Below are 53260 nucleotides of genomic sequence, written 5' to 3' on the forward strand. Positions count from 1 at the left end.
TAAATAGATATGTCTTATTATTATTTGTAATTAAACACAAGGATTTGGTCTGCATTGCATTGCATTGCATGCTTCAGCAGTGGTTCTTCTAAGATCGAAAAGGATAGCAGCATCGCATGCTTTAGCGGTGGTGGTTGGTGGTTCTAAAATAAAAAAGTGTTAGAGAATAATATAAATCATATCTTGGGATCTCATCTAACAAAGAATAATATAAATTATATCCTAAGATCTTATCTAGCATATTAAGTTATTGGGTTGAGATAGTTCTTTAACATGGTATCAGAACCTTAATAACCAAGCGATCACGAGTTCGAATTTCATCATCTTTATTTATTTGATAAAAATTAAGCACAAGGTAATATAAATCTATGCAAGTTTCAAGTTCAAAGGACTTTCACTTAAGAGGATGTGTTAGAGAATAATATAAATCATATCCTGAAACTCCATCTAACAACTTAAGCTATTAGGTTGAGATGATTTTTTAATAAAAAAGATAGCAGCTGCCCTCTCTTGCACCGCATGCTTCAGCGGCGGTGGCTGGTGGTTCTAAAATCAAAAAGGATAGCAGCTAAAAACACCTGAACGTTCGAAGAAGGGAATAATATTGAAGCATAGAAATCTTTCATCACCAAGAGAGAGCAGCATAAAAGCCATGAGGCAACTCGTGATGGACTCATTTCATCACAAAGTAGAAATGTTCTATAAACTGGCTCCAATTCGACCATACTAAAGTGCACCCAACGTTCGTCTCTATATCGCCAAGAGAAAAAAAAAAAAAAAAAAAAAAAGCCTGTACTGCTACGTAGCTGTGTAGAGATTCAGGATGTGTTTACTGCTTTCCTTGAAGATAATTAAGAAGGATCATACCACTACCATAGTTAATAACATGTAAAAGCTCCAACCAAGTTAAGCACTAAGAGAGCTAGCCTGACTGCTAAATTATTAACTACTAGCTAGATTGTACACTTGCTATATTTGCCCTTTTCATGAAGTTTACAATAATTAAATACAAAACAAAATAATTGAAATTTTTTTTCTAAAAAAAGCTTGCAAAACTCGCGATCCAAATCATAAGACTAGGATGAATTGATAATTTTTTTTTTGAAGATATGACAAAATTAATTTTTAAAAAAAAATAATGTAGAATGATACAATCATAAAAGAAAATGAGAAAAAAAGGGATCTCTAACTGCATTTAACCCTTGAAACTCGTGACCTGTACGTGTTATTAGATCGGAAGCACAACAAATAGAAATACCATGAAGCCTAATCCCGAAAAAAAATTAAACACCAAAGGATGAGACCAAGAAAAAAATTAAACACAAAAAACTGTAATTAAAAAAATAAGGGTAAAAATATATCTAACTTGAGGGAAAATAAGTATTTTTTTTATTTTAAAGTTTGTGAAGACGAAAAAAAAACCTTGGTCAAGAGTTCTAAATTTTGTTAACCTCAGGTGTAAAAGCATAATTTTACAAAGCAAAAAATTTGAAAATTAAGACTCAAATATCCCCAAACAATTTTTTAATGATCAATGTGTTAAATGATCTTCTTAACTCAAAAGTTTAAGCTGTTAGATAAGGTCTCAAAATATAATTTATATTATTTTCTAACACACCTCCTCAAGTAAAAGCCTTTTGGGCTGGCTTGAAACTTGCATATACCTATATTACTTTATATTTAATTTTTATCAAATAAATAGGGATGATGAGATTTAAACTCGTAACCGCTTGATCATCAAAGCTCTGATACCATGTTGAAGAACTATCTTAACTCAATAACTCAAGATATAGTTTATATTATTCTCTAACACAATAAAATAAAATAAAAATCAAATTACCCCCACGACCAAAACTACTATTTTTTTTCTTTTAAAAGAAAATAATATTTTCAATGGAGCAATCTAAAGTGAAATATTTCTATTGTTATATTTAAAAACACACGCGGCATGTATTTTGTTCAATATATATAAATAATATCAACTTACTTCTACCGTGTAAAGGCATTGGATGTGTTTACTGCCTTTATTCCTTGTTGATAAGAAGGGTCATACAATAATAATAAAAGAGCACAAAGAGAGATTATTGTAACATAATAAACAATATACATGAGTAGTTTTAAGTTATTTTTATTAAAAAACAATATACATGATATTTCTCCCTAAAAAAAAACAATGTGATCCTATTCACTTCATATATATATATTATTAAATTTATCAACTCACGGACAATGTTTCCCAACTACCTTATTTTATATATATATATATAATTCTAGTTACAAATAAATATTTACGTTTTCTTATCAGTAATAATAATTATATATAATTAAGTTGTTTATTTCATTCATTGCAAATTATAACCTAAAGTAAGAGATTCTGTAACATTTTTTATTGGCTATTTTATGTTTCAAAAAATACATCAGTTGCATAATGAGCTAGTTTAGATTAATCCTAATTTTCAGATGATATTGAATTCTTACTATATTCATACTTTATTTTATTAAAATTAATAAAATACTAGACCTTAATTGCTAAAAAATTAAAATCTCAAATTGCAATTACTATAAATTTCCTACATATTAATTTTTATGCAATTAATTATTGATACAAAACCATTGCTTTTCATGCTTTCGAATACAATCTACATGGGTTTGCCTGTTCTTTGCACATGACCCTTGTGAGGATATTTTACATAATTTTAGTACTTCTTCTAATATAAAATACTAGATAATTTTTTTATATAATCACTAATTTTTTTTTATGAAGAACATCTTTGCACAATATATACTAAGCCCAATTACAGAGATATCCTTTGGTTCTAAAAACTAGTGGAATAGTTTCTTAATTGGGCATGTGGTTAAGTTTCCACTTCTATTGGTGTTTTTGCAATGAGTAAATTATTTATTTAGTCATTGAATTTCTTATAATTTTACAAATTAGTCTTATTAGTTTTAAAATCATAAGAACTCCCTTGATTGGAATTTACTCTTAACTTCCTAAGCAAACATTAGCATAAACATATTCAAGTTTTAAATATTCAAGTTTCCAAACTCAAAAAGCTTTTACTTAAAAAAATATATATTTATTTATTTTCTTGAAATCTTATTTAATAATTTAAATTTTTAAATGAGATATATAATTTATATAATTATCATATAAAATAAATATTTAAAAACTAGAAACATGTTTGTGTTCAAGCTATATTAATTTCTAAATATATTTTTTAATGTGTTATTTTTTCAGAATTTTTACCAAGCTATGTTAGATCGGTAAAAAAAAAAAAAAAAAAACTTGTTAAAGATGCACTCTATGACAGAGATACAAAAAGCATATTGACTTTGATTACATAAAGCTTAATATAATATAGATAAATAGATGCCAATAAGATAGTCCACTCTTGAATTTTATTGTTCTTACCAAGCCAAGAGTTGGGCGCCGACATTTGAAGTCGTTACACTTTTGTTCTCTAGCTGCTGCTCATTCTTGTCGATACGAGATTTTTGTAACATTACCATTTTTATTTTGGGACTATGACGATTATATATTTCAATCTTTCGATGATGCTAAAGTGTTGGATTTAAAACATTATTATCAAGATTATATTTGTTTATTTTTGTATTTCATAAGCATATTTAAAAATAGTTAAATTTTTTTTATTTTTTTGTTGCTTCAAATTATTTGATATATTTTCGAATGAAAAACACCTTGAAAAATAATAACAGTTAAACTTCCAAACAAGCTCATCTAGATTCGCTCGGCAAGTTGACTCGAACCATGTACAACTTTATCTAGAATTGTCTAAGTTAAAAAAATAAAAAATCAACTAATCCACTAAAAAACACAAACCAATCAACCAAGTTTTTTTTTTTTTTTTTAATTTAGATCAGTCTAGAATTAATCATGTATTAAATCAACTTAATAAGCCGGTCCATTTATTAAACCAATAATTAGAGATACTTTGTATCAACTAGTTTACGTAGACACCAATAAGATAATAATTTTATTGTTCGTACGAAGCGAACACTTGGACACCGACATTTGAAGTTGTTAGATTTTTATTTTCTAGTTGATGCTTTGTATTAATTAAAAATAAAATTAGATTTATTTTTTAATGGTTATGAGTTCGAGTTCTCTCAAGATCATTAAAGATTTATATAATTATTAATTTTAAAATATATAAAATTAGTTAAAGTAAATATAAGTTAATCCATACATTTATATTAATAATAATATAAAAAAGCAGCTGAATAAGATATAATTTTATTTTTATTCTTACTACATGAACACTTGGGCGCCGACACTAGAAGTTGTTAGATTTTTGTTTTCTGTCTGCGCAGTCTGATTGATACGAACATTTTGAAGTGGGTCCCATTTTTAGGTGGGCACTATCATGATCATATATTCCCAAGCTTACGATGCCATAATGTTCGATTTAAAATTATTGTTACAAAATCTAGACCGTCGATATAAAAATTTGAAAGCTGGATAATTCTAGTCGATAAAAAATAAAAGAAAAAAAATTAATTAACCAAATCAAAATCTAATTCTTAAATCATTAATTTTTTTTATTAAAATAATATTATTTTAATTATTTAAAAAAATATTATTGAATCCACATCCTAGTTATAATTATGTTTAAAACTGGTTAGCAAATATAAAATTCAAAGATATATTGATGTAATGGTTATAAGTTAATCTAATTGTCAATTTAACATATTAATTTATTGAAAATTAATGTTTTTAGTTTTTTAGAATCCATAAAAAAAAAAAAAAAAAAAACATCCTTTTTTTTTCTTTCTCATAATGTCATTCAATGCATGCATGCTTGCGTGTTAAATTATTATTGGAATAATGGTTGAATAATAATACGTTGAACATTAATGCTTGCGTGCCTATGCTCTCAAGAGATTCCGAATTCAAACTTTTTTTAAAATATATATATATATATAAGAATAATATATCTTTTATGTTGAAGGCATGACAAATCTGGAGCATTTTACTTGATGACTAAAATTTATATACTTAAATGAATAATTCTTGTTAAAATATCATTACAACCCAATAATTTAAGTTTTTAGATGAGGTTTCAAGATATGATTTATATTATTTTCTAATGCACCCCCTCAAGTGAAAGCCTTTTAAACTTAAAACTCATAAACTTACATTATCTTGTGCTTAATTTTTATCAAATAAATGAGGATTGTGATATTCAAACTCTTGACCGTTTGGTTATCAAGGCTTTGATACCATGTCAAATAATCATCTCAACCCATTACCTTAAGTTTTTAAGTGAGGTCGTAACATATAATTTATATTATTCTCTAACAATTTTTTTTTCTTTTATTTGTGTAAAGTAGAATGAATAAATATAATATGGGTTTTATAACCTTGATAAATTAATAACTTTGATTAAATAATATTTGTGTTTGGTATGACTTATATTTAAAATTTAAATAATATCTCTATTAATTAATAAATTTTCATAGTCCCGGTGAAATTAATTTATAGAGGTTTAACTGTAATTTATGATGGTTAAAAAAAATTAAACTAAAATAATGAATTAAAAAAATGTTCATAAATTATATGATTAATTTATGTAGAAGCTATTTATATATATGTATGTTTTGTGTTTTTTTTTTTAACAAAGGATCTAATTATATCTTCATTGTCCATGTCTAGTTTGATTTTATTTTTATTTTTTATTTGATTTCATTAATTTTTTTTATTTTATAGATTAAGTTCATGGAAAGTTAAATTAGTACTTAAAATGAATAGATGAATAGCCAAGTTTCCTTTTTCAATATGTAAAACAAGATAAAATATTAGGAGATCATATTTTCCCCAAATTCTTGCTAGTTAGCAACTGAAATTGAAAAGGGTTTTTTTTTTTTTTCCCTTCTAGTGTATTCATATTTTCTCCTATGTACTTTTTTATTATTTTAATTATGGACTGAAATTCTTTTTTTTTTGCCAATAAAAGAAAAAAATAATTTTAAAAACATAAAAAATGAAAAAAGTTATTTTAAAAAACTTAACAAGATTTGCAAAACCTAGATTGTGGAAAAAAAAATGAAAAACCTAAAAGAGTAAGAATGTGAAACATCCCAAAAACAATTAATATAACCCATAAAAAACATTGAAAAATAATGAGAATCTTGAAAAACTATTATCTTGCAAATTTTATTTCAATGCATAGACATAGTTCATTCTACAAGGCTTTATGGACATGTTCTTTTACTTTTTTTATCCATTTTCTTCCAAGTTAATTTTATTTTTTCTAGGTTTTTAATTCTTTAATGTTTTTTTTGGTTTTCAAGTTTTTTTTTTTTAAAAAAAAAATAAAATTTTCAAATCCTTAGGAGATTTCTTCAAAATGTCAAAAAATACAAAGAATATTAAATTAAAAAAAATAATAAAATAACATATTCAAGAACAAATATAATATCTATAAGAGCAGTGTTGGTTATTGTCTTATAATTAATAAAAAAAATGAAGATCAATGTGAGAGCGTAAACATGTTTTTGTTTAAAAAACAAAGATAAAAATATAAAAATAAATTTTGTCTGAAAATTTCAGAGTGAGTTTTTATACTTTTTAAATTAAAAAAAAAATTATCTATGATCTCTATATCTTTTATATATTTTGAAACAATAACCCAACATTATTTAAAAAAAAAATAAAAATGAACGGGCATCACTAAAAAATGTAATGAAGCAACGAAGCAAATTCCTTTCCCTGCCTTTTAAAGATTCCAAGGAAATCGAAGCGTATGGAAACAGGCAAAAGATTCTGTCTGTTAACTCAATAAATACACAAGTAGGTCCTTCTATCTATGAACAATGTTTATACATTATTCTTAGAAGAAAAAAAAATCTACAAGTCTACGTTGAGTTCCAGCAATAATAATAATAATAATAATAAAAAAAGAAGATGAGCGATATTGACTGTAATTTCGGGAACTGTGATTGTGATTGTGATCCTGATTGTTGCTGCTGCTGTCTTGATTCTGATCTGTGCTCTGATTGCTGCTGCTGCTGCTGTCCTGATTTTCATCAGTGCTTTGATTGCTGCTGCTCTTCGGTGAGAGTACTCCCAGTTTCTATCCTTTTTTCATTAAATTTTATTAATTGAAATTATAGGTTTTTTTATTTAAATGTTCATGGTTGATTATCGATGCCACCCACATAAATTTATTGACTTAATTTGACTTTATAGTCAGTATATTAATTAGTTCATATTTTTCGTACTTAATTTGTAATTTATTAACGTAGACGATTGTGATTAACGGACGATTGCAGGCTAATGTTGTGTTTAATTTGCATGGATATATAGGACAGTGACCATAATTTCTGTTGCTGTCTCGTATGCATCGGAAGCAGTGATCGTCACAAAAACCATAGAGATACCGGCGGCGTGCCATGGCTGTGTTGTTGGGATTACGGTTCTCGAAGGACACCGAAGCAGAACGGGACGAAGAAAGAAGAGAAAGAGAAGAACAAAACCAAACATCAGTGCTCAAGATGTTCATCCATTCCACCATCACCATTGGACCCTCCTACGATGCAACAATTCGGTAGATTAGGTCATGAGAAGCGTGTTGTAGGGCATGGGATGTATTATTAGGGTATAATGGTGACAATGTTGCAACCCTCTTATATATTTTCAGGTGTTTTTTAATGGTTTTGATATACACATTCATGTCAAAATCATGGAAAATTATTAAAAATATATATGTAAATTAATACATTTTCAGTTGAAGATCTTGCGGAAGCCCTTTTCAGGTATATTAGGAAACATGTTCTTGATTTTCCTTTAGCCTCTATGATTGAATGTTTGAGTCGTAGATATGAAGGGTGTAAGAAGTTTTCCGGAGTGGATTTAATATGCATTATGACAAGTTCTGAGATTTTTCTCAAGACAAGACCTAGTGTCTGCAGATCACAGAGAAAAAAAGGATCGTTCTTATACTGCAAAACATAAGATGCATGCTTACGATTGATTTTGGTTTTGATAGAAGTGATAAGAGCATAGTTGTGCTCTAGTTTTCCCGATAAAAGCTATACAATAACGTAATGTTTGGTTATTGTTCTAAAATATAAGAAGAGATGGAGACTCGAAAGACACTAAAGTTGTGGATGCCTCTTCCTTTAAGCACAGGATTTTGAGTCATCTAAAATCCCTTTTCTTTGCCTAGTGAGTGAAGAAACGAATGTTGAGCAAGTGAAGTGCCCCATAAGCTATATAATGGCAGGCTAGTCAATGATTGCCTTAACCATTCAGCAATGGATGCAAAAAGAAATCATTAATTTGACTCTCTCCTCTCGTGTCAGTTCTTTGATCCGTACCATGTTGTTCTTCGAGCGTGGTGTAAAGATCATTACAGCAATGATGTAAATGCTTGCCTCTATGAACTCGTGTTGCAGAAACAAGACCTTGTCAGGTGTCTTTAAGGTTGCCTCCAATACCATAGTAATTCTTTGAATCTGAATTTTCCTCTCCGAATCAATAATTGATCGGTTAATAAAGGGCAATTGCTTAATAGATGACTACCTAGCTCCCTTGCTTGACTGGATTGAGATAACACAAGGAGCTTCGAACCACGCAGTGCTGGTGCGTTGCCTTGGAAGGTTTTGCTTATCATATTGGGAAATGCTCAAGAACAGAGCTAGCTGTGAGGGGTATTTACATGTTGGGAATGCTCAAGATCAGAAGCAGCTATGGGGTATTTATGTTGGCTTACGACTTGCTTAGGAGAAAGGTTACAAAACTTTTAAGGTGAGGGGAGTTAAGAGTCTGATTTCCTTAGCTATTGTGACCCTTATCAAGGGAACCAAAAATGATGACAGCAACATCCATGCTCGTTTGTCAAGGCCATTCAACAAATTCTTCATCGGCCATCAGTCATGTTCATAGCAAGGCAAATCGATGTGAATATTGGCTTGCGAGCCATGCTTTCTCCCCAGAACTGGAAGTTCGCCGTCTCCGTTCCCTTTTGTTTTTCCGTTGTGGTTGAAGACACGCACATGGGATTGGCAACACTTGTAACTGTAGATTAAACTCCCTTTTTGCCCTTTCTATCGAAACTTGGGAAGATGGAACATAATTGATCACAAACACTGAGCACAATAGATTAATAAACAAGAACCCTAGAGGTTCTGGCAATAATATGCCACCAAAAAACACGCAGATAACTTTGAGAGGGCCAAGTAAAGCGCATAATCAAACTTACACTATAGTTCAAATCATAAAATGTCTAGACTTCAGTATGTGTCTGGGACAAGCGACAAAATCACTACCAAAAAAAGGTTGCAGCCAGAAATATGACCTTAATAGATAGAGTTTGCTTCACTTAAAGCACTTGGCATCCAAAAGGGCCTCCCCCTCAAATGGCTCACAATCTTCGATCATCTGACTGGCACGCTCCTTTTGAGCTTCATCTGAGATGTCAACCTTTGTCCATTCATACAGCTCCATGTCATAGCACTCATCCATGACAAATTGGGGGATTTCTTGCCCACGGAAAAGCCACAGCCCCTTGACCTTGAATGGAGGCTCTGAGCCGATCACTAGCATCTTCCCAAAGGCATACTTGCGAGCCAAATCCATCCTTTGAAGAAATCCGCCGACTTTGTTCAGGGTGACGAACGACACAGTATTCTCCTCGTTGTACTTATAGTTGCAGAACCACAGCGAGTAACCCTCAGGATCATACATTTCCCAGAATCCTACAATAGAAGTTGAAGATGAGAGGCCATAACTCCATTAATAACAATAAAACAAATCCAAAATTACTACAAAAAAAAAAATAGAAACCAATTTCTTTTTTGCACGACCAAAAAAACTTGGCACCACCCAAGAGTTCAAAGTAAACTCCTGTCAATCCAAAATAATTCAGTCTAAAAAATAAAGCATCCTGATTTCTTCCCTAATTCTTCTTCCAAAAATAATCACACCAAATATATCTATAAGTTGGAGGCTATTTGAAAATAGCAGATTCACTGCTCAATGAGAATGGGCATGGGAGAAAATCAAAAGAAAAAAGGGTAAGATATACCTTTGATAGCAACCTCATGGAAGTTGGTCTTGGTGTTAGAGTAGAGCCTCTTCCAATCATCCAAAATCATCTTGCTTGGTGGCAATAAATCAAGAGGATTTTTCGGTTTTGGCTTTGGTGCCTCTTCCTCTTCCATGGCAGGTTCAGCTTTGGGCTTTGCCGGCTGTTTTTCCTTGGCTTCTTTTTTGGGTTCCTCCTTGGCCTTTGATTTAGCAGATTCTTTGGGCGGGCCAGGTTTCTTAGCAATTGGCACAACTACTTCAGCCTGCTTGACTTCACCAATTACCTTTTTGACATTTGGTTGATTAATCATGGTCCAGAAGTATCTCTCAACATGAGGGAATTCTGAGGTAAAGCTCTTAGTCATGACATGAGCAAATCCTAAAAACAGATTGCATGTCAAGATGATGTCAGCGAGGGTCACAGAATGCCCAACCAAGTAAGTGTTTGAGGCAAGATGCAGGTTCAGGGCACCCAGTGCTCTCTTCAATGCAGAAATCGCAGCCTCCTCAGCCTTCACATAGAAACATCCATACATATCGATATTAAAGGGCCATCAACAATATGATAAAAAAACAGAACTAGCATACAAGGAAATCTTGAAATTACAGGAAAAAAAAATAAAGAATTAACTAATTAAAATGGCATAATCATGTCAAGAATACAATCTCCTTGTATGTGCATTCAATGTTGTCACATAATAGAAATCCGTTCAAATGCTCATCACAAATGGAAACCACATTTGTTAGTGACAAGCTGTATTTACTATGCCATGGAAAAATATTTATGATTGTATCATTCCATTCACTCTCTTTAATGTAGTCCCACATGAATATCTAATAGCAGGGTTTCCCTTTATAAAATGTGGTCCTACATGACAGAAACATGTATAACTGGCAATTGGAAATGACTTGGCTAAATAAATAAACCAGTGTTAAATTTAACATGCTGTTAAAAAGAACTCATTCCAGAGACATAAAGGAGAGAAAAACTGGAGTTCTCAGAGAATGCAGAGCACAAAAAAAAAAAAAGACAACTTACTGGAGGGAGATATGGTTGATATCCCATTCTAGGATAAAGCCATCTTGAAATACCAGCATCAATCTCTGTTGCTGCAAAATCCATCCACTGCTCAATATTGGCCTAAAAGGATTAACACAAATAACAAAAATATTAGCATAACAAATTATGTAAACACGAGCAACTAGCAAATACAATGACCATGGTTTCACACTAAAGATCTTACATAATCAATCAATGATGAGCCATATAGAGGATTGTCAGCCTTCAATCGAGTAACTGCAAGAACAAGTAGTAAAAATACTCAAAAAAAGTGTCCATACAATTATCATAAATCCATAACACATAACATCTTAAAAGAAAGCATCCACTGGCACGCAGGCAAACAGAGTCAAGTGTAAAGCCTTACCATAACGTGCAATTGCATTGCTCTCAAAGATAGGACCATCAGGAGTCTCCAAGACAGGAACCTGAAAAAATTATTACCAGATCCCCTTTATTTATAAATCTAATCCAACACTAATTTCCAAAAAAAAAACAAAAAAAAAAAAGTATACCTTTCCAAGTGGGTTCATTTTGAGAAACTCAGGAGTCTTGTTGGTGACACCCATCTCAAAATTCTCAGCAACTTTGACATCCACACCAGAGTATTCTGCAGCGATCAGTGCCTTGTATCCATTTTTGTTCGTCTTACCGGCATACAATACCTAAACCGAACCAAACCAAATTAATTTTAATCCCTTTAAGCTAATTTTCATAACACATGACACAAGTGTAGAAAAAGACAAGTATAATTCAAGATTAGGTTAAATTGGATTAGAATGAAGAAGAAGAACTTACGAGAGCCATGGCTGAGAAAGGAAACGAGTCGCTCCAATTTCAGATCTGAAAACAAACAACAAATACAAAAGTTAAGAATGCTAGTAGTAAAAAATCTAAGCTAATTCAAGGGAAAAAAAAGGGCGATCTGTGCTTACAGGCGTTGAGCACGAGAGCTGAAAGAGGCAACGAGAGAACTGTGAGAGAAAGGAGACTTCTATTAGGGTTTTATTTGTAGGCCGTGGAATTTTGCCTAATAAAGTATTCCGTTTTTATTTATTTATTTCTTTTTATTTTGGTGTCTCTCGATCCCCGTTCACATTTTATCCGACCATGGCTATGATATACTACACCATGAAGGTGGTGTTTGGTTTTCCACTTTAATTATGTTTTTAAAAAAATTTTAATTTTTTATATTTTAAAATATAATTTTTTAGGTAATTTTAATGTGTTGATATTAAAAATAAATTGTAAGAAAATAATATTATTTTTAAAATAAAAAATACTTTAAAAAATAATATCTATTACAATCTCAAATACTACCGTAGTGTATATTTATTATAGTAATATAAAAATATTTTTCAAAAATATTTTTTACTTGAAGATATATTAAAATAATCTTTTATATATATTTTTTATTTTTTATCAACATATCAAAATCATTAAAAAGTACTAAAAAAATTAGTTTGATGTTTTTTCAAACCAACACACTTTTAAAACACAATTCCAAACCAAAAAACAAGCGATGCCTTAGAACAAGGCATAAATCATGCAACAACCTTTTTTTTAAGAAAAAAAAATATTGTTTTGATAAAATAAAAAAAAGCTATTCCAAAAAATATATCAACAAGTTAAAGATTAGATTTTGACTGGGTTAGCCCTAGTCGAATAAATCAACGGGTAAACTCAATTTTTTTACTAGATCAACTAAGTTTTTTTTTTTTCTATATTTTCTTCAACTCAAATTGGTTTAAGCCTTACATCAGTTAGGTCCCAAGCTTACCTGATAGACCAATCTGGGTTTTACAAATATGGATCCAGCACTTCTTTTATTTATCAAATTTAAAGTACATGGTCGATGTAGTCCCTAAAATATTACCTTGTTATCAATTAAATCATAAACCTCTTTGTTTTTATTAATTTTATCCCAAAATCATTGCCAACCCTTTATCCATCTAATGGTAGTTATAATGAAAATAAAAATATACTAAAAGGAAAGGGAGTTTTAACAATGTTTTTACCAAAACTCTAAAGACATTTTATTGTGGACTATAAGAGTGAAATTACTAATTTGCCTTTCATTCAAATAACAAATGGCCTTACTTAAAAGGGTATTATGGTCTTATAGTCCATTTGACCTTGTGATTACTCTAAAGACAAATGACCTTGTGATTACACAATCACGCAACTCACAATTAAAATTGAAATCTGATCTTGAAAAGTTAAATAAGGTCTGATAAGAGTTTGACACAATGATAACATATCCCAAAGCATCGATATTATTGGAATTAAATCGAATAACACCACGAAGTTAGTTAATCATTGATAAGTCATTTTAGTTCTTTCAAATACCAAAGAATGCAAGAATAACTCTCACACACAAGCTAAAAATTCATAATGATATTATTCAATGACCGCTAAATTTTAGGCTTACAAAGAGTTTGAATATTTTTAGAAAATAACTCTAATAGATCTACCCTTGTAGACTAAATTGGCCCACTTATAAAATTGACCAAAAACTTATATTGATAAACCCAAAACACTAATTTAGACAAGCCTTGAATCTTAGCTAAAAAACATGTATTAATTAAACCAAAACCAGCCTTGGTCTATAACTGAAATAATAAAGAAAATACTCATAAGTTAATTCCCTATATTGCCATCCGAAGAGAAGAATAAAAATAAAACAATATAAGTTTGATATAAGGTTTATTTATATAGCTTATAATGTCATCAAATGATCCTAAAATTAGAAAGTTTCCAAAACAAGTTGTGACATCTTTGTAGGAAAAGGATCTTTGCTGAGTATGAAATCCACAAGTTAAAATAAAGTAAATAACAAAATTTGCATAGCTTGTTCTGACCTACATCACAAGACTTTCCTGAACTTTGATTGATCTAAAAGTTTATCCCAACATTAAAAAAAAACAAAAAAAACCTTTGAATTCTTCTAGTAAAGTTTCAATTTGATTCAGTGGTTTGATTTGAAGTTATGTTCAATAGGGTAAAATTGGACAATAGAAGATTTTACGACAAAATCTGAATCTGACTTTGTTTGGACAATATCATTGGTCTAGTTTTACATCATTAAGTGTAACCCTTCTAGATTTTAAAAGGTTGTTAGTGCATGCATTGGACGCACCAGTGTGTGTGAGGCGTCTACGCCCTATAAGTGGTGCGTGTGTTGCCTCCCCGTAGTTAAACATAACCATTCGTCGTGTAAGTTGATGCGCCACCATGTCCCTTTTCAGCTTGTGTGGCGCATGTCATCAACAAGTGAGTGGTTTGTTGCTAATAAGCATTTTTTTTTTTCTTCTTCTTGTTTTCTCTCTCCTCTCCCAAAAATTGCTAATTAGTCTTTTTTGTTTTTCAGTATTTGTGATTTGGCCCTTTTTTCTTTTGATTTCTTGTTTTTGTCATTGAGTTTTGTTTCCTTTCAATTTGGTTTTTCAATTCCAATTTGTAATATATTATGCTTTTGATTTCTTTTTTTTTATTTGACCCTTTTATATAAGTTTTTCTTTTTAATTTCACCATTTAATCCAAGTCTATTCTATGTTATTGTTTCAACTTGGTCCTTTTTTTTTTACTAGTGTTATTTTTCTCTTCAATTTAATCCTCCAAACAAAGATTTGTGTCCTTTTTTCTTTGAATTTCTTTTTTTCATCATTTGCCCTTTGTATAGGTGTTATTTCTTTTCGATATGGTACTTCAATTTTAATTTTTCATATATTTATTTTTTTATTTGATCCTTATTCTTTGGATTTATTTTTTCCTTAACTCTTTTTATAAAAAAAAATATTGGTTTTTAATCTCACATTTCAAACCCAATTTTATGTTGTGTTATTTTTTCTCAATTTTTTCCTCATTCTTTTATTTTTTTTCTCTTTTGTTTAGTTATTTTTCTTTTCAATTTAACCCTCCAATAAAAAAAAATAGATGTCCTCTAATTTATTTTTTATTTCAATTATCATTCATGTTATTTCAATTACCATTTTTTTATTTTAAATTCTTTTATGTAGTTAAATTTTCCCCATTATGTTTGACTCAACCTAGTTTAAAAATAGAAGGACCAAAAGGAAAAATTACTAAAACTAAAAGGTCTAAATTTGAAATAGCAATAACAATAAAGATCATGTTGTATTTACTAAGGTAAGAGAGAGAAATGAAAGAAGAAGAAAAAAGGGCTACTGGTGATACACTAGCCATACTTGGAGAACATATGCCGCCTATAATGGAAAAATAGACAACGAGGAATAAGTTGAGATGGAGTTTATTTTTTTACCGCTAGAAATTGCCACCCAAAGCGAGTGATGACTCTAATGCATTGGCGTGTGCTCTACATGCAACAATAAATTTTTAAATATAAAATTATTATTTTAATGGTAAACTACATTACCACCCTCAACCAAATTTATAATTAACAAAAAAAACCAAGGTTAAAAGATCCAAATATTCTTGACTGCAATGAACTCAATGCTTTGCATTTAAGAGTATATGTGTAATTTCTATTGTGTATATATAAAAAAATACCTAAATACTCCTGGCTACTTTTTTTTTTTTTTTACTCTTAGGATGTTTTAGTTATTTTACTGTTTATTAAAACATTGAATGAGTATAAATATCCTTAAACAAATCAGCAATGACTAATATACTTTGTGAAATTACCAAAATAACACCGATCCAAAGATATATATTTTTTTTTTATAGGAAGGATAAAATAATTATTACATTATAATGGCAGTGACTAGAAAAATACAAAAGGGGCTAAAATGATTTCTCCTTATGTATTAATTGTTTTTTTTAATAATAAATACTTTCATGAGAAATTTATTTAATTAAATCAAATCATATCCAATTACATATAAAGTCTCGTGGTGCTTCGCATGAAAGTAATAAAAATTTTGTTGTCTAATATTGAAAACGAAAAAATAATTTAAAAATAGCAATAGGATATAAGACTTCTGTCATCAAACTTTTTAATGAAATTATTGTAATTTTCCTTAATTTTTAAATAAAATCACAAATATAATTTTTTATTTAATATCTTTAAATCAACGTATTGTTTAACCTGTAATAAAAAGCAATTAATTAATACCACAAGCAGAATTTTGTAGATCCTATATAATATAAATTTGAAATTAGTAGTGTGGGGGCAAAGTTATTAAACTTATCGTGAAATATAGCTTGTTTTCTTGATTTATAAGAAATGGGTTGAATAAGTTAACTTATATTGATTCATGTTTATGTTTTCAAAAGTTAAAACAATGTAATTTTTAAAAATATTATTTTAAAAAATTTAAATGAGTTTTGATTGAATTGATTAAATTGCAATCAAAAGTTGATATGTCTGGTTCATCAAGGATTGCTCAAACTCAACTAAGTAATTCATAGTTAACCTTTTATAAAAAACTCATATCAAAATGAGATCCAATCCCAAACATTATTTTAAAAACCCAGATCGACTTGTCAAGTTAATTCAGAATCTGGTCGCCTCAAGCTTGGACAAGCCCGAGTTGAAAAAAAAAAAAGTTAACTCTATCATAAACATGAATTAACCAGTAACATGGTCGACCCATGACTAACCCAATCAAAATCTAGTTATCAACCCTTTAACTTTTCTTTAAAAAATAAGAAATTTTTTTGAGTAAAATAATATTGTTTTGATTTTGTTTTTAAATTATTAATCTTAATTGATTCTTCTAATTCATGATTTAAATTTTACCCCGAATCAATCTTTTTGTTTGAAATTATTATCTAAATGTAATTTTGAATTTTTTAACTTTAAATTATTATTTTGATATATTAATATTAAAAATAAAAAAATATATTATTTTAATACATATTTAATTTAAATATATTTTAAAAAATAATCTTACCAGACTGCCCTCACTTCCATGCAAACCCTAAAGCCATAAAAAAAAAAAAAAAAAAAAAAAAAAAAAAAAAAAAAAAAAAAAAAAACTTGCATCGCCGGGCAGGGTGGTGTGGGGGTGACCTCATTCTTCAGTCATGTTTCAGTAGAATTTTTGAAAAACGACCAGAACGCGGATCAAAACGCTTGAGCATTGCGGTCATATTACCATAAAAAAAACCCGAAGAGAGGGAGGGACACATTTGACATTTCACACACTCCTCATTGATTTGATTTTTGAAAGAAAAAGATCAAAGCGAAGACATCGTCTTCTTCTTTTCTCATCTCATCGTCGTCTTTCTTTCTCTTTCTTTCTGAGGGCTATAAAAAGAAAAAGAAAAGAGAAGGATGGCGAGGAGAGCAGACGAGGAATACGATTACCTGTTCAAGGTAGTATTAATCGGTGACTCAGGAGTAGGAAAATCGAACCTCCTCTCCCGATTTACTCGCAACGAGTTCTGTTTGGAGTCCAAGTCCACCATTGGCGTTGAATTCGCTACTCGCACTCTTCAAGTTACTATTACCTTACTCTCTCTCTCTCTATTTACTCACTGCTACACTTTGCTTGATCTACTTAAATTCTGAATGTTTGCTACTGGTTTGATTTTTTATCTGCAATTCTCAACTGTCTCTGGTTCGATCTCGTTAAGTTATGGTTTGATCTGATTTTTATCGGATTTTTGTGATTTTTGTTTGAAATTATTTGTTCTGTTAGGCGATTTCAAAGGTATTAGTGAGTGAATGTTTGATAATTAAGTGGATTTTTTGGTAAAAACTGGAGATGGTAATGTGGTTTGAGAAGTCATAATAATGATGATCACAGTCACTTTAATTGAAATTGCTGGATCTGAACTTTGGGTGGTAAAAGAGATTTTGGAGTACTGTAAATGAAAGGAACCTCTGTGGTGTAGACAGAGAAAAATTTAATATTGAATTTGATAGGTTTAGGTTTAAGAAGATATGAGTTGTTGCCTTGAGAGGATGTTTAGAAGGAATTATGAGGGTTGGATTTCTGTTAAGTCATAAAATCATAAGTACAAAGGGTGTGCTTTGGATACTAAAAGGTTGGGAATAGTATGAACGAGATGTATCTTCTCTTGCCTAACATGCCATATTATCTCCTTTTTGTTATTCAGGCATCGATTCATGATATCTTCACTAATGGTCTTGATGCAACTCTGACATAACTCAGGGGAGGTATTTCCTCTGCACAGCAAGAGCCCATACATTCTATCAAAATTGTGACCAGTACTGCTGCTGTAGAAACCTATCCTTGTGAGTGGCATTTGCATAGAGTGAAGAGAGTTTGGTGTTAAGGTTTGATGGGAAAGAATTATTTGTAGTGTAAGCAGGTGAAGTCGTACATAAATGGTATTGGTATTCAACAATTTACTGGAATTAGTTCTTTCCCATCAAACCTCAACATTATGCTCTATAAGTAGATGAATTCGTACATAAATAGTATTGGTATTCAAAAGAAACCATACATGCACCGGTATTCAAATAGGTGTATGCTACGTTACTATAAGAAGGACCATCTCTAAGTATATGGGCTTTTCCTATGTAGAGAAGACACCTCCTCTGAGTCATGGTTTCAGATGCCTCTGGCTGCATAAATTTCCATTTTTGTCTTCCATCGCAAAAAAATAATAAAAGACTCCTCTACATAGGAAGAGCCTATACACACTATCACAATTTTGACAATTACTGGTACTGGTGTTGTAGAAACAATTCTCGAGCATGGCTTTTGCATAGAGTGAAGAGACTTGATAGAGAACTGGTGTTGTAGAAACCATCCTTATGAGTGGTATTTGGATAGAGTGAAGAGAGTGGTGGTGAGACTTGATGGGAAATAACTATCTGTTTTGTAAGTAGTTTAATTCGTACAGAAATGATGTTGAAGCTCTTTCCCATCAAACCTTAACGCCAGTGCAGTGTGGATTCATCTACTTACATTTCAAATAATTCTTTCCTATCAAACTTCAACACCACACTCTCTTCACTTTATGCAATGGTTTCTACAACACCAGTGCTGGTCAAACAAAACCCTTGATTGAAGTATGATAACTTAAGGGAGGTATCTCCTCTTTAACTTAGGGGAGGTGTCTACTTAGGAAGAGCCCATATAATATCAGAATTCTGACCAGCATTGGTGGTGTACAAACCATCCTTGTGAGTGGCGTTTGCATAGAGTGAAAAGAGTGAGGCATTGAGGTTTGATGAGAAATAATTTTTTGTGGTGTAAGTAGATGGATTCATATAGAAACAGTATCTGTATTCAGATTTTGAGCTGTGATAGTGTATAAGATAACCATACAGAAAAATGAAATGTCACATAGAGCCTCCATTTTCTGCTAGTTTGGCTGCATCAAGTTCCATTTCTCTCTTCCATCGCAAAAAAAATCTCCTCTACATAGGAAGAGCTCATACATTGTATCGGAATTTTGACCAGCACTGGTGTCATAGAAACCATCCATGTGAGTGGCGGTGGCATAGAGTGAAGAGAGTGGTGTTGAGGTTTGAATACCAGTGATAATATGGTATGATAGGTGAATGCTATGTTACTCTTAAATGAATATTCTCCATTTCAGAGCAAATTGATTGTTGGTGGAGTGTGGTGTTGAGGTTAGAATAGTTCTTTCCCATCAAACCTCAATGCCACACTTGCTTCACTCTATGCTTAGATCATTCACTCAGGGGAAGACACAATGATAGGTGTATGTTGTGTTACTCTTAACTGTTTAGTATTGTTGGGCTGTGATAGAACTACATTTTATGCTAGTATTGTCGGCCAAGATATCATGAATTGATGTCCGGATAACAAAGAGCGATAATATGGTATGATTGGTGTGTGCTACATTATTCTAACCATTCAATATTCTCCATTGCAGAGAAAAGGCTGACAATATGGCTGATGTTGATGCTACCTGTTAGATTTTAAATAGGATCATAGCTATGTTGCTTATGAATTGGACTGGATTTCAGAAAAAATGGAAAAAAATCAACAATGAAAGAAGTATAATGGAGACTTGAAAAGAAAAGGAAATTGGAATGAAATACTAATTAGCAGCATTTGCATTAGCATTTCACAAGTTGTAGTTCTGAAATAGATACTCTTAAGACAGTTTTCAGACTAGACATGCACCAATGCACGGGAATACTACCAAAGCTTTTATAGCGGTGCCATCTACCTCCTACCACTAGTTATTGGTGGCATATCTTGGCTAGCAAGGGTTCCTGAGATCTGTCTTCATTTTCTTAAGGAGATTATAGTAGGACTGTATGAGATTGCATGCCCTTCATTTGCTAAAAATGGGATTTGTCCCACCCAGAAGGATCTTTTAAACCATTCTTAGATCTTTTGTTCCTAAAAAAACATAGAATCTGTTGAAGTTCCATTATAAAACATATCTTCATTCTCTTTTTCCTACACTTGAAGTGTGATGTTGAAGGATCTCTTCTTCATCATTACCATCTTCTCTGAGCTATAAATGAAGCCATGGCTTCATTTATCTATAGAAAAATGTAAATTCTGATCTTAAATAACTTGGAGATATAATTTGTTACCCTGCCTGTGATGGTAATGGTCACTTGGATGACTGGGTCATTTCTTTTAGAATTAATCTCTTGGGCAAGCCTTTTTCTGTGGAAAAAGAAATTTGAAGTTCCATGCAAGATGAAGTCCATTTTGTCCCATGCGTGTTGTTATAAGCATTTTTGTTGCTGTTCATTTACAAGCTATTGCGATGTCAATTTATTTTCTCCACATTCCAAACATGTTCCTTTTTAAAACGACCCTTATTTGTTTTGATAAATTACATGCTGTCTTAAGTAAAAGTGTGAAAGTAAATATGGATCAAGAATAACTTTTGGCTTTGGGACATGATGATAAAAAAGAAAAGACTCTTGATCATCCAAGAGTAAAATTTTCCAAGATTATGTGCAAGAGACTGAAGATAAATGTTTTAAAAATGTTAGAAGAGCCCTGATAATCAAACATAGAAATATAGATTGAATGCATTACTAAGCTAAGCGTTAGCTTAGTAATTTTGGCTGTTCCTAAGAAGTGTTCAGTAATTTGTATTGTTGAAAGTGCCTTTATTTTTTTAAAACTAAAGCTACTACTTTGGAGCTATTCATTTGACATTACTGACACTCGTAAACAGGTTCAGGAGTATGTGACTTTTGGTTACAATTTAAAATTGCATTTGGGGCTAAATTTAAAAGCTCTTCAAAATGCATACCAAACAGCATGATATTTGGTTCCCTCGAATAAATGTGGCTGCTTACAGTGCATTTGCTATGGATTCCCGTGTTCCAGATTAGGACATGCACATTTTTGCAATCTACTTGTCTGGTTTCTGTGTCAGCATTACATGATTTTCATCCTATGTCATTCATGATTGTAAATTTATTTACTTCTAAAAGCATATTGTTGTGCACTGCATAAAGACATTCTGTATTCTGGCTAGGTTGAAGGAAGGACTGTGAAAGCTCAGATATGGGACACGGCTGGACAGGAGCGATACAGAGCAATCACCAGTGCCTACTATAGGGGTGCCCTTGGAGCTCTTCTTGTATATGATGTTACAAAGCCAACAACATTTGAAAATGTGAGTCGGTGGCTGAAGGAGCTGAGGGATCATGCGGATTCCAATATCGTGATCATGTTAATTGGGAACAAGACTGATCTGAAACATCTTCGAGCGGTTGCCACCGAGGATGCTCAAAGTTATGCAGAGAAAGAAGGGCTTGCATTTATAGAGACATCCGCTCTCGAAGCAACAAATGTTGAGAAGTCTTTCCAGACAATTCTTTCAGAGATATATAGGATAATTAGCAAGAAGTCACTTTCTTCAGAAGAGTCAGCACCTGCCAGTATCAAAGACGGGAAGACAATTGTAGTTGGAGGACCTGAGCCCAACACTAAAAAGACTTGCTGCTCTTCATCCTGAAAGAGTAAGTGTTGTTGTGCTGAATTTCCCCTTTGGATGTCTCTATTTTCTTACCCTTTTTGCCATGTTCACTCGATCCAGATCAGTTTTTTTTTTCTTCCTAATTTTTCTGTGTTTGAACCGTATTGTTGTTGAAATTTCATATGCCTTCACATGATATATTGAAAGTATATTTTTTTTAATGTTCTTGTTACTGTATCACAAAGTTTGCTTTGAGATCACTTTGGTAATGATCGCAGAGAATGACATTGATGTAGGGATGCAAATTTAGCTGTTGATTGTCATGCATATAAATGCATCTTGCAAAGTGATATTGTTAATCCATCAATTTCCTAGTGTTGTGGTTATTGATGGTGTTGTATATCTGCAACCCTTCTATCTGTTTTTCGTGTATCGCATCGTCGTACTTGCCTTGTGCGAAATAAACTGAAGAACAACGGAGAGAGAAGCAATGGTGGTGACTGCAACAGACAGACAAGACAATCCCTCACAAAAACAAGCCTTCGGCAATGACCCACAACCACTCCATGCTAGGATGATCACGTAGCATGCATATTTCTTTTATCTATTTCTACAAGACAACTCGTTCTCTTACCTAGCTTGATGCCCAGGTCGTGAGTTTAGCAAAAACAAAAAAAAACTTGAGATGACAGCCCTATATTGTTTTGGTAAAAATCAATTCCCCCAGAAACTTAACTAGGTGGGTTATTGAGTTGATTTGTGAAGCTAGATCAAGTTTTATAACTATATTTTGATAGCTCGGAGATGAAGAAGATGAGCAGAACACCTTACTCCACAAGCATGGACATCATCCCATAGCATCTTCATGGAAGCAGAGCAGGGCAACAGAGGGAAGGATGCTGGGAGCCAACCTTCACGCTTAAATCGAGTGTTGCAACTTGTTTGCAAGATCCAAATGCTTCCCGGCAGTTGATCGTTCGTTTCCATCGTTTAGTGACAGCCTTCAAGGCCGCTCCAATTTCCAGCAAGGTCATGGCCAAGGTACTACATGGTCCTAAGTTATTTGCACTCTCCACCTAGTCTTCTAACCTGACAAGGTAACCCACCGACCGTAAACCTAGCATTAACTTTTTTTTTTTTTTTCCAAACCATTTTGAACATTAACGTAGTCAAATCCAGGTCGAAATACAACCTAAATAACCGACCACGCTGTTCAGTGCTGCAAGCTTGTGACTCATAGCCCTATTTTTTTTTTTTTTTAATCGTTTCACTGAAGATACATTTAATTGCATTTGGATAAATACATTTGCATTGCTTGAGATTACTCCCAGCCAATTTGCATGTATCATTCTTTGCCTTGCCATCACTTCCTGCTTTCAGAGAGAATAATAGTTGCCTCTTTCAGATATTTAACATTCACATTACATTTCAATACAATCTTGATCCCTTCAACAACAACACAAGAATTTTTTTCACAGATAGACAACTTAAAGCACAGAATATCTGACAGTTTCTGGAACATCCATATGATTACGACGACAACAGCACATTTTTACCTAAGAACCTCGGGACAAACAACTAAAATTACAATCGGGACAAACAACTAAAATTACAACACAGATGGCTAACCACAGCAGTTGTTCTTCTGCTCGATTGGCTGCCCCTTCATCTGAACAGTTCCGGTGGACTTGCTAGCGGTTGGCTGGTTACCCATTCTGCAAAAGATTTTCAGTTACACAGTTACGCTTTGATCTACACCGTGCATAATTTTACATCAAAGAAACAGAGAGAAGAAAATAAAGAAGAATGCATAGGGCATTAACACTGTTTCAACTTTAATAAGGAACAAGAAGTGATTTCAACATTATTAATTTTAGTCCGTGAATCACACATGCAACATACACTGCATCACAGCAACCAATTCGAAGGGATTTTGGCGGAGATAATGCATGGGAGATTAATAATATTATGGCAAACATCTCCAAGCTTAACTATGCACCAAAACAGAATCTTAGTATCTTTCAAGCTGAGATTTCTTAAAACAGCTGGCCTTTCCAGTTTAAGGGTGCACATAGAATATCACATTTTTGCTGTAAGTAATGGCTTTGGGTGTCAAAAACTTGTGTCTTCTATAAAATGATTCATTCATAAAAAATCTAAACTAGCTAATTGAGATAACGTCCAGATAAAAACAAGTGGTATTGGCAATCAATAAAAGTAAGCAGTTGAATTAATAGCAGCAGGAACAGTTGGATTTGTGGGTTTACTTTTTCTTAATTTCACCAGCCATTGTTAAGAATGCCTGCTCCACATTTATCGAGTCTTTAGCGCTTGTCTCTAGGAAAGGAATGCCAAGCTCATCTGCAAATGCCTGCAGTTTATCCAGGTAGACGAAAGAAAGATCAATTTACAAACCGACACCAGTATCTGTTAAAAAAACATCTGTTGGAATGCCCTTCAAGTTTATTGATATTTCACTCATTGCTTCATCAACAGTAAATGCAAATGGAACTTAATTCACATACATCCATAGGAGGATTTCCTTTTTTAGTATTAGAAGACATGCACAAAAGCAACCTTTTCAATATGGCTATATGATAAAAATACAAAAATTCAAGGAACTTTTGGTCATCATCTCAAGAAGGAGAAGCCCATTTGTATGCAAAAAACCTCTGGTTCTGTACATTTGAGAACCATGGATCTCAAGATTTTGCAACATGCAGGCCTGCCTATATGTGGAACTAGACAATATTACTTGAAAATAGCACTTCAAGAAGTACATGTTTCAATAAACTTTTATTGGTCTTACTGAAGCTGTAAGAAAAACTTTCCCTCGGTGCATATACATGGCATACCAAATTAGCAATGCTAAATGAAAGCACCGACTCTTACCACCGGAGTAAAAGAAAATAATTAACAGGACTAGGTTATCGCATAGAGTAGAACTGGTCCTAAGTCCTAACTCGGCAAATAATTTAATATCACATCAGAGATAACTGATTTAAATGGATGTACCTTTGCTGTTTGAGTGTCCACAACCTTGTTCTCAACTAGATCACACTTATTCCCAACTAAAAGCTTGCAGACACTATCATTTGCATATCTATCAATCTCATTCAACCACTGCTTGACATTGTTGAAGCTCTCCATCTCAGTAACATCATAGACTATCTGTTGCAATCCCACACGATACAGATTATTAGGCTTTTGATCATGACTTCATATAGCATTGTAAAATGCACATAATCATGGTACAATTTCCCAAAGCATAAAGTTTGTTTTCAGAAATCAGTAAAAGCAGTACGTGGGGAAGACCACATAATCAGCACGTGTGTGTTATGCATGCGGGCATGTCGGTCTAGTGTGAGAGAGAGAGAGAGAGAGACAATGGAGAATTTCTCACAATTATCCCATGCGCTCCTCGATAATAACTGCTCGTTATGGTCCTGAAGCGCTCCTGTCCAGCTGTATCCCACTGAAAAGAGCAAAAACCAGTTAAATGTTAAACTTAAAAGTGTAATCATTAGGAGGGAAAAAAAAGGTGAAGTATATTTGTGACAATAGTTATGTTACACAAATCTTATCATGCCAACCAACAACATACGCAATAGTCATCGAAACCTCGAGACTATAGCCATTATTTCAGACTGGCACCATACGCTGAATAATTTCAAAGGGAAACTGCTTGACTAAAATATCACCTGACTCATAATTTCAACCATCTTAATTAGTGGCATGCAAATGAATACATACCACCTCAACTCAAGAACACCAGTCAGCTAAATTTCCATATACTCATATCAACCAGTTATTCCATTCCAACGAGACAGATGTGCACATATCTAGTTAGTGATCACCCTCGATCTCCATTTCAATATGTTAAAAAAAAAGGCACAGAACAAGAAACCATCTTTGAACGAAAAGACAGTTATGTATACTCACAATCTGCAGCTTGATCGTCTTTCCATCCTGCTCCACAGTTCTGATTTTCTACAAAAAAAACCAACGACTTTAACTCTTTTTAAAAAAACATCAAAACACAAGTGCGGCGCGAGAAACATAGCAGAAGACAGGGACTTACAAAATCAACACCAATGGTACTGATATAGCTGTCTACATAAGAGTCGTCCTGAGAAATTACGAAACAGAGTGAGAAACAAAAAACCCAGTTGAATTTAAACACTAATCACCACCCCATTTAACAATAACCCACTGATATTAGCAATCTATTAGAAACCCAATTAAGCACTAATCACTAAACATCAACCCATCTTCCTAGTAATCACATTAAGAACCGTGAAATCCTACAAAATTAACAAAATGTATACTTATAATTGATAGTTTCCAAAAAATTAAGAAACTCACAGCAAATCTGAGAAGCAGACAAGATTTCCCAACAGAGGAGTCTCCGATTAGCAAAAGCTTGAACAGATAATCACTAAAACATTATAAAAAAGAGATAATGTTAGCGAAAATTGAAAAAAGGAAAGAATTTAAAGAGGGAGAAGGAGTGAGAATGGCTTACTATTCGTTGCTCATGATTGCGATTCAAATGGAGATGGGAGATATGCAAGGCTTATCTTTCTTTTCTTGGGGTTTCTCTTTGACGAAGAAAGGAAGAAGTAGACAGAGAGAGAGTTTTGTCCTGCTATCAATGTCAAGGCTAGGAGTGCCCACCACTACTGCTTTATTTTTTTGATTTAAGCGTGTTTGGCAGGTATCGATTGCTTTTTAAATAGCTTTTCGTGCTGAAATACATATCAATAATTTTTTTTATTTTTAAAAAATTATTTTTAATATCAACACATCAAAACGATCTAAAAAGTATAAACCGTATTCAATTTTAACAAAAAAATTCAAAATTTTACAAAATACAGGTAGAAACGCAGCCCCAAACGGGCTCTTAGATAGCTGTTAGAATATTAAAATGATAGAAAATTTATAAAATAATAATAATAATAATAATAATTTAAAGTAATAAAAAAAATTAAAATATTTTTTAAATATAAAAACATCAGATAAAGAGACTACGCGGTTAAAACCACGTTCTCTTAAATTTCAAAAAAATTTTGTTAAAAATTATTTATATATATATTTTAAAATTATTTTAATATGTTAATTTTAAAAATTATTATTAAATTTGAAGGTTATAATTTTTTTGTATGGGCTTGAAACCCAACTTCTTATCTTTAAGTTTTACCCAATCTTATCCATTTAGTATCTATTGTCAAGTTTTCATCCTTTGTTTTTTAAGTCAATGAAATGGATTGTGTATTATTATTATTATTATTATTATTATTATTATTATTATTATTATTATATGATATGCACCAAACAATTTTTTCATACATGGTATAATAATCACTAGCAAGTATATCACAAATAAACCATGCTTTAGAATAACAAATTATCATTTTGTAAAGATGTCTTAATTACCATTCTTATAGTTACTAAAATCCAAACAAGGTCTAACTTAAAAAGAAATTAGGTCAATTTTTATTTCAGGTTAATATAATATTTTTATTTTATTTATAAAAAAATTGGTACTGATCTAATCTAATTTGACCAAGTTAATTGATCATTGATTAACCCAATAAGTTAATTGAGTCGAATCAAATTTATATATATTTGTAAATTAAATTAAAACTCGAGTCGATAAAAAATTTCAGACTTGACTTAAGATTAGGATATGAAATGTAAATTTTTTGGTCAACTCGTCAGTAATTTTTTGTTTTTGTGAAAAACATGATTGATTTTTCTAAATAAAATGTTTAGCATGCAGGCACCTGTACGTGGTGTGGATTAAACTACAATAGTTTATCCTTTTTGTCTAGTTAATTATATATTTTATACTTTTGCATTGAACTTTAATATATAATTATGTTTTAAATCTTAATTTTATAAAAAGCTATAATAACCTATTTTTCATTTATGGACATCTGCTTTTCATTTACTTCATATGTAAAAATCCATCTCATGAAAATTTTAATCACACACTTATTTTTTAAAATATATTTTTAAAAATCACAATTAAAAATACTTTTTTAAAACCTATATTGTTTTTAGAAAATTATAACCACAAAATTACCACAATGTCAAACACATATATTGATGTGTCTATAAATATATTTATAAAACATAAACAGATATAATCCAAATAATATATTAGATCTTTATTAATAGAGATTTTTAAAAATAAATTTTACATTTTCAAAATAAAAATAAAAATCTTAAGAAAGAGAAAAGAAAAGAAGAAAAAGAAGAAACAAAAAAAGAAAATAGAGAAAAACAAAAAGGTGTTCGAGTTGACCACTAGTCAGAAATAGCCAGCAATAACCTTTAAGGGGGTATTTAGGAGTGTGATAGCAATTGTTTTTCAAAATAATTTTTATTCAGAAATACATCAAAATAATATTTTTTATTTTTTTAAAAAAATAATTTTTGACATCAACATATTAAAATGATCTGAAAGCACAAAAAAAAATTAATTTGAAGAAAAAAAAATTCAAATTTTTTTTAAAAATACTTTTAAAACGTAAAAATAAACAGATTGTTATATAAGAGTAAATAACTAAGATAGTTAAAAGTTTATTAAAGTGTATATTAAGTAAAGCTTATTTAAAGTATTTTTCTCATATCATTTAAGATACTATTATTAAGTGTATATTTTTCTTTGTTATTTTATAATAATTAAAATCTACTATTAAAATTTAAAAACAGCATTCTAAGCAATGTTTAGAATAATTGAAATTGTGAAAGTTGAGAATATATAACTCGAGGCACATCTAATATTGTTTAGTAATATCTTACAATTTGGTTTTAAAAATGTTTTTTTAATTAAAAATATATTAAAATATATTTTTAATTTTTTTTTAATATTAACATATTAAAACAATGGATAAATATCTATACAAATATTTTTGATTTTATCGGTCTTTTCTATTTCATATATTTATATTTAATTTATTTTTTTGTTCCTAGATATATGAAAATCATAAATGTAATCGAGTATACTAGAAATTTAAAATCCTAAAAGTTTAGACAAGATCGCATAATATAGAAATTTGGGTACTTAATTGAAATCATATAAGTATTTGGTAGACTTATTTGTAGTTTTCCCTCTCCTCAGATTCCTTGATAGGCTCGAATTCATTAAACCCTACACGACCTTAGCGATATTCTTCTCCTCCTGCTCCATCTTCTTCAAAGCCGCAAAGACACCGTCAAATCCTCTGGCTCTTCATCTTTTGAGACAACACCTTCAAGTTTTTCCTCGGAATGTGTTTCTCCGTTTTGTCTTGAATCACAACAGGTACTCTCTGTTTTATTTTCTCTTGTGTGTGTGTGTTTTTCTAACTTGTTTTTGTCAGATTCGTTCGAAAACAAAAGTATAAATCAATCCTTAAAATCAGTCACATGAATCTGTTTGATATATAACACTCCAAAGCTGAATTGGGTTTCCATTATTTTCTTCTAAATTTGCAATTCTGTTGCTTCAAGGTATAATTACGCGGTTTTTAGTCTGTGGGCTTATTCAGTTTATTCGAAAAATGGTTTTTTTTATATGTATTAATGGGCTGTGACTACTTTCCAAGTTCATGACGGAGCAATGAAAAAATTGGCTTTCTTTCATATTTTTTTTTTGATTTGTTGGTGCTTGTAATTTAAGTTCTAAAAGGGGATATGTGCAATTTTTAAGATTTTGGGTTTTGATTCGAGTTTATATCGATTCAATGGTCATTCATTCACGCGGTTTTATTTTGGGTGCCTGGCTGAGGTGTTGTGTGTTTTTTCTGTATGCAGTTCTTGTCGATTTTGTGTAATGGCAACCGAGAGTGGAAAAAGTTTTGCAAGGAGGGACCGTCTGTTGGAGATAGAGAAGAAGGTCAGCGGCTGGTGGGATGAGAAAGATGTTTTCCGGGCTGAACCTGGTGAAGGGACTCCTAAACCAGGCGAGAAGTTCTTTGGCAACTTCCCATTTCCGTATATGAATGGGTTTTTGCATCTTGGACATGCATTCTCACTTTCCAAGCTTGAATTTGCTGCTGCTTTTCATAGATTGAATGGGGCTAACGTGCTCCTTCCTTTTGGCTTTCACTGCACTGGTATGCCTATTAAGGCCTCAGCAGATAAGCTTGCAAGGGAGATTCAAAAGTTTGGCAATCCACCTGTGTTCCCTAAAGAGGCAGAGTCAGTAGAATTGCCTCCAGAGCCTGAGGATGCAAATGCTGGTCCACCGCCAGATAAGTTCAAGGGAAAAAAGTCCAAGGCTGTGTCGAAATCAGGTGGACAGATGTTCCAATGGGAGATTATGCGCAGTGTTGGGCTGTCTGACAGTGAGATAGCAGAGTTCCAGAAACCAGAAAAATGGTTGACTTACTTTCCACCACTGGCCATGGAAGATCTGAAGGATTTTGGCTTGGGATGTGATTGGAGAAGATCGTTTATTACTACAGATATGAATCCATATTTTGATTCATTTGTGCAGTGGCAGATGAGGAAGTTGAAGGACATGGGGAAGATTGTCAAAGATAAAAGATACACAGTATACTCTCCCTTGGATGACCAGCCATGTGCAGATCATGACAGGGCAAGTGGTGAAGGTGTGCAGCCCCAAGATTACACTCTTATAAAGATGGAAGTGATGGCCCCTTTCCCGCCTAAATTCAAAGCATTAGAGGGAAGAAACGTGTTTCTAGCTGCTGCTACATTGAGGCCTGAGACAATGTATGGACAAACAAATGCATGGGTACTGCCTGAGGGCAAGTATGGAGCTTTTGAAGTGAATGATACTGATGTCTTCATCCTGACAGAGAGAGCTGCCCTTAACCTCGCCTATCAGGGCTTCTCAAAGACCCCCAAGCAACCTAGTTGCCTGGTTGATCTGACTGGTTATGATCTGATTGGTCTACCATTGAAGTCTCCACTTTCCTTCAACAAGGTCATTTATGCACTTCCCATGCTGACCATTCTGACAGACAAAGGTACAGGGATCGTGACCAGTGTGCCTAGTGATGCCCCTGATGATTACATGGCATTGCAGGTTTTGAAAGCGAAACCAGCTTTCAGGGAAAAGTATGGCGTGAAGGATGAGTGGGTAGTGCCTTTTGATATTATACCCATAATCAATATTCCAGAATATGGTGATAAGGCTGCTGAAAAGGTTTGCATGGACCTGAAAATTAAGAGCCAAAATGAGAAAGAGAAGCTTGCTGAAGCTAAGAGGCTGACATACTTGAAAGGATTTACTGATGGAACCATGCTTGTTGGAGAATGTGCAGGGAGGAAAGTCCAAGAAGCGAAGTCATTGATAAGGACCAAGCTCATTGAGACAGGTGAGGCAGTTATGTATAGCGAGCCTGAGAAGCGTGTCATGTCAAGGTCTGGTGATGAATGTGTTGTGGCTCTAACAGACCAATGGTACCTCACATATGATGATCTTGAATGGAAGAAATTGGCTGAGGAGTGCTTATCCCAGATGAATCTCTACACTGATGAGACAAAACATGGCTTTGAGCATACTTTGGGCTGGCTAAATCGGTGGGCTTGCTCACGATCTTTTGGGCTTGGTACGCGCATTCCATGGGATCCAGATTTTCTTGTTGAGTCATTATCTGACTCCACTATTTACATGGCTTATTACACTGTTGCCCACTTTCTACATAATGAGGACATGTATGGTTCTAACAAGACCCATCCTATTAGACCTGAGGAAATGACTGACGATGTTTGGAATTTTATCTTCTGTGATGGTTCATACCCAAAATCATCAAAAATAGAACCATCTATTCTTAATAAGATGAAACAGGAGTTTACATATTGGTACCCGTTTGATCTTCGAGTCTCTGGAAAGGACCTCATTCAGAATCATCTGACATTCTGCATCTTCAACCACACAGCAATCATGGCCAAGCATCACTGGCCACGTGGATTCAGATGTAATGGACACATTATGCTCAATTCAGAGAAGATGTCTAAGTCTACAGGAAATTTCAGGACACTGCGTCAGGCCATTGAGGAATTTTCTGCTGATGCTACTCGGTTCAGTCTAGCTGATGCTGGAGATGGTGTGGATGATGCTAACTTTGTATTTGAGACTGCAAATTCTGCAATTCTTCGCCTCACTAAAGAGATTGCATGGATTGAAGAGGTTTTAGCTGCAGAGGCGTCCTTGAGAACAGGACCACCATCTACTTATGCTGATCGGGTGTTTGAAAATGAAATAAACATTGCTGTTTTAACAACAAAGAAGAATTATGAAAAATGCATGTTTAGAGAGGCTCTAAAGACTGGATGCTATGATCTCCAAGCTGCCAGAGATGAGTACAGGTTATCTTGTGGAAGTGGGGGCATGAATCGTGACTTGGTATGGCGTTATATTGATGTGCAGACACGGCTTATCACTCCTATCTGCCCACACTATGCTGAACATGTTTGGAGGGAGCTTTTGAGGAAGGATGGATTTGTTGTGAATGCTGGCTGGCCTATTGCTGATTCTCCAGATGAAACTCTTAAGGCTTCTAACAAGTACTTGCAAGATTCAATTGTTTTGATGAGGAAACTTCTTCAAAAGCAAATCATGGGTTCAAAGAAATCCAATAAGAAGGGAGCTCCTGCTGCAACACTAACTGTAGAGAAGATTACAGGTTTGGTATATGTGAATGAGCAGTTTGATGGATGGAAAGCAGAATGCTTGAATATACTTCAAAGCAAATTTGACCGAAACACAGGTACTTTTGCATCAGAAGGGGAGATATTGGAGGCACTGCAAAAAAGTTCGGTTGGTCAAGATGCAAACTTTAAGAAAGTGCAAAAGCTTTGTATGCCTTTCTTGAGGTTCAAAAAGGAAGAGGCTATTGCTATTGGGGTTCAAGCCTTGAATCTGAAGCTTCCGTTCGGTGAGATTGAGGTTCTTCAGGAGAACTCGGACTTGATCAAGAGGCAAATTGGTCTGGAGTTGGTGGAAATATTGTCTGCAAATGACCATGATGCTAGAGCCAAAGCTGGTAGTTTTTCCTCTCTGTTGGATCAAAATCCTCCTTCTCCTGGACAGCCAACTGCCATCTTTTTGTTGAGGTGAGAGGATTCATTCACGTGCCAACTTAAATTTATCTACAGGAATGTGGCCTTTGTTGGTGCGAGGCTTGTCCTTTTGTTTGTGGCCAGCAAACTATTTCCTTTATTTTTTATAATCGCATGCATTTATAATGGATTTAGATTTTCTGATGTATCCCGTGTTTGCTTTTCCTTGTGCCTGTCCTGGTTAATTAAGCATAGAAGGTGCTTGAATGTTAACTTCTTATCAGTTGAATTGCTACCCAACTCCCAGGCTAAAGATCAGCCTATTTCCTTTCGTGTGCTGGCTTTATTTACTCATTCTGATTCTATTTCTGTTTCGGAACAGATTTGTTTTGTCTAACTAAGTGTTGACTGTGGCTTGCTGTTTAAACTGCTTTGAGCTTGTTTTTAAGCTTATCGACTTGGGTTAGGAGATGCCTCTATCAGACTGCTTTTTTGAGTCTCCATATAGCTGCTTATTCCTACCAGTTTGTAGATTATTTTACGAAGTTCTTAAAATTAATCAGATAGCCATGTAGTACATCGGCATTATGTCTCAGATTGAAAAGCTACACTTGTTGGAGGAAATGTTCCTTATCTTTGCTAGCATCCAGTGATGGTAGCTTAATTCTATACATGAACCTTGTGATTTTGTCATAATGCTTTCCCTGTTCAAAATTTGTTCTTGACTTCTGTTTTCCTTGAAAACACATTCAAGATATCTTACTGCCATAGATGGCCGTGTTGTGCTCAAAAAAGATATGTTCTAAAATTTGGCTTTTGTCCTTTTATCCTACAGCAACAGGTAGTTACAAACGGTGCATGGAAATATGGTTGAGAGGTTTTTCATTACTTGATTTCAAAGCTGATGACTTTCCCATACAAGTTACTTTGAAGAAGCTCCGGGATGCGGAGTTCTTTCAAGAAATTTGCTCCTGGATTGCAGTTAGTTGTAAAAGGAGGTCTTTTATTGCATTAATTGTCTCCTTTTGTTGTCTAAGATGCTGTGTTTTTCCTCTTTTTGGTTTCTACAAACTAGATATAGATGTTTTGGGAATTCAGAGATGGTTTTTCTTCCATTATAAGTATTCTCTACCCTTGTGTTTTCCTGGTAATGCATTCTCTATACAATTATAAATATTGAGTCTGTTAGGTTATATTGTATTTCTGTTCACAGTAATTCTCATTTCAAATCTATCTTGATCAGGAATTGTGTCACGAACAAACTGCTGATTGTTTGATGGATCAATTTTGAAAAACTTTTATTTTTTTACAGTGTCCCTCTGCAAGTTCTTTTCTTTTTTCAAGAATTCTTTGGTACGTGACAATAAATCATCCTGAAAGTATGTTGTGTACAACTGGTGATTTCATTTTAGAAATATATCGGCAGGGACCAGAATTTCTGTATTATGGCATCAAGTTCCTCTATTTTGATAAATTCTCTGGATTTGATTCCTTGTAAATATGTGAAGATAGGGCTGTTTTGTGTGCGTGCTAAGTACTATTGTCCTACAGAATCTGAAAAATTAGAAAGACAAATGCTGGGCAATTTCTCTCTGGTAAAAGAATTAACCATCTTATGATCAGAGGCATAAGAGATGAGAGTTATTATGTCAAAAGACCCTCGTTGGTATATACGACTTGAGAAACTTCAACCTTTCGCATTTTCTATGTATACTCTTGTATTTACCAAGCATCAATTCAATGACAGTGAAGAGAAACTTCAATGCCTACTCAGTAAAAGCAATGCATGTTTTTCCAAAACGATAGCAAATTTCTTCGCAAGTGCATGGAAATTTGTGTAGGAAATGGGACTTTTTAGAAAGAAAGAAAAAACAAGAAAATCTACTCTGGGCAAAAGTGTCTGTCCAAGTCATCCCTGTGGCTAGGAATGGTGAAGTGCCTTAACCTTCCAACCTGTTTCTTCATGTATCCTTCACAAAGAAATGACTGGGAGAACTTATCTTCCACCTCTCTGTTCACATCATGCACAAAAACATCGGTCTCTCCCTCTTTCCTGTTCCGTGCCATCATTCCAGCCGTAAATATGGCAGTCATTCTCCCCGGTGCCTCCTCATGGTAGCCTGTTGGTGCATCAACCATGATCAAGTCCCATTCTATCTCATAAACTTCACTAGGCAAACCTTTCATGGCAAGTTGGCACATGGAGAACTTCGGATCGCTAACCGCTGTGCACTCCGGTCCCTTTCCTACCTCCATGAGAATGGCAGCTTCATTCACCTTGCTGTCATATGTGACATGATGGGACTCTAACATGGGAAACCGGCGTTTAATTTGCGCAATCCAAGCTTCATCTTCTTCTAAGAAAACTGTCCGTCCACCGTAGTTGAGTGCACTCCACATAAGGCTATCATGACCGAGGCCAAAAACCAAGAAGTTACAAGGGGATTTCTTTTCTAAAACTTTGGCACTCACTGATATTTCCTTGCGTGTCTGCTGTGGGGTGATGGTTGAGGTTGTGTAGTGAACGAGAGCTTGGGTCAGGGAGCGTGGGATCTTAGTGCATGCTTGTGAGCAATTCGTTTCTCTAGCTTCTTTCACAGGGTTTGAAACTCGTGGTTGAGAGGTGGGAGATGGACTTTCCTGGGAAGACGACATGCTTGATCGCAACACGAAAAGCACAAAGAAAGCAAGGAAGACACCAAAGAGGAGCATCTTAAGATTGGTGATTTGTTGGCCTTTAGGCCTCATATTGGATTTGATCTCTGGGATAGAATGAGAGAAACTAGAAAAAAGGTCCTTCACCTTTGCGGGTCTGTCTGTGTTTTGGAAGCTGCATGCAAAGATTATATTTGGGTAGGTTTGAGTTGAGAAGTAGAGAGTTTGAGGGTTGAAGGTAGTGATTGCTTCTTGATGCTTAGGCAGGAAGGGAAGGAACACTGGATTGGATGGATACTTGATGAAGACTAAATAGCTGCAAAGTTTATGGACGAAGCAAGCTTTTTTGCTGGTAGACCTGCAAGTTTGGTGGTATGTTGTAAACAGTTTTTCTTAGTTTCTTTCTTCTGTCAACGTTATGGACTTTCTAATTCTTGGTTTGTGGCCATGTGGGTTTGGACTTTAGAGTAGAGGGTGCTGTCTTTCTTGCGCACCTCTCCAAGTTTCAGACTTGTTTTGTGGTCAAGGAGCGGAACGTATTTGCAAACTTGTTTCCGGATGCGTTTGTTTAACTTTAAATTTTGCATTTGCGGTGTAAAAAATACAATGAGATATTTGATAATATATTAAACTGTGTTTTATACTATGAAAATTATTAAAAAATTAAGTTTGAAATACAATTTTTATAAAATAATTTTTACATATTTTTTAATTGAGTTTCAAACCAAATATTTTATATATGTTTTTTGCTACATGTAAACTTCAATCATAATTTTTATTAAATACATATTTAAATACAACTAATCACATCGTTTTAAAACTTATATTTTTAAAATCACAACCACAAAATAAAAACTATCTAAAAAATAAATATATAGTAAAATTTCCCTTCTAAAACCTTGGTTACGATAAATTTATAATTTATAGTTTTTTTAAAACTTATATTTTTAAACTACAATAGTAAAAAGTACTATAATACCAAACACACATATATAGATGAATTTTTGAATACAAAACAAATAAAAAGTAGATTTTCATGAATAAAAAAACTTATTTTAATTTCTACAAAAGCAAGATTTAAAACGCAATCATATACGAGGTAAGTGTAAAACAACAGAAATTATTTAACTAACCAAACAGTTTTTTTTCTTATAGTTGAACAAAAATCAGAAACTACAACAATACCAAACTCGAATTCATTTTGCTTTATCTGAAAAAGCAAAAATTCTTGTAGGACTGCAGCCAGATAATATTTTTCTGCAAAGAAGTTATTTTACAGATTATTATGTAGAAAGGTAATAAAAAACCTGATGAACTGGTAGAATTACTTCTCAAATGAAAAATCATCTCACTTGTGAACATTTACCACTACTTCCTGGTAATATAAAGGAAAACAAAGAAGAAATCTTGGGTTTTTTTGTATATCAGTGATTCATTTTTTTTTTTGGTGCAGAGAAAGATCATTTCAATGCCTTGTCACAATTGTTTTCTTCTTCACCAAGACTCTTTTTTAAGTAGAATTTTAAGGGAATTCGAGAGGGCAGTTGTAACAAGGCCAAGACAAGACATATACGAAGTTAGTAACACCTCTTTTATTAAGAGAAGATCCAAGCTCAAATCCCCTCTGGAGAGACGATAGTATTTTCCAGAAAAGCAAAGGAAAATGTATCTGTGATTGAAACAAAGGAAACACAGAAATTCTACTCAATAATCCAGAATAAAATGTTTTTTTTTTTTATTCATTATATTGCTATTCATCGTGTGCCTGCTAGGGCAAAGAAAAGAACGAGTTACACTTTGTATTGTTATAAAGCTACCCTGAGCAACATTTTGGAGTGGCATCTAGGATTATTGCAGCCTCTCCACAGAATGAGGGAAAATTGATCAATAAAAAAAAATCAGATTTTCAGCTGTACAAAGTATACCTTTGAAACTGGACAAACCAAAGAGAGTGATTTGGCAAACACATACTTGGTTGGTGTCATGAAAAATCCATCGCCAATCTTGTACTGCACCAGAGGTGATGGATTTGATTGGCATTTCATTCATTTCTCTCCATTTTGCGGTTCGATGTCATGCCAATTATGGAAGATGCTTGTAACTATCTGATGGAAAGATGCCACTGATATTTCCTTTATTGTCATAAGGAATATAAAAAAGTTGTGTCATTTGCCATGCTCTCTTAACCCAGGGTCATTGACCATTTATTCTCTGATGATAAAGTAGTGATTGAGACTGTCCACTTTCATTGTTGTTCTTTTCCAAACAAGCTTTACGCATAGCTCGCTGGATTTGTCTCTCGTGCTCTTTGAGCATTTCCTCAATGTTTCCACCTTGAGGCACCAATGGTCCAGAGTAATGAACACGTCCTTTCTTTGCAGAATAACCCTGAGGCCACAAGCAAACAGTGCAAGTGATTAGTGCATTTCTACAAAAAGTTTCGAGCGAACAAACAAAAGTCTTAAATAACCATTCAAGGTACAAAAGCAAAATTTTAACCCTGTCCTGAAACAATTCATACACATTGTTAGCTTTGCAAGCACATCACTAAGATTTTGAAAGAGCCAGTGTCACTCAATGCCTCCATATCGAGAGCAATAAGCAATCAGACTAGACATAACCTTGCATTTGCATTTCAATTAATTTTCCATGTAATCCAAATTTAACTTTTCACAAAGTCCAGTTCCACTCGAAAACCAGGAATGACTGAATCAGAGCGGTCAAGGCAGCCTTTTTGTTGTTCTTCCAACTACATTAATTGAATGAATCATGACAGGGATGAGGAAGAGGATTATTGAACATATAATTGCTGGTGTAATTCCTTTACCATTGTAGACTCCAAACCAGGCTTCTTATGCGAGAAATTTGGCCCTCCTAATAGACTGTGGGAGGAATCGTCCAGATTGTTGTATCTAACATTAAAACTCTCCTCTGGCCAGTGCGAATTCACGTTAGTTGAACTGCAACCTTGAAAGTGTGAATCGCCTCTAACTGCAACTGAATTAGAAAATCTAGACAGGACTGCTTCCCGTTGAATAAAAGATCCCTGAGCACTCAACTCTGCAGTCTGCCTTGGAGAAATAAAGTCTTGGCTAGGAGCCCTAAGAGCAGCATCATTGATATTCATATTACGTGAAGATCCAAAGTTTGTAGGATGCATTGACTGGCCAGAATGAGAATAGACATTTCTTGTTGTTCCTTTGGCTGGACCAATAGGGTAGCCAGAACCACCATCCTCTTCATGATTGTACTGTTCACTGATGCTTATTTGGTTAGACTGCCCTTGTCGCTTCTGTATTAGATATATAACAGAGGTAAATCATGACCTAAAAAACTAGTTCTCCATTGCATAAATAACTATAGGAACCTTCAGGAAAATACAGTCACAATTTACCTGTATGGATGCCTGCAACTCTGCATTGGCATCTGGTGCTGGCACAGCTTTACTTTCTTTTGAGCTCCTTCTAGTTGATTCATGTCCACGTCCTTTACCTCCAACTGCTCTCCGCCTGGTTGCAAGATGATAAAGAGGTGGCATAAATAAAGTGCAGGAAAAATAAAATTCAACCATTACTAAATCGATATCAGGTCCTGATAAAGGATTTCTCCATCATTGACTCCATTAAAAGTTTATATTTCCCAGTTTATATTAGTGACGGAAGCTAGACAGACAGTCATCGGGTTCAGAGATTATGTGTCTGATTAAGGGCATCACAGTAATATACAAACAAACATTGTTATTACTTTTGAGTTTTATTCATCACAAAAACAACCTTTTTTATTATTAATAACAAAAGGAAAAGAGGCAGCTTAACTGCTTTTGATGATTTGCAATAACAAGGCCACATCCAACTCTTGTCAAAAAGACAGATGTCAGGGGAAAATAATATGGTGAAATTCTTTACCTTCTAGCATCCTCATCCCGAAACTTTACATCAATCTCCTTGGTTGGTGGGTACTTGGGCAAACTTGATGGATCACAAGGAAGAGGCTTCGTCTTGAAGAACTGGGGAAGAGAAAAAATTCCTGAGATTTAATCATTTAAAGCATGCAAGTTCCAAATTAACAGAATGGAATACAAAGAAAGTTAATATAAGCATCACAAACCCTGATAATACCACCAACGAAAAAAGAAGTGTAGAATAATTAAAGGGTTCTATTTTTATCACCACTTGTGACAGGTAAACTACCAAAAGGAAACCCATTATGAATGCTGTTTCAATCACCATCCTCATCTTTAGCAATAGCCACGCCTTTTTTCATCAATTTATCCACTCATAGGCAAAGTTAAACTAGCAGACAAACTTTACTGCAGGAAGGACGTTCAGGACTTGGATTTTACTTTTGCTAACTGCTCTGGGTGATATTCTAAAGGGGTGTTTTGGATTGTATTGCAGGTTGCTTTTTAAAATAGCTTTTCGCTTTAAAATACATCAAAATAAATAATTTTTTTAAAATTTTTTTTGATATCAAGCACATCAAAAACACTTGAAAAAACAATCAATTTAATGTTTTTTTAAGCCAAAAACACTTTTGAAAAGCACCTAAATGCAGAAGCAGAAGTTGTGTCAGACACCCTGTAAATCCGAAACTTAACATTAACAATTAATCGAGTGTAATATGATAATTGGATAAATAATGCTTCTGCTTCAAAAATCCTAGGGAAAACAGCCCCAACATGTGGAAAATATCGTAAGTGAAGAAGAGTTGCACTTGTAGATGTTTAAGACTCACAAAAATTGACAAGGTGAAATCATATTGTAATATAGAACTCGAATTACCTCACTATCAAGTGCAGAAAAAGCAGTACCACGGGGCTCAGGTTCTACTGCAAGAAGGACATCAAGCAGGGACAAAGCTGATGACGGAAAGTCCTTATATGTCTCAGCAACACAACGTTTATAAGGATGCTGAGGTTTAAAAATGGTTGCATGTGGCAGTTTTGATCTCTTCCAGTAGTCATCAGAAGGAGACCCACAAAGTTTGAAGATTTTGTGCAGTTGCTCCACCTACAAATGATAGACATAAGATCTTGACACCCAAATAATTCGGCTAAATGTGAATATGCACTAACATTCTTTCATCAATCTTTCAGGCCACAATATTCAACAGATGAAAGTAAGATAGGTTCAGCAGAGCTATAGAAAATTTGAACAAACACATTGCATGAAGGATTAAGATCATTTCATTGATGCAAAAACGCAATTTTCAGGAACCTAATTGCCAGTGACCATAAATCTGAAACCAAACAATGCCATATAACATGTCATGATGCTGATCTTGCTGCTCTCATCTGTAGAAGCCATCTTCGGGCAAATCCACATACCATAAAGAAACCTCCATATGCCTACAGTTGTTGATCTGAGAGATTTTTCCCTAGATTGATGCAGAGACACCTGCTGTCACAGTGATCAAGGTCATGATGGCCAAACAGTTAGCCATTAATGGACAATACTCAAAACAGATCTTTTGATCAGCAGGTCTATTAAGACAGCCATTCATGAGATGATCACTAGGCTGCAACATGACCTCATAAACAGGAATTTGTTTTTTTGTAAATGTTCCTATGTTGGCATAATTCATAATTTAGGGTATTTCACCATTGGAAATTGCCACTTCTAGTCAAGGATCAACAATTAACAATTCAATATGCTTAACAAGTTAATAATATATTAAGGCATTATTTCAATTATATAAAAAGAAAGCTACCTCAGTTCTTCCAGGCATGATAGGCTTCCCAGCAAACAATTCTGCAAGAATGCAACCAGCGCTCCATAGATCCACAGCAACTCCATAGTCTGTGGCACCAAGCAAAAGCTCTGGAGGCCTGTACCACAATGTAACTACCCGACTTGTTAGAGGCTGCTTCTGAGGTGAAGAGAAAAAAGTTGCCAGTCCAAAATCAGCAATCTTGAGATTGCCATTAGTGTCAATCAGAAGATTTGATCCCTTTATATCACGGTGCAATACCCCACGGTTGTGGCAATGTTCAAGTCCATGAAGCAGCTGCTGCATGTAACATTTAATCTGCAGGAAAAAAAACTTCAGATCAACCTTTAATAAAGAAAAAAATATGGTAACAGATTAGCCAAGTTCATTCATTTGCAGTTAAGAAATAAGATCCGGTAAAGGACCAAATCTTTGAAATTGGGTGAGGATGAATCCCAGAGACAAAAATTCAGTTGAAAATCATCATTGCACGTACCACCTGCTTATCTTAATAAGGGAAAAAATCTCCAAGCTTCCTTTTATTCTAAATGTTTTCATTTTGCTGGCCTTTCTAATGGCTTGATGAGGCAAAACCATAAATAGTGTTATTATGAATTGCCTAAAAATTTGATGCAAAAAGCCATTTCTTAGAACTATCCCATAGGAAATTAGGTGGCTTTCAGACACTCACGTCAATATATTGAGTTAGGCAAGTTTCACCTGGGTTCTTGACATTTTCAAAAGAGTTCAAAACTGTACTTGAAATAGCCACTCTAGAGTTTGTCATAAAATTCCTTCTTCTTGTTTTTTTTTCTTGTCAAATTATGTTAGGATCCAAAATATTATGTATCAATTATTCTCGCAGTTAAAGTTCAAATGAGATAGAGCAAGAACCTGTGCTTCGGTGAATTTAATCCCTGGTGAGGCCAAAAGCCCTGCAAGGTCATGCTCCATATATTCAAATACAAGGTATAAACTGCCAGACATTCTTGAAGCAATGACACCCTCAAGCTTCATAACATTTGGGTGATCAAGCCTGCGCAAAACAATGATTTCTCTTGCCATAAAGCGAACACTTTCTGGATCCATATTAGCAAAGCGCACCTTCTTCAATGCCACTATCTTATTTGTTTCAAGATCCCGAGCTTTGTACACACTGCTATATGTTCCCTGTCCAATCTGCATTGTTTGCAGAAAAGTTTACTGGTAAAGAACTGGGCAATAAACCAAGGAGTAGACAGCATTTAACATGGTGGTTGCTCAAAAACCAAGCATTGCATATCAAATAAAAAACATGTCAAGTTGCTGAGAAACTTTCAGTTTCAAATTGATTGAAACAAACAAATCTGAGAGGAGTGCTTGTCCAACAGAACCTAGAAGAATGCTTGCTTCAGGGAAGAAGCCATTTTGCAAGAGACATGACTCGTTGCCTGCAGTAATATAACAGCACCTCCATTCCTCGGACTAGCATGTTTCACCATTTTTGTCAATTTTACTGTTCAAAAACTTTCAGGGGTAAACAGAACATTTATTCTTACAAGAATATCAAAGTAGTCAAGGGTAAAAAATTCAGAAAGAAATTACATTTCCAGAGAAACCAAAAATCTCTACAAAGACAGCATCCATCTTTTAACCAATGACCAAAAGGCAACTGAATTTGAACAAAGTAATATGACTGCACTCTCAAAGCACCCAAAACTAGGTTGTCCATTAGGAACCTAAGATATATGCGGCCGCAAGCGTGCTTGCACATAAACACATATTGTAGGTATAACATGAGGGGTGTTGGTTAAGGTTGTGCTGAGAATACATTTAAACATCGAAGAGTTATTGAATATATCGCAAGCTATAGCCAACAGGATGTATATACCTATTAGCTATTATTTTCAAGTTCATGGAAAGGGGAAAATGAAACCACCTTTTTTTAACAATTCACTCAAATTATCAATGGACAAGACAAAAACAACGAGAATCATGGAGACATACACCAAACTGACCTTATCCAGCTTCTCAAATGAATCTGCCCTTCGAGGCACCCATCCAATGATTGCTTCTCCAGCTACAGCAGTGAGCCAAGAAGGCCAACCAGCAACAACCTGTGCTCCTCTCTCTCCATTGCTCATACTCACTATACTAGAACTCATTCGATTATTAGCCTTTTCGATTATTTCCTTCTTTCCCCCCTCATCGGATGATACTGGAGCGTACTCCACGTTATCGTTTCCAGGTTGATTCGATATCAAGCTAGCTGTGGCATCATTAGCACTGCCATCAACCTCTACCACGACTTCATCTTTTCTGGATAAAGAGACTAGCCGTTTGGCAGGCTTGTTTTTTTCTTTTCTTCTCACATTATTGTCTAAAAAATTATTTGCTCGACCGCCTTTCGAGCAAATGCAGCCCATAATTCCAATCCAGAATTCTCAACCGTGTGACTGGTTTTACTAACTTCAATTCTTTCCAGCATCAACCCCAAAATATCATCATCTCCAACGTATAAATGTCTTAACTTATCCTACTCCGCATCTAATCAATCAATGTAGTTCTTGAAAGTTGAAAATTCTTAACTTTTGATATCAAGCTCTAACACAACAAGAAGAACCCAGATCACCAATTCAAAGGAAACGAATGATAAATATAAGAATCAATGGTAAATGCCCCAAGAAGAAAACTTTGAAAAAACTAAGATCAACCCAGATCCTCAAATCAAAAGATCAATAAAAAAACCATTTTGACATATCAACAAGAACCCAGATCCCAATCAGGTACAAATATTGAGATACAACATTCAAAGATAATAGTTTCAAAACGTAGAAACAAACTAGAATGACCCTTTTTTTGACAACTACTAAAACCATGCAAAAAAAAAAAAAAAAACCCAATTACAAGGCAAAAAAGAAAAAAAGGATAAATTTGGACCCCTTTTTGGTCTTTGCAAGGTTATTGTGCGACAGCAGGATTGAAAGAGAAAGAGAGGGTATTTCGGATCTGGATATTTCCTAGAAATGCGAATACCCTTTGAAATGAGAGATATTTTTTTTTGTTTCAGACAGGTTGTTCTTTCAAACTTCGCTTCTGTTTTTAGCTTTTTTACAGACAACACTACTCCCGCAAGAAAGATTTGATTTTTTTAGAAGCAAAGCAAAGCAAAGAAACAGAACACAATGATGCCAAGTGATGTGTGAGTAAGCGAATGAGCGAGTGAGAATTGAGAGGAGTGGGGATCCATACATCACATTAGCTTCTTCTTCATCTTCTTCCTCCTTGTTTTTTCTTGGCTCGTCTTGTTAGAGAAGCAAATAACAAAAGGATTTCTTCTTCTCGTGAGAAGAGAAACAGCGGCTCTTCCACGTGGCGACACAGTGGGCCCTGCATGTCCTTGTGGGCCCCGCAGTGGAAATCTAGCGTGATTGTGACTGCACTGCAGGGGGGCCGGAGGAGAAGGGCATCATCATCATGGGCTGGGTCTTCTGGGGTTTATATTCGACCTAGCTCATGCTCTTGAACTCAATCGAACCATCTTTATGACGCCCGTGTTAACGCCTAAAAAGTACTAAGATAATTTAAAAATATTTTTGTTATTGAGTAAAAATAATTATTAAAAATAATGGCCATTTTGAGAATATAAAATACAAGAGAAAAAGATGAGCACACATGAAAGGGAGAGAGTGGTTGGATATGATGATACAATAAAGGACATATTGCTTGAAATACTATTAATTTATAGCGTATTTAAAATTATAATTATAGTTATTTTTTAAAGTATTTTATATTTGAAAATATATCAAAATTATTTTAAATATTAGCGCATCAAAATAATTTAAAAACACCAAAAAATATTAATTTAAAATAAAAAAAATAAAATTAAAATAAAAAAATTTTAAAACTGTTTTTGAAACATAAAAACAAACAGGATTAATGTAACTTTTGTCTTTAACAAGATGTCTAACATTCTTGTAGTTGAGAATTGAGAATTTTTTTTTGAGTTCATGAGCTGAAAGGGTGTGCATGTGAAATCAGAATATTTTTTGAAAATTATTTTTAAAACTTTTTTATTTTTATTTATTATTAAAAAAGTTGGTCAATGAAAATATTTTTTAATCAAGGAAAAATTTAGCTTAATTTCTAAGATAGTGTTTTCCTTTTATTTTGGACAAAAAACACTTTCTAAAGAGTTGTAAAAAATTCAACAGTCTCTTGTTATCAGTTAGTTATATTAAATTTAATTTGATTGCTATATATTTTGTTTTGAATTTTTTTTCAATCTTGTCCATTATAATTTGATTTAATTTTGTTTTTATATCAACCTTGATCCTTAATTTTTTTTTATTGTTATTTAATTTTTTCTTATCATTTTCTTAATTGAAATTTCTTATCTATCAAATTTGGTCTATGTTCTTTTTATTTCTATTTATTTTACTTGAAATAATTAATGAAATTGATTTTTTTTTCAATTTCATCCTTCTTTAATTTTTTAATCTATCAAATTTGATCTCCATTATTTTTATTTTTATTTGTTTTATTTTAAATAATTTATGAAAACATTTTTTTTTCAATTTCATTCTCCTTTAATTTTTTATTTGTCAAATTTAATCCCTATTTTTTTGATAAACTTGAAAAAACAAAATATTAATAAGTTATTTTTTAGCTCATTATCTATAACATAATCAAACACTAGAAGGTATTTTTTAACTCATTTTGCATGAAACTGTCAAATATCAGAAAATAATTCATTTTTTAAGAATTCATTTTCTATGAAAACAACTTTAAAAAAAAAAACACTATTTTTCAATAAACAAATAGGGCCAAACAATCATACCATCTTCTTTATGTATCAAGTTTGTAGTTATTAAACTTGGTTTGTCATGATTGGTTGATAGAAGAAATTTAAGATTTGAAATCTAATCAAGGTTGTGTTTTTAGTTGAATTGAACAAGAAATTAGCTTAATGAAACCCAGTTGACTTGGTCAGGTTTTCAATAACCCAACCAACCTTAGTCGACTTGGGAAAACTAATGATGATGTTAAGTTTCTTAGTTATTTTTTGAAGATTTTATAGAAAAGGTGAAAAAATAAATTATTGCTTTCAAATACTTGTCATTCATAAACAGATGATCAAACAAAAGTGATGAATAGGTCATTAATTATTTTATTATGTATTGCCATTTAAAAGTTTCGAGTGTTTATCGTTTCTTGAGTTTGTATATAATAAGAATGTGCATTTTAATACTAATTACTCATCATTTAAAATTGTTCATGGTTTTAATCCATTGGCTCATTCTATTACATCACATTAGCTTCTTCTTAATCTTCGATATCTTTCTCATTGTTTGTCTTGTTACATAAGCAAATATCAACATAAAGATTTTTTCTTCTTCTTCTTCTTTAATATTGTTTGTTTTTTCGTTAAATTAATTTTTTTTAGTGCTTTCTTAGTTATTTAAATATGATGATGTCAAAAATAAAAAAAAATCTAAAAAAAAACATTTTAATACTTTTTTAAGTGAAAAAAACTTTGAAAAAGTATTCTACACCGCAATACCAGACACACATGAGAAAAGAAATCATTATTTGGGTTGGAGAAGAGAGGTTTATAAAACACAAACAAAAAATACGAGTAAACATGAGAGGTAGAGGATAATTGGTTTGATGAGATAACTGTGGACATATCGCTTAAATCATTGGTATAGTGCTAGATGTGGATTTTCTTTGAATAATTACAAAACACTAAAGGGCATGAGCTTTTCACCATGAACACATCATAGTTCATCCTATAACATTTTACTGTGGATCTACTTCTTTTTTTTTTTTTTCAATTTAGTTTATAAACTTTTTTTTGTGCAATTGCATCCTTTTTAAGCCAAATTCAAGGGCAAATAAATTAAACTTGTTGACTAAGGATAAAATTGAAAGACAAGGGACCAAAATATAAAAATGCCATAAATGAGTGACGGTTTCAAAGTTCACAAAAAGTTTTATTTAGTCCTCGCACTTTAAAAATTATACATATTAGGTCCCTCAATATTTTTTTTGAATTCAATTATGGTACAAAAAAATATTTTTGTTATTTTTAGTCAATAGTTTGGGAGAGGGGAGAGAGAGGTCACCGGATTTTGGTGGTAAAGAGAGAAAAATGTTGTTGACACCAATTTTAGCCATCAAAATGGTTCATTTTTGTGTCAAATGATTTTATTTGGTGATGAGAGTTTATATTAAGTGTTTTTTTTTTTGTTTTTAACTTTGAAAGTGCCTAAAAAACATATTTGAGCACGAGGAGATTTTTGATTTTGGGTTTTGGAATGGTTTTTTGAGGCCATGAACATGTTTGTCAAGGTTTCTATGATGTTATCTAAATGTTTCATTTCAAAAATGGTTTGGAAAATGAGTTTTCGATAAAAAAAAATATCTTTAACCCTGATTTTTCAACCACTACAGTGGCTAGAATCTAGGTAAAATTAGACGACACGTTCTTTGATTTATATGTTTTTTTTTTTCAAAAATATATTTTTTAGTTATATTAAAATTAATACCTCTTTTCTCTTTTATTTTATTTATATAGTCTTTTTTAAATGACAATTATTTTTTAATTATTTTGTATGGATTTAATTTAAACATATTAGCTAATTAGGGCTTATTTTATCATTCGTGTTATATAAATAGTTGGAATAACATTGAAAAAATAGATTTTTATCGTGATTAATAATTGAATAATGTGAAGCCCTTCTTCTTTGTGTTATTCATTAAACTTTTAGAGTTTATCAAATAGTTTGTCTCCATGGAGTTCTAACTATATATCTTTGGTTTGAATTATTGGGTCGAGGTTTTCTTATTTAATTTTAGTTTTTTTTAATAAGTATTCTAATTCTTGATTGTGTATCCTAAGATTTAGCATTTCGGGTTTACATCGTTGTCTTGATAGAAATAAATTTTATTGAAATATTACTTTGTAATTATTAAAAATAAATTCAAATGAAATATATATAAAATAAAGATTTAATTACTCTATTATGGATTTGAAATAAAAATTTTATATGTGGATAATGTTTAGAAACATAAAAAGAATCTTGAACAAGAAAAAATATAGGATGACCAAAATCTTTAGGAAGAAATTAAATTTCGTAATAGAAAATGATAAAAAAGGGTAAATTTTGAATATACTAATTATATATTTTTTCTATTTCTACACATATTTTCTAGATATAAATACAATACCAACATTCAACATCATCATTTGTGAAAAATTTAACTAGTGCTATTTCGTTCTATTAAAGAAATAAAAATAAATTAAGGAATATGATTAATATAGTAATACATGGAATGAGAATAACAGTATAAGAAAATCAATACAAATCATATGTTAAAACATATTAATTTTAGATGATAAATAAAGAACTTCATTAAATATTGTGGATTCTTACGTTTCCACCTCCTTTGACATATGGAATGCATATCCTATTTGAATGAAAATTTCCAAAAACCAATGTTTTTTTATATATATATATATATATATATATATATATATATATAACATTAATTTTTTAAAATCTCACTTCTTGTACTTATTATAATAGTCATCCTCCTCTTAATTGTGCCACTAGTATAAAATCAAACACCCACCTTAACATTTTCACCAAATTAACAAAAAATTAACACACATTTCCTCCATTTTTAAATTAAATAAAAATTATTTTTTAATAATTTTTTGGCATATATATTCTCTTCAAAATCTTCACAAAAAATTTAATTTTAATTCTCATCAATCTATCTCTCAACCCTTATTATTTTTTATTTATTTAATAGTAAAGATATTCTCGAGCCAGCTTGCCGTGAAATCAAGTTCAGATTCGTTTGGACAATCAAACAAGCTACGCAGGAACCATAGTGGGTGAGTTACTCTAATCCTTGTTTTAGATTTCCTTAACCAGACAACCAAGCGCACGCTCTTTTATCTTAGCCTTATTTAAATAAATAAAAAGAGAAAAGGAAAGAAATAAGACAGCTCGCCGTTAAGGCAGACCCACGTAGGTAAGGGATAAGCAACGAAGCAAAAGTCTGAAATTCGAACCTGTAGGTTCGGATTACACAGCTGGAGACAGGCTGTCTCCAACAAAGTCCCACTTAACTACATGGTCTCTCTCTCTCTCTCTCTCTGTCTTTCTCCCTCTCCCTCTCCCCCGCTACCTTTCTCTCGCTACCTCGGTCTTTCAAGTTAGGGTTTTCTTTATCTTGCTCGTTGTTGTTGGAATCCCCATTTCTCTTTACCAGATCAAGTTTCTCTGCTTTGTAAGCTTTCGATTGATCTGAATTTTTCTCATTTTAGCTATCTTTTTTGTCTGCTTGGAGTTTTGCATCTTCCTTTACGATGATTTTTTGTTGTAGTTATCGTTTTCGTGTTTTTTTTGCGGTTTTTTCAGTGCATGGTGATTTGGAGATGTTATGAGGATAATGATATTTTTTTTTCATTTTTTTAAATTATTTACTTGTATGTTTGGTTGCTGAGAAAGTGAAGAAAATGAAAATTTTGATAATTTTTTTAAACTGTTGAAGTTGGGGAAAGCATAAAATTTTACTGAGGTTAATATTTTTTCTCTCGGAATTTAGTAAGATCTAAATAATGTGAAACGTTGAGATTTAAATTTGGTAAAGAGGAATTGATGCATGCACTTGGAATGATTTTTTTTAATAGCCATACGGAGGAAGTCTATAACAGCCCGTGTAGTTTGTTGTTTGTGATGCAGCATGATGATAACAGGGGTTCTTTTGGTTAATTATTAGTTATTTACTATATGCCAATGTTGTTCTTTGCTGGCAATGTTGTTATTGCTTTTAATGGTTTTGTAGTTATTTAATGATCCATTAGGGTTTTAGTTGTCTTCTTTTTTCTAGGAGTTCTGATGTTGATTTACAGATGTGTAACTGATATAATGTGCGACGCTGAATTAGGATGAATGTACTTATTTCGTTGCTAATGCCATGGAATGCATGATATATGTGATTTTGTTCGAGTCCTTGTAAAATGTGGTTGAAATTTGGGCAAGATATGCTAATTGCAACTCGCCAAATAGGCCATAGGTTGATGAGCAGCCTTGTTTTTCTGGCAATCTGACTCCCTTGCCTTACTTGCCAACTCTCAAACATGAACTTATCTGTATGTAGTTTCTTGTTAAAAGACTCGTTTCAGCCGTCTAATCATTGCAGATGGCTCTTTACTTAATAAAGCTCTTCTGAGCTTGGTGCTTGCAGGATTTGGGTGTTGATATATAAATGATAAGTATGATTTAAATTTTGGCACCTTTTTTGAGTATTTTTAATTTTTATGCCACAGGTGATTGGGCTGGAAAACTTGAGCCAGACAGAAAGCAGTGATATGTTGTGTTGGCTTTGGATTGATTGATGTCTGGCATCATACATGGGTTTGTCATCATTACTACGTGCAGAGTGAGGGTTGATTGCTCTGGGTGACTGGTTGGTTCAGTTTTCAACAATCTGATTCCAGTATTATTTTGGAAATTTCCAAATTAAAATTAATCCTCGGAAGGAAGTGCATGCACGACCAGAGGAGGATTCTTTGCGTCCATGCTGGCAGAGAGCATGCGTGGAATTTGTGCTTCGGGTAATGCCCCTGACGAGTGCTGCTGCCGATGCATTGGGTGTGGTGACAATTTGTCTAGTCGCTATTTTGATTCTTTTTGGTCTGGTGTGCATTGCTTACTCATTTTACTTCCGCTCTCGTGTTCGTAGTCAAGGCTTTTCTCAACTCAGCTATTTTAGCGGTCCCTGGATCATCCGAATAACAATCATCTTGTTAGTAATCTGGTGGGGTGTTGGTGAAATTTTACGGTTAAGTTTGTTGAGACACAAGGGTAGAGTGTTGGATGTCCTTGACTACAAATGGCAGGAAACTGTCTGCAAATGCTACATTGTCTCGAATTTGGGTTTTGCAGAACCTTGCTTGTTACTCACCATCATATTTCTTCTTCGGGCGCCCTTACAGAAGATGGGATCGGGAGGTCTTTGTCGCGGGTGGAATGGGAAAACTGCATTATGTGTCCTTCTTTATTGCCTTCCAATGTTCGTCCTTCAGCTTGCTATTATTCTAATTGGGCCGCAATTACGGAGTAGATTGAAAAGGTTGCCTCATTATTTTACAATCACTGCTACTCATGGGATGCAACATGCTACCTCTGATATTGCGCATTGCACTTACCCTTTACTGAATACAATCCTTCTTGGGGTTTTTGCTTCTGCACTGACTGTCTACCTGTTTTGGCTTGGAAGGCAGATTTTGAAATTGGTCATCAATAAGGGTTTGCAAAAGAGAGTATACACGTTATTATTCTCAGTTTCAAGTTTCCTTCCATTGAGGGTTCTTTTACTTGGACTATCTGTTTTATCTAAACCAGAGCATTTTCTATTTGAAGCTCTTGCTTTCTCAGCCTTTCTTGCCCTTTCTTGCTGTGCTGGGGTGTGTATCTGCATGCTTGTTTACTATCCAGTTGCCGATTCTTTAGCGCTGGGGGATCTTCGAGACTTGGAGGCTAGAAGACATGCTGCCGATGAAACCATTTCCCTGGTTGCAAACCAAAGCCATCTTGAAGAAAGTGGTATGAGCCCTGGCAGAAACTCCGACGCCTCAACCAAGCGTGGATCAATTTCTTTCCGGACTTACCAAAGAGATGGCACTTCTTCAGGGCCATTTGTGGAACTGAGCCTTTTTTCACCAAGTCCAGATGCCACTCCGCCAGGCTCACCTCCGCCGCTCGGCTGGCCTATGCGCCCGCTTGTGGACCCGAAAACTGGGCAAGGAACTGAGTTCTCGCAGTGAATATCAATTTTGTGATAAAAGAAAAACTGATTGTAAAGGGTTAGTTTCCATAAGGATTTTTATTATTGGTTTGTTTTCTAGTTTTAGATTATCCTGGTTTTTGTTTCAGTGATTCCAAGATCTGCTTCTTTTCTTTTTGTAACATTTTTAATGTTGATTTTTATTGGCGTCTTTCTAAATAGCGTACTCCTCAGTTAAAGCAAGGTGCTTTCTCTTGCATTAATAAACCCTAAACAACAATGTCTAAGCTGGTGGATCAATTAGAGGAACTTTTTGCAGCCCAGAATATCTAAATCCATCACTCCCCTTCGATCCTCTTGGAGATCATGTTGGGTGGATGATTTTCTCCACTCGGCGAGTACCCACTAGGTACTCGATTATAAAAAACAAGCTATACTCATTAATGATGCATAAAACCACGAAATATAGTCTAAACTTTAAATTCTTGCATAAACCTCTAAAAACCCTTCATGATCCGTAGTATAAAAATATACACGTCACATTAAAAGAAATAAGATATTGCTTCACAACATGATAAAAACTGATAAACCCGTTAAATTTAATGAAATTTACACGTTGATTTTAGTACTTATAAGTTATTGATTTTATCATAGTTTATATTTATATTCCCCCCCGGAAAGATTTAAAGACTCTATAATAATAAAATCAATAACTTTTAAAAGAAAAACAAAGTTAATAACTACAACAAAAAAAACATTAAGTTTCAAGAACCAAAGTTTGTTATTGTTTTGATGTAATAAATATTTTAGTACTTGGAAAATTTTATTTATTTTGAATAGAAATTTTGAACCGTTTACTTGAATGGTCTGAAGGGTATTTATATCCTTCAAATCCAGTAATTTATCTATCCTATGAGGATAAAGATGTATATTTCCACCTTAATATTAATAAAGATTAGAGGTCGTTGACATAACTAATTAATGGCGTATAAATATCCTTACCATTGTCATTAACAAGAGAGACAAATATCATTGACATTAATATTAATGAGAGACAAATATTCCTAACATTAACTTCCATGACGATCTATTAAGAGAAAAGATATCAGGATCTCTTCTCATCCTTTAAAGATCTCTAAAGATACGAA

At 33.2% G+C, this 53260-nt stretch overlaps 7 protein-coding genes and 1 non-coding gene across 9 annotated transcripts; 4 read left to right on the plus strand and 4 right to left on the minus strand.

Annotated features, from left to right (window-relative positions):
* Positions 1-6785: 6785 nt before the first annotated feature.
* LOC118031126 (uncharacterized) lies at positions 6786-7761 on the plus strand. The gene is made up of 2 exons (XR_012169714.1): positions 6786-7078; positions 7331-7761. It is a non-coding gene; the product is annotated as an uncharacterized protein (transcript).
* A 1340-nt stretch (positions 7762-9101) lies between these two features.
* Positions 9102-12161, minus strand: LOC118031125 (elongation factor 1-gamma 2). The gene is made up of 8 exons (XM_035035433.2): positions 12050-12161; positions 11913-11957; positions 11630-11779; positions 11482-11542; positions 11299-11351; positions 11094-11195; positions 10053-10566; positions 9102-9723 (listed from the first exon to the last, which is right to left on the minus strand). The coding sequence occupies exons 2-8, from the start codon at positions 11919-11921 to the stop codon at positions 9344-9346; spliced, it is 1269 nt and encodes a 422-aa protein (XP_034891324.1). The 5' UTR covers positions 11922-11957; positions 12050-12161; the 3' UTR covers positions 9102-9343.
* Positions 12162-17239: 5078 nt separating this feature from the next.
* On the plus strand, positions 17240-22162 carry LOC118031123 (ras-related protein RABA2a). Its single transcript, XM_035035431.2, has 2 exons — positions 17240-17538; positions 21498-22162. The coding sequence occupies exons 1-2, from the start codon at positions 17374-17376 to the stop codon at positions 21978-21980; spliced, it is 648 nt and encodes a 215-aa protein (XP_034891322.1). The 5' UTR covers positions 17240-17373; the 3' UTR covers positions 21981-22162.
* Positions 22163-23315: 1153 nt separating this feature from the next.
* Positions 23316-26625, minus strand: LOC118031124 (ras-related protein RABD1). Its single transcript, XM_035035432.1, has 8 exons — positions 26467-26625; positions 26307-26379; positions 26023-26070; positions 25884-25931; positions 25345-25416; positions 24957-25112; positions 24209-24312; positions 23316-23656 (listed from the first exon to the last, which is right to left on the minus strand). The coding sequence occupies exons 1-8, from the start codon at positions 26478-26480 to the stop codon at positions 23566-23568; spliced, it is 606 nt and encodes a 201-aa protein (XP_034891323.1). The 5' UTR covers positions 26481-26625; the 3' UTR covers positions 23316-23565.
* A 2467-nt stretch (positions 26626-29092) lies between these two features.
* On the plus strand, positions 29093-34156 carry LOC118031121 (leucine--tRNA ligase, cytoplasmic). The gene is made up of 3 exons (XM_035035429.2): positions 29093-29253; positions 29745-33017; positions 33799-34156. Exons 2-3 carry the CDS (start codon positions 29764-29766, stop codon positions 33806-33808), a joined length of 3264 nt encoding a protein of 1087 aa, XP_034891320.1. The 5' UTR covers positions 29093-29253; positions 29745-29763; the 3' UTR covers positions 33809-34156.
* Positions 34157-34730: 574 nt separating this feature from the next.
* On the minus strand, positions 34731-35852 carry LOC118031122 (glucuronoxylan 4-O-methyltransferase 1). The gene has a single exon (XM_035035430.2). The coding sequence runs from the start codon at positions 35709-35711 to the stop codon at positions 34845-34847; it is 867 nt and encodes a 288-aa protein (XP_034891321.1). The 5' UTR covers positions 35712-35852; the 3' UTR covers positions 34731-34844.
* Positions 35853-37326: 1474 nt separating this feature from the next.
* Positions 37327-44726, minus strand: LOC118031120 (probable serine/threonine-protein kinase At1g09600). Of its 2 annotated transcripts, XM_035035428.2 has the most exons (9): positions 43325-43465; positions 42701-42822; positions 42222-42506; positions 41328-41645; positions 40400-40627; positions 39524-39624; positions 39013-39127; positions 38446-38910; positions 37327-38006 (listed from the first exon to the last, which is right to left on the minus strand). In XM_035035428.2, the coding sequence occupies exons 3-9, from the start codon at positions 42414-42416 to the stop codon at positions 37812-37814; spliced, it is 1617 nt and encodes a 538-aa protein (XP_034891319.1). In that variant the 5' UTR covers positions 42417-42506; positions 42701-42822; positions 43325-43465; the 3' UTR covers positions 37327-37811. The 2 variants fall into 2 exon arrangements, with proteins under 2 accessions (XP_034891319.1, XP_034891318.1); XM_035035427.2 differs by lacking the exon at positions 42701-42822 and having other exon boundaries at positions 43325-44726.
* Positions 44727-49387: 4661 nt separating this feature from the next.
* On the plus strand, positions 49388-52331 carry LOC118031119 (uncharacterized). Its single transcript, XM_035035425.2, has 2 exons — positions 49388-49610; positions 50653-52331. The coding sequence occupies exon 2, from the start codon at positions 50944-50946 to the stop codon at positions 52150-52152; it is 1209 nt and encodes a 402-aa protein (XP_034891316.1). The 5' UTR covers positions 49388-49610; positions 50653-50943; the 3' UTR covers positions 52153-52331.
* Positions 52332-53260: the final 929 nt, after the last annotated feature.

The sequence above is a fragment of the Populus alba genome, chromosome 4 (genome assembly GCF_005239225.2).
Source record: "Populus alba chromosome 4, ASM523922v2, whole genome shotgun sequence".
In the NCBI taxonomy this organism is placed as follows: domain Eukaryota; kingdom Viridiplantae; phylum Streptophyta; class Magnoliopsida; order Malpighiales; family Salicaceae; genus Populus; species Populus alba.

Coding starts and splice junctions, on each gene's coding strand:
- LOC118031125 (XM_035035433.2), bottom strand. Junction 11,352..11,481: donor CAATGCAATTGCACGTTATG/GTAAGGCTTTAC, acceptor TTGTTCTTGCAG/TTACTCGATTGAAGGCTGAC. Junction 10,567..11,093: donor ATCAACCATATCTCCCTCCA/GTAAGTTGTCTT, acceptor TTCTATGTGAAG/GCTGAGGAGGCTGCGATTTC.
- LOC118031123 (XM_035035431.2), top strand. CDS start 17,374: ATGGCGAGGAGAGCAGACGAGGAATACGATTACCTGTTCAAGGTAGTA. Junction 17,539..21,497: donor TCGCTACTCGCACTCTTCAA/GTTACTATTACC, acceptor TATTCTGGCTAG/GTTGAAGGAAGGACTGTGAA.
- LOC118031124 (XM_035035432.1), bottom strand. Junction 26,071..26,306: donor GTCTGCTTCTCAGATTTGCT/GTGAGTTTCTTA, acceptor GTAATTTCTCAG/GACGACTCTTATGTAGACAG. Junction 24,313..24,956: donor TGGACACTCAAACAGCAAAG/GTACATCCATTT, acceptor GATAAACTGCAG/GCATTTGCAGATGAGCTTGG.
- LOC118031121 (XM_035035429.2), top strand. CDS start 29,764: ATGGCAACCGAGAGTGGAAAAAGTTTTGCAAGGAGGGACCGTCTGTTG.
- LOC118031122 (XM_035035430.2), bottom strand. CDS start 35,711: ATGAGGCCTAAAGGCCAACAAATCACCAATCTTAAGATGCTCCTCTTT.
- LOC118031120 (XM_035035427.2), bottom strand. CDS start 43,732: ATGGGCTGCATTTGCTCGAAAGGCGGTCGAGCAAATAATTTTTTAGAC. Junction 39,625..40,399: donor TTTCTGCACTTGATAGTGAG/GTAATTCGAGTT, acceptor TCTCTTCCCCAG/TTCTTCAAGACGAAGCCTCT. Junction 38,911..39,012: donor AGTTGCAGGCATCCATACAG/GTAAATTGTGAC, acceptor TATCTAATACAG/AAGCGACAAGGGCAGTCTAA.
- LOC118031119 (XM_035035425.2), top strand. CDS start 50,944: ATGCCCCTGACGAGTGCTGCTGCCGATGCATTGGGTGTGGTGACAATT.